Here is a 72,089-nt window from a genome sequence, read left to right on the forward strand (position 1 = left end):
AAATCGTAATTCGTGTAAAACACCTGAAAAGCTTAGTCTTAGAAGTGACAAATGCGTTAAATCCACGTGTCATACGTTAATATGTGGAAGTTTTAATAATTACGGTATGTTTCAGAAACGGCCTGCCGGACTTACGCAAAACACAGACAACCCGATGGGCAGACATCAACGGTGAATCCTGTATACACTGTGGGTGTTTAGTAGGATATACTGGTTAGATTTGACTTTTCGAAAATATATTTTAATGACTAAAAAGTCAAATAGGATGAAATCGATAGGGTCAATCAGGGCCGGTAATAAAATAAACTGCAACAATTTTTCCAAAATATTGCTTTGGTATTAAACACATTTGCATTTCACAGAATAGTATTGTATTTTTTGCGCATGCGCGGATGTGATTTCTGGTAGATCCGGAGTCTCAAACTATCGGCAGCAGTATACGACGATAACGGGACTTAAAAAATATAAAGGTTAATACCGTCAATAGAAGCGTATATTTCTAAAATAAACATTAATATTGTAACAATGGATAGATTAAAGTGAAATACTGTTGCATTAAGTTGAGGGACGGCCAAATTATTATTGCTGCAGCATTTACGGGAAACTGTGGATGCACGTGTCGACTGTTGGAGCACGTGGCAATTTTAACAAACAGAACACTGCCTTTTTTAATTACAAATAGGACAGAATGTTTTTAAACAAATAGACATTTCAATAGCTCATGAAGAATGCATTTGCGTTAGGTGTCGTCTCATATTAGCCTGTGCGGTCCGCTGATATGATTTTTTGCTCAAATGTATTTTTCTGTAGCGAAAATCCAGTTGAGTAGAAATGTGGCGTCCCTTAAATCTGTGTTGACAGCACATGCTAATCCGAGGCGACACAAAAAGCATTTAACCCATTTTTTCGACAGCGAGGCGGGTAACTTTTTGTGATTTTTTATAAGGGAACTTCCCGAGCCTTGGTTGCTTCTATCCACGAACTCTACGTCGATATCACTAGACGCTTGTTCCGGTGAAATGTCGATCGCCCGAGACGCTTGGTCGTCATCTGGGTCAGACGACGGAGGCGCCGTCTAATGGCGAGCTTTTCTACGGAAGCCGGATCTACCGGTCGTGAGGTCTGAATAGTTTGGCAAATAATATGCACGGTTTTGTTTCCGGTAGTGGTAGAAACAATTAGATAAGAATTGGTTGTTTGCCTAATAAGACCTTTGTCATTTATTACTGTTATTTATGTTCGACATTTGTTTTTGGTTTTGTGTGTGTCACAAACAATAAATTGAGACATTTATATAAATAGGCGACTATTAAAAAGCACAAAATTGTGACAAATAAATATAGACCAACCGGCACTTAGGAAAACAGTTAATACACCGTGGGGTCATTTATCTTGTGGAAAGTTTACTGCCATACAACTATACCAGCACAAAAGACACAAAATCAAAAACAACAAATAATGGCATTTTTTAAGTTTTCAAAACTAGTTAACCCACTCACCGGCGTCATAGACATGGCGTCTGCCTTTCGATTGCATGTGCGGTCTCTTCTGACGGATAAATTTGAGTGTTTCGTCGTCCATCTTCGTCTGCCGTTGGGTTTCCGTCAACACACCCTGTATGTCCAAAATAGTATTTTCTTTAAAAAAGAATAACAAGTACTATTTTCTGTATCCTGTTCTGGATCATATCGGAGTTCTACTGAAATCAGATCACAGTTCTCAAGAACTGATCATATAGTTATTTTATTAACTGATCATGACATATTTTATATGAACTTCCGGGTATTACAAAATATAAATTAGGTATCAGATTTGGGCAGTTATACTCAAAGTTTGAAAGTGTTTTTATTTGTTCATTACATATTTAAGCATTAAATACCTACTTTTTAATTAAGTAATGTTTCGCACTTCATTTGTTAAATGATCTGCCAAAAATCTGCTATAGTCTGCTCAAAGTAAAAGGTGTTGGTTTTTGACTGATTTCTAGTTAACATAGAGATTATATAGTTTTTGGCACCAATGTTTTTCACTATTTAAGCCATAAGAAAACGGACACAGTATAAATTAGATGCAAGTGTGTAGCTTAATGTGTGCTTTGACTATGTAACAAGGCAACACCACACTCACCCGTTTCAGGTTGAATGTATCCTGTATCTTTCCCATAAATTCCTGTGCAAACTCCGGGCACGTATAAAGCGTCTCTTTCAGCACAGACAGCTCGATCTTGTTGATATCGCAGTAGGTCAGGGCGTGAACAAAGTACAGAGACTTCCCACTGTTGGTCAGGTCTTGAACGTTCTCACCGAAAAAGGCGTCCTTACCTAAAGTGAGAAATAATCACCATCATCATTATCATATCATCATCATCATCATCATCATCATCATCATCATCATCATCATCATCATCATCATCATCATCATCATCATCATCATCATCATCATCATCATCATCATCATCACCATCATCATCATCATCATCATCATCATCATCATCATCATCATCATCATCATCATCATGAGTGGGTAACACATTAAGTGAGTTTTCAATACATGTCCGGAAACAATTAGGAGGAGTAAACCAAAAGAGGAAATTTTAAAGCGTAAAAGGGGGTAACCGCTGCGGAGAGTTTGTAACCAATAGGGTATGTAACCGCAAACCCTTGGGAATGTAAAGTTGGCTAGATTCTTGGAATAAGAACGCCATGTATACCTGCCGAGACTCTCTGGAAGGCGGGGCAGTTGTTAAGCAGATTCCGATTGAGATGAAGGCAGATATCCACCTGCAGACACTCCGGAAAACTGTTTGAAACCTGTATGAACAGAACCATATGTTTGCCTGTTTGTTATTCGAAAATTAATATTCTATAAAAAAACATATGTTCAGAATGTTAACAAGCTTACTGTAAGTAAAGATACATTTTGCAATAAATTATAGACATAACGTTGCTTATCAACCAATTAAGATTTAAAGGGATCTTTTCACGCTTTGGTAAATTGACAAAATTGAAAAAAGTTGTTTCAGATTCGTAATTTTTCGTTTTAGTTATGATATTTGTGAGGAAACAGTAATACTGAACATTAACCATGCTCTAATATAGCCATTATATGCATCTTTTGACGATTTTAAAACCTAAAAATTATAAAGCGTTGCAACGCGAAACGATTGAATAATTTGGAGAGTTCTGTTTTTGTCGTTAAATTTTGTGAAACTACGAAGATTGCTTATATAAGGTATAAAATACATCAAGAATTTGGACTCGGCGGAATAGCTCAGTAGGCTAGAGCGTTTTTACTTCAGGACTCTGGCAGGACTCCAGAGGTCACTGGTTCGAAATCTGCTCCGGGCAATGTTCTTTTCCTTTTTTAATTTTTTTCTTGATTTTTTACTTGAGCTTTTACGATCCAATGTTTACATTTATCAATATAAAGTATTTAATGAATAAGTTAAAAAATGCCAAAATCTGTGAAAAGGCCCCTTTAAGTAAATAGGATTTAACAATCTGCAAGTGCAATTTTAAAATTCTCATTTATTTTCCTGATCCTCAAAACTATTTAACAATTTTAGAGATAAATGCGCCGAAAAGGACCACTAAGAACTAAAGAATACATATGAGGCAAATTTAGAGGAGTTAATACCACGTCCGGCTATAAGGGTTGGACATCCTATATGAGGACATTTAAAGGAACATCACCGCTTACTCGAAGTTTTAAATTATCATTATGGGGTGGGCGGTTTTAAAATTCGCACGTTAAGACATCTTTTTCGGAGTGGGCGGAGGTGAATTGTAAATACTCCGCCCTCTAATCCCCACACAACTAAACGACCTCTCTGCACTTATAAATCATTTCTTTTTAAAAATAGTAAGCTCGCCATACTGTGTTCATGTCGATTTCATTGGTATACGCCGACGTATGCTTAAAGCTCTCTTGTAGACGCGAAGCGAGGTTTTTGGGCAGATGGTGAAAGTTGATAAACTCTTTGATGCTCTTGGTTTTATCATGGTATTCGTCCGATCCCAGATACACTCTCATCATAATCGAGCTACCGTTGCCAAAGATAGCGGCGCTTAGAAGAGCTGTTATGAGAGGCGAAAATAGTGTTTATAAAAAATATCGTTTCCAAATATAGTATTTCAAAGATTTTTTTTTTGAAAATAGTGTTCCGAGAAATAGTGTTTCTAAGGAGCTAAGCCACTTAATATTTTTGCAGGTTCTGATTCAGATAGGCATCGTATTGGGCAAAATATAAAAATAAGATTAACACGTGCCTAACAAAAGAACTTTTATTTTTTTTAATCATAATACATTACAAAAAGCACTAAAACTGAAAATGATGTAGTCATTAAGTAAATTTGGCCGCTTCGGAACGCACGCTTAAAGTTTTTGCATTCTGTTGATTTTGAACAAATGGTAAAATTGAAGACAATTATGACACAATATGTGTATAATTTATGACTTGTTAATTACACAATACTATTGTTGATTGCAATATGTGATTCAACGAGTTTGTTTCTATACATATCCGGTTTGAATGAAATGTTTCTTTACATATCCGGTTTGAATGAAAGCAACATGCAAAGATGACGTCACATTAGTTAATGTTATGTTCTACTGTATATCATATAATAATAACATGATCTCTTAATGTATGAACCATTCTGTGACGAAATAGGATATTTTTCTCAGATGAAATATATAATGCGAATAAAATAGCTCTACATTAAAAATGAGGTAGGCTCTGCGAAAACGGGGTTTAGTGAATTCGCACTTTCCTACTTATCTGGGTGTTCGCTAAAAAGAGACTTCCTTTAAAAGGAAAAATACCAAGAAAGCGTCAAAAGTTGTTTCCCAGATCAGCGTGTGCAGTCCGATTGCATTAAGCTCCATATTCCCAGAACAAGGCTGAAAGGTAAATATGAATCAAATAGAATCTTACACCCATGCAACATAGCAAAAATGGAGAATATTTTCTCGGCGTTGGTGTTTGGGGAGACGCTTTTCTAGCCAACCTGCTTCAAACCGCAAATGTGAGAGCGACCGAAACATGTTCACGGACAATTACATGTACTTAATGAGAGCAACCGCAAATGTTTACAACTTTCCCAAAGAAAGAAATAAAAACGACCACCAATGTTCAAAAGGATATGTTAAAACTGGGCATAATGCATGTGCGTAAAGTGTCGTCCCAGATTAGCCTGTGCAGTCCGCACAGACTAATCAGGGACGACACTTTCCGCTTTAATGGCATTTTTTGTTTAAAGGAAGTCTCTTTTGACCGAAAATCTAGTTTAAGCGGAAAGTGTCGTCCCTGATTAGCCTGTGCGGACTGCACAGGTTAATCTGGGACGACACTTTACGCACATGCATTATGCCAAGTTTTTACAAAAAAGACACATTTGATCCACGCTCTGAGCAAACGGTTTTAAATGCATGTGCTTAACGTAACGTCCCAGATAAGCCTGTGAAGTCCGCACAGGTTGATAGGAGATGTGCTTAACGTACCGTCCCAAATAAGCCTGTGAAGTCCGCACAGGCTGATAGGAGATGTGCTTAACGTACCGTCCCAGATAAGCCTGTGAAGTCCGCACAGGTTGATAGGAGATGTGCTTAACGTACCGTCCCAGATAAGCCTGTGAAGTCCGCACAGGCTGATAGGAGATGTGCTTAACGTAACGTCCCAGATAAGCCTGTGAAGTCCGCACAGGCTGATAGGAGATGTGCTTAACGTACCGTCCCAGATAAGCCTGTGAAGTCCGCACAGGCTGATAGGAGACAACTAGTTCCACTGTAATTGCATTTCTCGTTTAAAGAAATTCTCTTGTGAGCGGAAATCCAGTTTAGGCGGAAAGTTTTGTCCTGTAAACGAAACATGTTATAAAAGCGGAAAGTGTCGTTCCTGATTAGCCTGTGCGGTCTGCACGGGCTGATCTGTGACGACACTTTAAGCACTTTCATTAAACTCCCTTTCCACAGATCACGGTCCATATATATTATAACGCAAAGTTTAATTCAATTTAATATCCCTCGACATCTATTGATTTCACTCATACTATAAGATTCCTTAATCGGGTTCTTTAAGCATTACGTATCGCGTCAATAATTATCTAAACGCCAGAATCGATTTATCTAGAAAATCATGGGAAAAGGCGAGTTAATGAATTAATATTCACGTTTGCCCCTTTGATTAATGTGCTCACTGACAAAATCGAGCGCAGAAAATAAATACACAGTCAATATCTGTTTGTTAAATACTAATGTTGGCACCATACTGCCTCCTACCAAGAATATTAAAGGTTGTAATTACATATCGGTTAATGAATGATCCTCGTTCTGGGAAAACCAGGCTTAATGCGTGGGCGTATAGTGTCGTTCCAGATTAGCCTGTGCAGTCCGCAGTAGAGCCAGTGAAGCCGGAACTTTCCGCCTAGACTGCTTTTAGATAATAAGAGACTTCCTCTAAACGAAACATTCTATTAAATAAGAAATCTAGGACGATATTTCACGCAATTGCATTAAAGGTAACCTTCAGGGACAATATCAAGTTGCTTTGAACAAGATTGCATCATAGTATAGTTGCATGTAACCAATTAAAATACGGAAAAATCCGACGTTTTACTTGTTTTACGAATTACTTTTTTTCTTCAAACATTAGGATGAGCGACAATTTATCTATTTCCATTTAATTTATGTGAAGCATATTCTGATTATGGTATGGTAGTATATAACAGTTAAGGCTAGATTGCACTTTACCGGTACGCAGTTGTTTACCATTATCGACAAAGCGAGAGTTTGGGGGCGGTAGCCCCCGACACTACTGTTAGGAAATATATAGGATAAAAAGGATTATTAGCTGTTGCGTTTGGTGTTATGTGTTAGGTGTTGCGGGTAAGAATTAGGGTACGCTTTTCCGTTCTTTTATACGTACCGGTAAAGTGCAATTGCCCCAACAGTTAAAGTACATACAAAAAGTGTGGTAATTTTCGCAAAATAACGTAGCGTTTTAAGCATAACTACATTTTAATAAATCTCAATTGGCACAAGTGTCGTCATAAATTATAGCCACTCAGTTGTAACCACTTTGCTTTAAAATAATAAACCCAAATAACTTCGTTTTCTATTTGAATGACACAAGCCAGACGTTGACATATCCGGTTGAAACGCGCAAGAGAAAAATGCTGGAAGCAGACTCGTATTAATATTCCGCATAAATTGGATTTTCACTAGCAGGAGACTTACTTTAAATGCAAAATACTTTAAAGCGCAAAGTGTCGCCTCTGATAAGCCGTTTCGGATAACACAGGCTTTTCTGTGACGACACTTTACGCACATTCATTAAATTCCGTTTTCACTGAATGCGGCTCAATCATAACTTGTTTATTTTACAATACAAATATACACGCAAACGAAGTTATAGTTTAATTGTGTTAACTGTTTTATAATTAAAATTTGGCTTTTATAGCAATATTTTAATGTTTGCGAATATATTTGTTTTACTGATATAAAGTATATGGACTCTGTTCGCGAATTCATTATCCCATGTTGTCTAAAATATATACCCGGTAGTCAGACAAGTGCGATTGTAAGTTATATGCAAGGTTTGACATTTTCCGAAAATATACCAGCATGAAATGCATACTTTATGTATCAAGTTTGCAGTTCTGTTTATTATACAAGTACAATTGAGCCGCGATCTGAGAAAATGGGGCTTAATGCATGTGCGCAAAGTTTCGTCCCAGATTAGCCTGTTTAGTTCGTACAAGCAAACCAAGGATGCCACTTTACGCTTTTATGGAAACTTTAGTTGAAAGGAATCTCTTCTAAACGAAAATCCAGTATAGGAAGAAAGTGCGAACTGCACAGATTAAACTGCAACAAAACTTTAAGTCCATGCAGAAAGCCCCGTTTTTTCCAGAAAGAGGCTCAATTGCATCGTGATTGAATACAATCGCCGGACTTAAGTCTCTGCGAAAGAGCCTAACAAAAAAACGTCCCAAGGTTAAATTAGTGTATAACGGATATTATATATATATGTAAGCTGTCCAGTCGACCTGAAGACAGCGATTTAATTCTGAGAATTATTCGGTATTACGTACGGAACGAGTCTAGAATAATTGATGCAGCAAACAGCGAATTCCGTTGAGGGATTTTTACGTCGACACATGGGAGAATGACCGCCAGAGACATATTTTTCAATTGAATGAATATGGTTGGTTCGTGTTCAGTTGGTAAAATGTTTTGAGTTACACAGTACAACTTTTAGAAAATTGGCATGTAATATGTTTACAATAACTAAACATGTACTTAGAAAACTACATGTGTATACTGTTTTTAATAGTCATAACTTATTACAACAGCTAGTACAAAGATTACATAAAATATTTCTGTCCCGGCATTCTAATCCCAACCCAGTGTAAGTAAAAGATAATACGCTACCACTGAGATACGCTGGCTTTTATATTCATTACCGAATTATAAACCGTATTTTAGGACTACACGCATTCTTTAAATAATCGAGTAAAGCGTTACAAGCGATTTATTATTTTATTATTTTGCCGATTTCGAATCACGAGTATAATGAAACACTATATTAAACAGTTTTCTAAGACATCAGTATTCTTTCGCTTGTTTAAATATATTTGTATGTGTTCTTTTTTTAATCATGACAAAAAATTTTTCATTTTACAAAACCGTGAACAAGTGCCCTTATAGGGGCCGTCCAACAGATAAAGCGTCGTGCGACGCGAAACAATATTTGTGGAATCTACGAGGATTGCTTATGAAGCTACAAGATTCACCCGTTTTAAGCACGAGTATTAATGGTCGAGTGGTCTAGGCGGGAGTTTTTTTTACTCCAGGACTTCAGATGTCAGTGGTTCGACCCCTGTTGAGGATAACTTTTTTCCGTTTTTTAAATTGCATTTTTTTTACTGGATATTTTAAGTTCAAATGTTTAAATTTATCAATATAAAGCATTTAAAACATTTAATGACAAGATTCAATACATGCCAAATTCTGTTGGACGGCCCCTCTAAAATTAGATGTTAAAATATGTTTGAAAGCTTACAAACACACGACTAAAAGAAACATTTTTAAATATGTCTGATGAATAAAAAATAAGGTAAGTGATATTCTAGTTTACTGACCAATAACAACATGATTTTATTCTACATTTATATCGTACCATCAGGAACAATATTTGCCAATTCAACATTTACTTTCGATCGGGTGACAGTTTTTTACTCGTGGAAATTATTCTTTGTCTTTTTTTGTGGACACACATTGTTTCGTTTTCTCGAATAAATAAAAATTCGCTTCCGCTCACTTGACGGGAGCCCTTATTAACGTGACGGGAGCCCTAATTAACGTGACGGGAACCCTAATTAACGTGACGGGTGCCCTAATAAACGTGACGGGAGCCCTAATTAACGTGACGGGTTTCCAATTCGCTGCTTAGGCTGCAGCCATGAGTTTCCGGCAAGTACATCCACCACCAATTTAATTTCTGGAGAATCGATCTTAACTTTATCAAGACGATCGGGTTTGAATTTTGACAAAACAATGAAAGTTCTCAATCACGCTTTTCCGTAATAATTGTCAGAGATTTTTGACAGTTTCTGGTTGAAGCAAAGTCGATGATAATGTGAAAGAGGGCACATTGACACATGTCATCATGAACCACTTATTATGGTGTTGCTATCAGTTTCCATGGAAACCTTTGTCAACCTCTGTCCTGGGTGTTTCAGATTCGCAAAGTTTTGTTTTAGTTATGATACTTGTAAGGAAACAGTAATACTGAACATTTACCATGCTCTAAAATAGCTATTATATGCTTCTTTTGAATATTTAAAGCGCCGAAAATTATAAAGCGTTGCAATGCGAAACGAATTTATAATTTGGAGAGTTCTGTTGTTGCCGTTATATTTTGGGAAACTTTAAGGATTGCTTATATAAAGCATAAAATACATCTGATGGTATATACGGAAGGATGGCCGAATGGTCTAAGTCACAGACTTTTTACTACAGGAGTCCAGGGGTCAGTGGTTCGAGCCCTGCTAACGGTTACCTTTTTTAAATTTTATTATTGATTTTTTTTACTGGAGCATTTATATCAAATGTTTACTTTTATCAATATAAAGCATTTAATGACAAACTTCGTACCATGCCAAAATCTGTGAAAAGGCCAATGTTTCAGAGATTACATAAACTCGTTTGAAAAGAGCATCAGTTTTAATCCAAGGGGACACTATTTATTTCGTAAGAAATGCATTTTATTATGGCAATGCTCGAAAGCGCGAAGTAGTTGTTGGTGTGGGTGTTCGTTGTGGTGGGGAGGGGCGGGGTGCGGTCGTGGTGGTTTTTGCTATGGTGGTAAAATTGATGCTGGAGGTGGTTTGAATAAGAACAGGGGGGTGATGGTTGTGCTGGTGGTTGGGAGGGTGGTGGTAGTGATAGTGATAATGGTGGAGGTGGTTTTTGGCGATAGCGGTGGACGTTGTTGTAGTTGCTGTTGAGATGCTGTGGTGGTTGTGGGAGTGTGGAAGTTGTTGTGGTGATATCAGAAGCGGGGGAGGTAATTGAGTTTGTGGCGGTTCTAGCTTTGGGCGGGTAGGGGTGGGGTAGGTGATGGTTGTTGTGGTTATAGTGGTGATGCTATAGTTGTGGTGGTGGTGAAGTTGCGGTGTGTTGGTGGTGTGGTTGAGTCGGTGGACGTGATGGGGCTAGTTGTGGTGGCAACTGGTGTTGGAGTCGTAGTTAGCGGCTGTTTTAGTGATGGTGGTTGTCATGGTTGAGTCAATGCCCCAAGAATGCGTTCAGATCACGGTGTTAAAAGGGCTTAAGACGAGTTGGGGTCGAGTTTTCAGTGTGTGTTATTGATGTTTTATCTGGTTGTGTAATTTTTTTTTTCAAAACATTTTGTAAAAAAAATAACATTTAACAATTTATATAATCTAAAGAAGTTACAACGATGTTTTGCATAGATTGGCCTCTGTCAGGTTTTTCGTGATTAATTTATGTTTGTAAAAAGCGAACATTTGATGTAAGAGAGGCTATCGTTGTGCGCTTACGAAGTCATTAATGCGAAGTGCTTTCCCATGTTATCATGTATAAGTTTGAAATCTGCATAATTGCGCGCAACACAGGAAAACGAGACATTTGTGTACAAGCATGCACTATATATTAATATGTTTTGTAAATTATGTTTGTGATCAATTATATTACGCTTAAATAGAAAAATGTTCGCAAAATTGAATGTTTGTGTCGGAACCTCATAACCCAATTCCCGCAGACAATGGCGGACAAGCGTTGAGCGTCGAGTAAAAAAAACAGTAAAACAAACATATACAATCACGCACAGAAAAAAAGAAAGTTTACTTCTGGTACGGCATGCTCATTCAAACCACCGACCATCACCCAGACATAAAGACCCAGTGATAGTTTTATACGTCTCCTATCTTTTGTCAAAACAAAAAGACGAACTTTGATTTCACAAAAATTATAACAAATATAAGAGATAATACGTTTGCACTGAACATGGACTAACAAATGCAAACAAATTAATACAACGTGAATTAATTTATACAATTCGTATCGGAAACTACATTCACCAATGTTGGACCGATTTGACTTGGACCGATTTGACCGGATGTACGCCGGGAGAAACGGTCCAAATTTGGAACATTAAGTGCTTGTCTAATGACACTCTGGGAAAACGGCGTTTAATGCATGTGCGTAAATTGACGTCCATGATAAGTCTGTGCAGTCTGCACAATTGAACCACAGACGGCCTTTCTGGATTTTCGTTTAGAAGATAGTTCCTTTAAAGGAAAAAATCCATAAAGGCGGATTTAACGGACATGCATTAAACCCAGAATCCATAAAGGCGGACTGAACGGACATGCATTAAACCCAGTTTTCACAGAGAGAGGCTCATCATGTAATTTTATTTGAATCCAGTCAATACTTTCTGAGATATGTGAATCCAGTCAATACGTTCTGAGTTATGTGAATCCACTCAATACTTTCTGAGTTATGTGAATCCAGTCAATGCTTTCTGAGTTATGTGAATCCAGTCAATACTTTCTGAGTTATGTGAATCCTGTCAATACTTTCTGAGTTATGTGAATCCACTCAATACTTTCTGAGTTATGTGAATCCAGTCAATACGTTCTGAGTTATGTGAATCCAGTCAAAACTTTCTGAGTTATTTGAATCCAGTTCATGCTTTTGATTTATGTGAATCCAGTCAATACTGTCTGAGTTATGTGAATCCACTCAATACTTTCTGAGTTATGTGAATCCACTCAATACTTTCTGAGTTATGTGAATCCACTCAATACTTTCTGAGTTATGTGAATCCAGTCAATGCTTTCTGAGTTATGTGAATCCTGTCAATACTTTCTGAGTTATGTGAATCCAGTCAATACTGTCTGAGTTATGTGAATCCACTCAATACTTTCTGAGTTATGTGAATCCACTCAATATTTTCTGAGTTATGTGAATCCAGTCAATATGTTCTGAGTTATGTGAATCCACTCAATACTTTCTGAGTGATGTGAATCCACTCAATACTTTCTGAGTTATGTGAATCCACTCAATACTTTCTGAGTTATGTGAATCCAGTCAATACGTTCTGAGTTATGTGAATCCAGTCAAAACTTTCTGAGTTATTTGAATCCAGTTCATGCTTTTGATTTATGTGAATCCAGTCAATACTTTCTGAGTAATGTGAATCTAGTCAATACTTTCTGAGTTATGTGAATCCAGTCAATACTTTCTTAGTTATGTGAATTCAGTCAATACTTTCTGAGTTATGTGAATCCAGTCAATACTTTTTGAGTTATGTGAATCCACTCAATACTTTCTGAGTTATGTGAATCCACTCAATACTTTCTGAGATATGTGAATCCAGTCAGTACTTTCTGAGTTATGTGAATCCAGTCAATATTTTCTGAGTTATGTGAATCCAGTCAATACTTTCTGAGTTATGTGAATCCAGTCAATATTTTCTCTGTTATGTGAATCCAGTCAATACTTTCTGAGTTATGTGAATCCAGTTATTACTTTCTGAGTTATTTGAATCCAGTCAATACTTTCTGAGTTATGTGAATCCAGTCAATACTTTCTGAGTTATGTGAATCCAGTCAATATTTTCTCTGTTATGTGAATCCACTCAATACTTTCTGAGTTATTTGAATCCAGTCAATACTTTCTAAGTTATGTGAATCCAGTCAATACGTTTTGAGGAATGTTCCGCACAAGAAGCGGGAAACTCTCTAACGGGCTAATCTGGGACGTTAAATTGCTTAGACCACTCGGCCATCCGTGCTGATACAATAAGTGATTTATTTTATGCTTTATATAAGCAATCCTCGTAGTGTCCCTAAACTAACGACAACAGATCTCTCCAAATCATTTAATCGTTTCGCAATGCAACGCTTTATAATTTTGCAGATTTTTAAATCGTCAAAAGATGCATGTAACGGATATTTTAGAGCATGGTAAATGTTCAGTATTACTGTTCCCTCACAATATGGTAACTACAATGAAAATTTGTGAATCTGAATATTTTGTTTTAATTTTGTTAATTTTCCGACACGTGAACAGGTCCCTTTAAGCCCTGTTTACCCGGAGCGAGACTCATATATTAACCCATTTATGCCTGGCTTCTAGAAAAAAGGCTAGACAAACAGCGTAGACCCAGATGAAACGCCGCCTCATCACGGTCTGCGCTGTTTGCTTAAAGGAATTTATGTAAGCAAATATGGAAATAAATATACTAGACATCCCTAATTTTGGAAATAAATTGATCCAATTTAGAAGGATGGAATAGTCCATAAATAGGTTAAAGTCCCTGCCCATTCAGACTTCAAACAAACTTTACAGAAATCGCTTCTAATGACATGATACCGTTTTCAAAACATTAAAACACGTGCTGATTAAATAACAAGATGGCGTGAAAGGCACAAATTGGCTCACCTCACAAAGACATAAAGGAACTGACCTGTTCTTTGCAGCCCAAGATAGCATTAGAACAAGTGTTGTGACCAAGTATCATGAAAAGTGAACTATAAATGTAATTTTTAGAGTGCTAACAAGTTTTTACCATATAAGGAAAAAGCGCCGGACCCTTGCGGTCATGTTTTTTACCCAAACGGAACCATTTAGAGTGTTAACAAGGCAAATGTTGACGCTGCACAACGCACGCCGGACTAAAGACGATCGCAAAAGCTCATCATAAGCACATTGTGCTCAGGTGAGCTAAAAAAGGCTAGACAATTACCAATTGCAAAGTTTCGAGTAAAGATCTCTCGATAAGCATTTTTCTGATGTTTATTGATATTTCTTGTTTCTATTCATGCGACAGTTGATGACCCTTCTGGAGTAGATCGAGTAAGTACACGGAGTTCGTACCCTGCGTATAAATGGATATATATTCGTTTCGCACCAAGCGCTTATAAACACGAACATAACTAAATGTACTACTTAAAAATGAAAGAATTTTCAGTGACTAAGTGTCATATCCATCAATCGGAAATTATGTTGTTTTCGCATGGAGTTTTTGATCGGTGTACATGTGTTTTAAAATACTGTTGATATGATACTGACACATCAGTACATAAGAACAGAAGTAACTATGCGTATGTCTAAATTTATATGTATCTAGCCGGTCTGTCTTAAATGTCTGTATCTTTGTTCGTCCGTCTGCTTGTTGTACTGTCCGACTGTCCGTAAACATGATCTTATATTTCGCAGTGACTCAGTGGGAATGGTGTCGGCCTAGCGTTCGTCATATCTCTCTCAAGGACACAATAAATAAACTAAAAACAGCGGAGTGCTATTGGTCTTTGCGTTGATAATTGAAAAAGGAGATTTGGACCACGTAAATACAACTCAGAAAAAAAGGGTTCCGGTTTTATTTATCTCCTTAACATAATTTGGTTCCACATACAATCTCTAATGAGGATATATCTTAGGGAACTGTCGTCATTCTGATTTTTATCAACTTTTAAATGAGCCGCGCTGTCGCAAAAAGGACGTAATGCATGTGCGTAAAGTGTCGTCCCAGATAAGCCCGTGCAATCATATCATTCTACCGGTAATCACCGACGACACTTTCCAAAACTTGATTTCGCTAAAAAGATACTTCTTGGAAATGAAAAATACATTAAAGCAATAACTGTCGTCCTAAATTAGCATGTGCGGACTGCCAAACTGGGACGACACTTAACCAACATGTATTAAGTCACATTTTCCCAGAATGCGGCTCAATGGGCTGAATGACCGACATAAAAGGACACGTATTAAGTGTTAAAACATGGTACTTTGAATGACCGACATAAAAGGACACGTATTAAGTGTTAAAACATGGTACTTTGAATGTTATACAAAATATAAAGTATTATACATAAATGTGTATGTACATTGAATAAAATGTATAGAAAATCCACAAAAAATAATTCGACTGCACACTGTATTTCTTTCAAAAAGAATAGGCATTTCGTCAACATGAAGTGAGTATATACAAATCTTATGATATGGGTTTCGTTAAAAATTACTATGCTTTTATTGTACTATATATGTATCACGACGTTAATTCTATTTCCAGTATTTCAAATTAAGTATATACTTCATCGCGAGAAGACCTTACCTATTTAAAATACCTTTCTAGATTAGAATAACATATTATTTTCTAAATCTAAATGTGTTAATTTTCATTTCAAGAAAAAGGATGTTAAGATTTTATTTTTCTGTGTTGGTACTCCTGACATAAATATCATGCAGTATTTTTCCGACGAAACAATTGATAGCATTTTAGTTAACAATGTGTCGTTTATTTTTTATTTAAAACCTAAGCTGAAGTACTTTAGTTGTTGACATTTACAAAACAGATTTATATGCGGAATATTACGCTAGTCAATCGATTGACTTGTGTCATGACATATCACATGAGATGCGAGCCTCGAGTGTGATGCGAAAAAGCACAAGCCACGAGACTGATACAGTCTTACTTGAGCCACCAGTGTAGTAACATCATTAAATAGTATAGCGCACATAAGTATGTGTTATTACTATGATTATTCAAATGAGTGAAATAATACATTGAACACAAGTTTAATATCAACTACACATAACATCAACACATAAAACAATTACTATGCATGAAATGAGTACACTTTCTTATGACTGTATCCTATATTCCAAACGTAACAGAATATTCCTCTGACATGTCAGACATCTGGGGAACAAATTAACGGCCTATAATCACTATTTAATATTGTTTTTTAAATGTCCATGTATGTGTATTCCATACCGAAATAAAACAATCAAAGTTACATTTAAAGTCTGCAATTTGAGGCATCTCAACACTGACTTTCTGCCAACTTTACTGTAAACATTGCATTGCACATTAGCAAGTATATTTATAAACAACGCTGAACATAACAAATGGATATTTTGGCACAGTGGTATACTAAATAAACATGCCATTATCCTGAAAAAAGTAAACAAACTTCAAACAAAATGTTCATGAACATGAACTTTTTTCATCATCTAAGAATTTAACAATAGGTTACTCTTTAAAATACTCTACATCTACAATTATTGATATAGATCCGAAACTACGTAATCTAGCAACAAATGTATACATGAGACGGAAAGGATTTGCAAACTTTGCATGATCGCGTAAAAGGCAAGTTGCAGTTGCTGAAAAAATACATTAATTTGATACATTAATTTCAAACGTCACGGGAACTCTTATTTCCGTATTCAAGCCCACCCCCCCCCCCCCCCCACACACACACACAAATTACTGTTATATGGCCCGTGAAAAGCAATTAATTTGTAAAAAAATTCTCGTACAACTTAATGATGTTTAACACTTGATCTGAATAATGCATGTTTGCAACATAATCTGACTTATCTTATTTGCATCGTGGCCATTTTAATATTAGAACATTTTATATTACATAAAAAATACTTTGATGAGTGTAGAACAATGTCTGCACCATTTATTTAAAAGTGGATACTAAGTCAGGTGTCACCTAAAAACTTAACAACATGTTACTGTAGTACAAACCAAATGCCATGAACCAGTTAATTTCTATTCAATCCATCTTTGTACTGGCAGGCAGTAAAAATGTCTTGGCCTCAATGAATAATATTAAGATTTTGTGCTAGCTTGATGAAGCGGCTACTTTGCATGAATGAATCAAATGTCAATGTTATCTGTTCAATATAGGACGAGCCTGTTTCTGGGAAAACCGTGCTTAATTCATGTGAGTAAAGTAAAGTGCCACGTAGCCAATGCGGTCTTATTTAGTGACAACACTCTCTGCGTTTAAGATAATGTTGTTTAAATGTAGTATTTTCTAAACGAGAAACAAGTCTGGGCAAATAATATCGTCCCTCATCAGTCTTTGCGGACTGCCGCTTAACACACATGCGTTTAGCCACGCTTTCCCTCAGACAAGCTCTTGGCATTATATAAATAGAGGTTTGGCTTAACCCCAAACCCTTCATTGAAATACAAAAAGCACCATCCTGCGTTTCTTCTGTACCCTCCCTAGGAGCAACAACATCCACAATAAATGGCTTCAACTCTAGCTGATACAGGATGACATGATTTCTTTCACCGTGTTTTCCTAACTTGTCTTATAGCTAAATTCTATCCGCTTTCCTCACTGTCCATCCTCAACAAACTTCTAGTCAGCATTTCTTCTCTTCTGCTACACTAGCTTAAGGTTGCGGCGTTGAACACTGTTGATGTACCTGAGGTTGTTTATTTTTTCTGGGTAGGTTTGATATCCACCATAATCGTTCCTTGCTAAGACTTCCTGCTCCAAAAGGTGGGTTCAAGGTTTGTTCTTGAACGATCCAAATATTTTACGTAACCTCGTGATGTTGCTGGGATGCAAGACATTTTGGGCTCCGGACGGCCCCGGATAAGAGTTTATACTGCTACCATTTGGCTGAGGCATGAATTGGCCTTTTGCACAAGTATTTTATTTCCCTGCTGTGTTAAATGTTTAGGGTTTACTAGCAAGTTTGGCTGCGGGTAGTTGCTTTCTTGGTTTCTTTGAAATCGATGTATCACGTTGACGTTCTAGATTAAGCATCCACTGCTTTTGATTTCAACAATAAAAATAATAAAACATGTCACTTTTCATTGAAATGTTGGCAATGAAATTACCTTGATTACTTACAAGTTTTAAAAACTATTTATTGCCATGATTCGCTTGTTCAGAAAATACAAGCGTAACTTCGCCTTGATGATCTTTGATGCATGCGACAGTTTAATATGTTTCACTATTTACTTGACAATAAGAACTTATGTAATTGCACGCTTAAAAAGTGGGAAAGATTTACTGTCTGTTATAATGATGTATTTACTAGTTTCGAAAGAGTTGATGACGATCTAATCATAGTTTACGTATCGAGAGACGTGTTCGGCTGTAGATCATTGAAGCTTTACATGTGGTTATTGACCTATTACTGAATTCCGCAATTATAAAAACGCAAAAATTCTAAGACACACAACATGTTTCTTTAAAACAACCGATTTCCATCTATTTTGCATAATACTTGATAACAGACTAAGTGTCGAAGTCTTAGTTTTAATTGTCAACATTAACCAAGAGATGTCGCATAGGTTTCACATTATAGGAATGACGAGCAAGCGTGTGCACACGACAACGAAAACAAACCAACTTTTATTTCTACGACAAATCAGACGAATATCATATGCATTTACATGTCATTGATACTTTAGCTATCCGTTTCCGACAGACTAAAGTACATACGTTAATGCGATGAAGAGAGGACGAGCGGAGTAAACGGGTTTGATAATGATAACTCTTAATTTATCAATTGCGTGGTATTTACTAAAGTAGATTAAAGCATCTGTCTGATATAATTTCCCGCCATAAACATATTTTGACCTTGGCATTTAAGCGTGATGTTGTTTACTCACTACTTGACTTCCCGTGTTTAAATTGCGAGCGTGACGATTGATTGTATCGCTTCCGAATTGTTGCATTAACATTCCATTTGCAGATATTACAAGCTGCATTCATAAATACAATTGAGCCGCGGTCAGAGAAAACGAGGCTCAATAAGTGTGCGTTAAGTGTCGTTCCCGTTTAGCCATGCAGTCCGCACAGACGTATCAGATACGACACTTACCACGTAAACCCGTCTAGCCATTTTCGCTACTAAGAGACTTCATTTAAACTAAAAAATAACATCAGAGCGGAAAGTGTCGTCCCTGATTAGCCTGCGCGGACTGCACTGGTTAATCTGTGACGGCACTTTACGCACATGCATTAAAGCCCGTTTTATCAGAGACAGGCTTAATTGAACTAATGGCATAGTAAACATGACCAGTGGGTGAACTGTTTTTTTTTGGTATTCCCGGACATTCGGCACCCCGCAAATGGGTCGGACAGGACATTGGCACCCGATTATATTGCACATGTGTATGGTCGGCAAATTTATGAGGTGCCGATCGTTGGGTAATGCAAAAAAAAACGCATTGAGCCAATTGTCCGGCTGCCGTTGTTCCGGATACCTTTATAGGCTTTATACTTAAGTGTTCTGTGTGTCACACATTTCCACTTTAAATTATGTAAACACGATTAGTGACACATTTGCTTTTAAGCTAAATATGTTCACTTCTGTAACAAGTTTTGAACTTTAGAATCACATTTGCAACTTTTAATAAACTACCTATGCGCGTGAAAACTGAATCTTAACTCGAGCGCTTGTAATCACGCATATCTATCATTCACGAAAGGTCGCTGGATTGATGTCCAATAGCTTTTTGATTCACATTTTATTTTAATAACAGGCAAGTTTAATTTTTCAGCGTTTTTTTCAGTGTAATTTGACTTGTTTTCATAAAAAGTTAATGCTTATGTCAAAGATCAGAAAATGTTCGCTCAGTTCCTGCCATGACAAGTTCGAATTGCCAAAATGCTATAGAAGGAAAACAGTAGAATAAAAGAGACATAGGGTATGGTTAATAATTTGCAAATACGATCGCATCAGTCGAGCGATCGCGTAGCCGAAGCCAGAGGCGTTGTGTTGCTGACTTCCTCTTGAGTTCTGATGCATTCAAGTGGCCGCAAGAATTATGATAATTATTTTCCTAATGAGACCCTCGCTTCTTTCATGATTTTGGTTTATGTATATGACACCTAAATGCTTATTAGATACACAAGATTCGACGCTTGATATGTATGACACGTCGCTATCCCTTTTTTAGCTATGAAAATGCCTAAATTCAGATGTTTAAAAAGATATTACGATGTTATTTGATGCGTTAGTATGATATGGGTGCTCAATAGTGAATACTAAGATAAAGTTTGTATAAAGACACCTCCTGCATCGCAGTAGATTTAGTTTCACTAAAAAAAAAGTGCACGAAAAAACAGTGATGCTACCTGGTTGCAAACGATAGCATCGTAGAAAACTTCGAAATCCGACAATGAAGTTATACAATTTGTGTTTTGCTTGCAATAACGTACTAAATGGCCAAATTATGTGCATCATTCACGATTGGAGCCGAGTCATGCGAAACTGTGCATTGTGTGATATGCGCCAAGCGTAGCCCAAGACAAGCCTGAGCATTCGCGCCGTGTAATCAAGTGCCTTAAAGGGATATGTTCACATATGTTGGCGTGTATTGAAGTCTGTCATTATATGCTTTATATTGATAAATGTAAAAATTGGATCTAAAAAAGCTCTTGTAAAAAAAACACACAAGAATATAATTACAGAAAGAAAAACGAGTAACCCATAACTGGGCTCGAACCACTGATCCCTGGAGTAAAAGTCTAACGCTTAGACCATTCGGCCATCCGTGCTCATACCATGAGTGCTGATTTAATACTTTATATAAACAATCCTCGTAGTGTCACAAAATATAACGACAACAACATGAACTTTTCAAATTATTCAATCGTTTCGCGGTGCAGCGCTTTATAATTTTCAGGTTTTAAAATTATCAAAGAATGCATATAATGGATAATTTAGAGCATGTTAAATGTTCAGAATTACTGTTTCCTTACAAATAGCATCACTACAACACAAACTTTCGAATCTCAAACAATTTTTTCATTTTTTTTCAATTAACCAAAACGTGAAAAGGTCCCTTTAAATCCACGAGAGGTTTCGTGGCCTAGTAAGCGGATAAGGTAGCTCCTTACCAGACTGCTCGGATGCGCAGGCTGGTCTTGAGCTAAACTGGCCGCATACGGTTAAGACCCATTTTCGCATGTCGCTCCTCATATTAACTATGCCGAAGCAAAAGCCCCGATGTTTATTTCAGACAAAGTTTGTAATTTTAATAGTTAAAAACTGTTACGACTACATTGTATCTTCTTTGAAAGCGTTCTATATAATTGTATAGTTAACGGTTAAATTCAAACTCATACAGAACAAATAATTAAGTCATAAAACGCTACAATATAACTGCAATTTGAAATAAAGACTGCAATGAACTAGTTAAAACCACATACTCCTGAACTCAATATTCCAGTCCGCAATAGTATGTATGTGAACAAGAGACAAACACATATCGTTTACATTTTTTACCAGCATGCGGTCGTTTATTGTTAATTGTGAGATTTTGTTAAATATAACATTGCATATTTTTATTGCAAAAGTAACTTATCTAAAGACGAAGTAATTTATGCGATATGCGGTTTTGTTAAGGTCACCATTGCCGCAGAATTTATCTAACTTGTCATGTTAATGTAGGTTTACATAAACGGCGGGTTTTATCAACAAAATATCGACGTATGTACGTCTATAGATGTTTATCACAGCGGTACTAAATATTGACATGGCGTCGAGGTCATATCTAATCGCGGTGACGGGCCCATGGGATTTTCACACATATTTGATACGTGTATATTTTATCTGCGGGTCCAATGCCCTCTGGCGGCTTGGCGTACTCTCTGGTCAGTCTGTTGCGCGAATTTACTTAATAAACGGCGACAGTCCTCCGTGGGGGATATGTTCAACCCCTCATCATATGGTGTCACGGAGTGTATATTGACAGGAGATGAATCGAGTATTTGACCCTTACTGTAGTAAATTCAATCTTATGCAAAAACTATTCATCCGATTTTATTGGTTTATACGTTATCTTGTTGCTTATTAATTCCTCTTTCAAAAAAATATAACTTTTAGTATATTCCCGTTGTTATTAATGGATTTATAGCGAGTTAAACACAAGAAATACACATTTTATGTTTTACCACCGCGCGTTTTAACGTGTTGTGGCTATCGATCTTTTACGATTAGCGTACAGCGTCAGCGAAGTGCCAAGGTTATACATATTGATGTACCCACTCACGTCTTTTGTTAAATTATAGTTTCATTTCTCGGCCGATTTTGACAAATTATATATCATTACAAAGCTTACGTTACGTAGTAAACAGATATATCAATATATATTAAGTTTTTCTTCTGATTTCGACAGCCCGGCGAGTTATAACTTACTTTTGCAAATATCATACCGTTTTGGAGTTTTAGAATCTAGATTTACGGTTGACATGTTCGTACTTAATACCAATTTGTAGCGTTTATATTTGGAGTTCAGTTTTAAAAATTACATCTTGCTTAGGAGAATAGAATTCTGTATACGATAGAAAAAAAAATTGTTTAAAAACGAAAGTAATTAAGGAATGAAGGCGGGAAAATGTAGCGCGCGTTCCTAACGCACTGAACTGATGCTACGGTCTTGGCGATTATGCTTTTGTTTAGAAACCGGCCATTTAATTTCTTTTGCCATCTTATTATATTTTTTAGGGAATATATTGTTGTATTTTGTTCACGAAACATATCAATAAAGCTTATTATAAATGAATCTTAATAAATTAACGATTTCAGCTCTTGTTTATAACACAGAAAGGGTGTAAAATTTATGATGAAACAGCGTATATAGCGGACCCTCTCGATATTATTCGGCTTTGCATGCATACTTATATATACACATGGGTGTCAAAAACATTCATCGTTTGCTGTTTATTATCAACAAGGTAATTATGTATAATTATTTGAAATGTTATTTACCTTAAATTATCAATTTATTAAAGATTCTTGAAAATCACGGTCCGTGTTACGCGGGTCATTTCGTATTTTGACATCAGGGCATCATGTCCAACTATTGAAAATCAGATTTTTTTCACCGGGACGATGACGGCTTGGATTTAGACAGGCAGACAGATAGTTTATTCAGACTTAAACAACAGTACATCGTCTTCAACTCAAATATATAAATTATTTTAAGTCGAATTGTTAGGTGATTACACATATAGCAGTGATGATTCTGAGAATGTTGCCATGTTTTTTATCCGTGTAATCTAGAGTCCATGGTTTGAGCATTTTTATCGCGGTGTTCAATAAAAGATATCTCAATAATCTTGTTTATTGATAGATCTGTGGTTTTATTGCCCCTGTGTTCAGCACAAGCCAATTATCTCGTTATGATCAGATACTGTGCCGACCAATACTAAATAACACTATGGTGTCATACGCCACAGCAGGGACCTATACTTGTATATTGGTCCCTAACCACAGGTGGCAATGTCTGGTCAGTTTACACTTTTTATGATACCTCCATGTCTTCTCGTGGTATTAGTGGTCATTTCTTGGAGTAATGTAACGCCAAATACTCAATTTTGCGTTTATAAGATATGTAGCGTATTGAAAACATTTATAGTCATCTGCCCATACAGATTGCCATAAACTAAATACTGTATAGATGTCAGCCAGCTAAATCACAATAATTATAAGTGCTTAATACCTATACATGTTCATTTTAAACATTTAAAAAATCTAATACTTAACATTTAACGTATTTAGCGGGTACCGGTAAAAAAAACTCCGTCATTTCGTAGTCCTATAAAGAGTGTATGGTAGTGTACGGAACAACATAATTAAAAACAGCATTATCATTTGACCACAACGGGGTTAAATAATCTTTCCGAAAAATACAAATAATACAGAGTTTTAATTTAGAATTCTATATATTTATAACTCTGTTAACTTATAAAGATATTTCAATATACATGCATAGACAGTTGACCGTGATTTTCAAGAATCTTTAAATAATTTTAATTAATTGATAATTTATGGTTAATAACCTTTCATATAATTTTACATAATTACCTTTTTGATAATAAACAACAAACGATGAATGTTTTGACACCCATTATATTTGAAGTATGCAAAGCCGAAACATATCAAGAGGGTCCGCTATACATTTGTATACGCTGTTTCATCATAAAATTAACACCCTTTCTGTGTTATAATCAAGAGATGAAATCGTAAATTTATTAAGCTTCATTAATACTTAGCTTTATGGATATGTCTCTAGAACAAAATATTTCAATATATTTCATAAAAAATATAATAATCATGGCAAAGGAAATTCAATGGCCGGTATCTAAACAAAAGCATAATCGCAAAGACCGTAGCATCAGTTCAGTGCGTTAGGAACGCGCGCTACATTTTCCCGCCTTCATTCCTTAATTACTTTCGTTTTTAAACAATTTTTTTTTTCTATCGTATACAGAATTCTATTCTCCTAAGCAAGATGTAATTTTTAAAACTGAACTCCAAATATAAACGCTACAAATCGGTATAAAGTACGAACATGTCAACCGTAAATCTAGATTCTAAAACTCCAAAACGGTATGTTATTTGCAAAAGTTAAAGTTATAACTCGCCGGGCTGCCGAAATCAGAAGAAAAACTTAATATATATTTATATATCTGAAAACTACGTTACGTAAGCTTTGTAATGATATATAATTTGTCAAAATCGGCCTAGAAATGAAACTATAATTTAACAAAATACGTGAGTGGGTACATCAAATTTATAACCTCGGCGCTTCGATAGAAGATCGATAGTTACGACACGGTCACGTGACTTAGACACAACAAGATATTTGGCGTAACGGTCCCGTTTCATATCCGTGTAATCTAGAGTCCGTGATCGTGTGAAATATTTGTATTCACTTAAGTAACATTGGCGTCATGAAAATATATGAACATGATAATATTGTATACCACGAAAAACGTTTCTAACTTTAATGGACGTATTTAAACATACAACGAAAATTGCCAGTTTTCAACAATTTTGTGTTTTACACTTAAACAATACCAACGACAAGATAGGGACATCAAACAAAGTTAATATAAAATGTTTGAAAATGCTATCGAGGTATAAAACAGTTGCAGAAAACGAAATTTATCAAACTTATTAAGTTCCCTATTATGAATGGATACACGTTCAGCCTCGTTCAGGAATTCTGCGGGTAACGTTACTTCGCGCCCTAATCAGTTTTTGCTTATTGTGTAAAAAGGTCTATAGCTGTAAGGTTATATAATGTTCACAATGATATATCTTTATACCTCTAGACTTTATAATGATAACACCTTGATTTGGTACTTCTCATGATCATGGCAAAGCGAATACCGAATTCTCACTACAGCAGTAGAATTTAAGATTACCAGTGCACTTTTCGTTTCTCTGATGCCTTGAAGGTGAGTTTGTTTGCTGTAAAAGACAACAACAACGTTAACACACGTTTGTGCACTCAAAGAGTGTTGCAAACAATTAAGCAAAGCAACATATTTCCATCTAAACCCTTAAATTCCAATAGGAATTGAGGCTTGAAGAAAGCAGATACACAGAAAGATAGTTTATTCAGATTTATACAATTTTACATTGTCTTCATGCTTAAATACACATACTATTCTCTGTCTCGAAACAAGGCATAACAAGATAACATTCAAGAATAAAATACCAATAAAAACAATCGATGGTAAGAACACCTAGGTTCTATCAACGCGGTACTGAAGTTTAATGAACAGAATTATTAAGTATTGTATTTCTTTTAACAAAAGCTTATTTAATAAATGTACAAACATTATAAATTATTGATTTGTCACATGAAACTAGTAAGTTGTGGAAATTTATATACAGATGGGTTTTTACAAAATGGCTTATATAAGTTTTTCATATCTCAGAGGCATACACATATTAAAATGGTGTTCATCTTCTAAATCAAAGTCATTCCAACACAGAAATAACTTGTATACTTTAAAGCATACGTCAGGAATAACCGCTGCGAAATTTGACGTCGGCAAGAGGTACAAAACACTTGAGCCGCGCACTTGGAAAACGAGGCCTAATGCATGTGTGTAAAGTGTCGTCCCGATTAGCCTATAGGTCCGTTAAGTTATTACCTTACGCCACTTTTAGCCAGAACTGGATTTTCGCTGAAAAAATTACTTCCTGTTAACGAAATCTTTCGTTAATGAGGAGTGTCGTTGCATGTGCTGACTGCACAGGCTTATCAGGGACGACACTTTACGTCCTTGATTAGATTTCGTGAAGTAGTCTTCCTTGAAATGTAAAATGCAATAAATGCAGAAAGTATCGTCCTTGTTATCCTGGTTGGACTGCACAGGCTTATCTAGGACGACACTTTACACACATGCATAAAGACCCGTTTTCAAAGATCGCTGCTGAATTATTTTCATATTTAAATTCCTCCATTTGAAAGCCATATTTACGAGGCACGCGTAAACAGAATATCAATGGCGTTCGATGTTTTGTCTGTCCGCGTGTTTGTTTATTTTGGAATCGATTAAGCCTTGCAAATCTGGATTTCAAATTAAGCGCGTCGCTCTGGTCACTGCATTAGAGGCGCTTGATTCACGCCAATTAAGCGCCTGTTTGAAAACACACAAACCACGCGTCCCTCTAGATGTTTAACGCGGACCGGAAGTATGTGAAGTAAAAAAAGTGAGTGAGACTAATTGTCGTCCATTTTCTGCACGTGCGCACCGGAGAGAATGTTAGCAGCCGACAGTTCGGGATCGAATGCGCATTGTGTTTTGATTTATTATTGAGCAGAACAATCGCGTACTTTGTAAAGTTTATACAATAAGAGGACAATGGTATGACATAAAAAATATCTCTTTAATCAATGAACAACATAACGTCAACGGTGTTCGTTTTCCTGTTACAGTCGAAGAAGTACTTGTTTGTTTGTTACCCATATCATAAATATATATCGGCCTTGCTCTATGAAAAGGGGTTTAATGCATGTCAATAAAATGTCGTTCCAGATAGCCTGTGTAGTCCGCACAGGCTAATCATGGATGCCACTTTCCGCTTCTATGATTTTTTTCTTTAAAATAAAGTATCTTCTTAGCAAAAATCATGTTTAGGCGGAAAGTGTCGTCCCTGATTAGCCTACTGCGGACTTCACTGGCTAATCTTGGACGACGATTTGCGCACGTGCATAAACCACTTTTCCCTAGAGCGCGGCTTTATTTATATATATATAAAGACCTACTCAAATACAAAAGCAAAACGCCAAACACTCGTATACCGGTTGAGGTCACTTACCATCCAGGGCTACCTTAAATAAAAGACATCATTGACCGCCACTAGACCACAATCGAAAAATCAAGCAAGCTTAAACGTATAATTCCTGAAAAGCCCATTTTGGCATATAGAAGACCCATACTGTTACGTGCCAAAAGTACACCAACTTCCGAAGAAGCTGTTCTAGGAGAATCAAAACCATGCGTTGCCAAATATGCAACATGATGTGCCCATCAAATACATTCAAAGCCACATCTGGTGCCATTTCGTCCATTAAAGGTAACCACAACTGTAAAACTGCAAATGCCCCATACCTGATGACGTGCAGTATATGTAAGAAACAATATGTTGCGAAACAAAACTGGCATTGAACAAGCACACTTCAGCGAATCTGGCCACTCGTTTGACAATATCATTTTGTTTTGTATAGAAGCAAAAACACAATGGTCCGACGACCATTATATTATATTAAATATTTATATATATGTTTGTGTATGTGTATATATATATAAAAACGACATATAAAAAATAAAACAACTTCACGCTAAATTATAACTACCATTTTAATCATTTAAATGTTAAATCGATATAATAAACATTGTAAGCGCCATTTTATAACACACAATTTTAATAAGTGTATGTACATAATCATAAAACGAAGAATAAATATGACACAATACTGAATGCAAAACGTTCACTGCAAATTATAATATTTTTCATTATAACATCGATATAATTTATATTACGGGCGTCAGTCTATAACACAATTTTAATATGCATAAATATATAAATAAACAAGGGCTGTTTGTAAAACATGCATGCCCCCCATACGGGCTCTCAGTTGTAGTATCAGCCATTGTGTGAATATGTTTTTTGTCACAGTGACCTTGACCTTTGACCTAGTGACCTGAAAATCAATAGGGGTCATCTTTGAGTCATGATCAATGTACCTATGAAGTTTCATGATCCTAGCCATAAGCGTTCTTGAGTTATCATCGGGAAACCATTTTACTATTTCGGGTCACCGTGACCTTGACCTTTGACCTAGTGACCTCAAAATTAATAGGGGTTATCTGCCAGTCATGATTAATGTACCTATGAAGTTTCATGATCCTAGCCATAAGCGTTCTTGAGTTATCATCCTGAAACCATTTTACTATTTCGGGTCACCGTGACCTTGACCTTTGACCTAGTGACCTGAAAATCAATAGGGATCATCTGCGAGTCATGATCAATGTACCTATGAAGTTTCATGATCCTAGGCCTAAGCATTCTTGAGTTATCATCCGGAAACCATTTTACTATTTCGGGTCACCGTGACCTTGACCTTTGACCTAGTGACCTGAAAATCAATAGGGGTCATCTGCAAGTCATGATCAATCTACCTATCAAGTTTCATGATCCTACGCCTAAGCGTTCTTGAGTTGTCATCCAGAAACCATTTTTTCTATTTCGGGTCACCGTGACCTTGACCTTGTGACCTGAAAATCAATAGGGATCATCTGCGAGTCATGATCAATCTACCTATCAAGTTTCATGATCCTAGGCATAAGCGTTCTTGAGTTATCATCTGGAAACCATTTTACTATTTCGGGTCACCTTGACCTTGACCTTTGACCTAGTGACCTCATAATCAATAGGGGTCATCTGCGAGTCATCGGTCCATACAATAACCGAAAAGCACCGAAAAGCACCGAAAAGCACCGAAAAGCACTCAATTTCTCTCTATATATATGCAATATATCGTTTTTAGTGTATGTTAACGAGTTTAATTAGTAAGAAATGGTTATATGATTGTATGTTTATACTACATTGTGCCCAAAATGGTAAATATCGGCAATTACCGACCGAAAAGCACTTCATGTGGAAACCGAAAAGCACTCAATTTCTCGCTATATATATGAATATTTGCGTTTCTATTGTGTGTAAGCGGATTAAATTAGTTATAAATGGTTATATTTCATGCATATTTATACTACCTTGGGTTTATTATGAGGTATTAAGCCCCAAAATTGGACAAATATCGGCAATATACCGACCGAAAAGCACTTCATGTGAAGACCGAAAAGCACTCAATTTCTCGCTATATATATGAATATTTGCGTTTCTATTGTGTGTAAACGGATTGAATTAGTTATAAATGGTTATATTTCATGCACTTTTATACTACCTTGGGTTTATAACGAGGTATTAATGCCCGAAATTGGATAAATATCGGCAATATACCGACCGAAAAGCACTTCATGTGAAGACCGAAAAGCACTCAATTTCTCGCTATATATATATATAATATTTGCGTTCCTATTATGTGTAAACGGTTTAAATTAGTTATAAATGGTATATTGCATGCATATTTATACTACATTGTGTTTATAACGAGGTATTAATGCCCGAAATTGGATAAATATCGGCAATATACCGACCGAAAAGCACTTCATGTGAAGACCGAAAAGCACTCAATTTCTCGCTATATATGTGAATATTTGCGTTTCTATTGGGTGTAAACGGATTGAATTAGTTATAAATGGTTATATTTCATGCATATTTATACTACCTTGTGTTTATAACGAGGTATTAATGCCCGAAATTGGATAAATATCGGCAATATACCGACCGAAAAGCACTTCATGTGAAGACCGAAAAGCACTCAATTTCTCGCTATATATATAATATTTGCGTTCCTAGTATGTGTAAGCGGTTTAAATTAGTTATAAATGGTATATTGCATGCATATTTATACTACATTGTGTTTATTATGAGGTATTAATGCCCAAAATTGGTTAAATATCGGCAATATACCGACCGAAAAGCACTCCCGCGACAGCAGAGAATCACCGAAAAGCACTTAAGTTCTCTATATATACATGCAAGTTAACTATAAGGGCCGATTTTAATGGATTGAAAAGATGTACATATTTATTTAGTCAAAGTCTGTTCATATTGAAACTTAATTTTAATGTCTGAAGTCATCATTAACAACTTGTGAACGAACGGCCGGTACGCTTCTTTAATCAGCACAAAGCAGTTTGGAAATAGATTTTCGCACCTTCAATTAATTATATTCCAGATAATGATGAGAAGTTGTGTTATGATCGGCGCCTTTCATTCATGTCCGAACAGTGCGGCTCGTGTGAATTAATGTACAGTTTTGTTGATTTACATGTGCTCAATTATTTATTCGATGTACGATGTGAATCTAATCTTAGTTTTAGTGCAGATTCGTTCATACGACACTAAGACACTATTTTATGTTACGGATCTTTTCGGTTTAGAGGACTGAGACATTCATGTTAAAAATCGAATATAATATATATTTTTTATAAAAAACAGGTAGCAAGTTATAAATACATCGGCAATATACCAACCGAAAAGCATTTCATGGTGTTCATGATCTTATACGTATATTGATGTATATGTTTTAAGTGTTTCTAATTGACGTGAAACTCTTGAATAGAAATTGCAGCATGACTTTTAGTTAATGTGCTTTGTATTAATATTAAGGAAATTTTAGTAAATTGTTCTTAAATGTTTTGGCTAAGCACTTGTTTATTTTGATTCTCTGTCTGTCGAAGACTATTTTCTGCAAGCCCGGACATTTTGAGAAATTTCCACGTGTCAGTATTTCTGTGATGTACACGTGCTCACATCCATTTCGTGATATGTCATTCACAATTTCGGTGATTCTTCTCACTATCTCTTTCGGTTGTGATGTAGGGGTAATGTCATTACCGCCGACAGCTACGATGACGATGTCCCCTTTTTCCTTTAAAGGTGCCTTTTCACAGATTTTGGCATTTTTTAACTTATTCATTAAATGCTTTATATCGATAAATGTAAACATTGGATCGAAAAAGCTCCAGTAAAAAATCAAGAATAAAATTAAAAAAAGGAAAAGAACATTGCCCGGACCAGGTTTCGAACCAGTGACCCCTGGAGTCCTGCCAGAGTCCTGAAGTAAAAACGCTTTAGCCTACTGAGCTATTCCGCCGAGTACACTTAGTTGATGTATTTTATACCTTATATAAGCAATCTTCGTAGTTTCACAAAATTTAACGACAAAAACAGAACTCTCCAAATTATTCAATCGTTTCGCGTTGCAACGCTTTATAATTTTTAGGTTTTAAAATCGTCAAAAGATGCATATAATGGCTATATTAGACCATGGTAAATGTTCAGTATTACTGTTTCCTCACAAATATCAGAACTAAAACGAAAATTTACGAATCTGAATCAACTTTTTTCAATTTTGTCAATTTACCAAAGCGTGAAAAGATCCCTTTAACATCTTGCCGTACAGATCTGTGTTCATTCTGTCTGTTCTCAAACCGCCTTGGCCGTACCATTTTACATTATAAGGCACGTGTAGCCCTTTTCTCTCGTCGCAAAAGCAACATAGACGTTTGATGTAACTATCGCCGAACAATACTACTTTAGCCATTGTAGAAAAATATTCTGCCAGTTAGATTGTGTTGTTCTTATTCATATTAGTTGATACTGTTGAGTTAAAGATGTCAGCACAATTCAAGCTGACATAATAATATCAGTTTGTAAGATTTAATTCACACCTCTCGCTTATAAAGTATTCACTCAACGTGCTAGCACAATAGTATCTGTGTTTAATTATGTGTAATTGCATTCGCACCTCTCGCTTAACTCAACGTTCAAAGGCACGGGCACAATCACACTTTATTAGCGCCGTCTTTAAACCCTTTTAATCTCTAAAGAACAGATTAATTTGAACTTAATTAACAAATTTATTGTAACTAATGCAAGCTAGAATTAATATGTGACTACTTGCTATACAATCAGTATCATTCGAAAATGGATCGTATTTAATTGTGGTTCCTTCACATGTTGTTTTATGGTATTTAATCTATCTTATATAAATGTGACTACGTGCTAATTTTTGGAGAAATGAAAGATTCAAATGTGTCTTATATATATTTTATCCATGTATCATGTGTATTCAGTTTTCATGCGAAAATATATCTTATTTCTTAATTTCCACCATCACACTTTATTAGCGCAGCGCCGACTCATTAAATTAATTAATGTATTAAAAAAAAGTGCAACGGTGAGGTGGATCAATTGTTAGTGCACACCACTTCAGCAATAAATGAAAGTTATTTTGGCTGTAAATCCGATATTTCCAATACAGTAGCCATGTTCCTGTGTATTGAGATGATAAGATCACCACAGCAGGTTGCTAATACACAGTGTAGACTGAAATGAAAACAGTTATTTTGGCTGTAAATCCAATTCCAGTACAGTAGCCATGTTCCTGTGTATTGAACTGATAAGATCACCACAGCAGGTTGCTAATACACCGTGTAGACTTCCACTGTTTTATTATAGTAATTGTTATTTACCTGCTTGGGATAAATGGTGTATTCATTCGGGTCTGATGGTGTATTGTAATATATATAATTCTGATAAGAAACAGTAGCACACAACAGGAATTTGGTTGATAAAAATAACTGATGTATTTATTGAAAGTGAAATTTGCCCAGAATAGTTGTATAAAATTTTTCGTCTAGCGGCCAAGTGCATTAATCCCGATCCCTGTTGGGTATTTTACTGTTTAGTAACACCTTAATACCATCATTTTTAAACTGATAACGGAAATAAAGAAATATCTTTTTTTGTTAAGTATACGTGCTTGAATTAATGTTACATCTTTCATTGGAGATACATTGCGGCAGAGTTCTAGTTTGCAGCGTAATCAAGCTCCGTGTAATCGGTATCCTACAATAAATAAGTTTTTAATTATGTGTAATTTAATTCGCAACATTGCTTATCTCAACGTTCAATGGCCCGCGCACGTCACAAAATTTTAAAACATCATTATTGTTAAGTGTACATGCTTGATATATTCATAAAATAGCAGTTTTTTTAAAAACAATCGGACTTTAACCTTTAATTTGATGCAAATGAACAGAAGAACTGATGTATTTATTTAACGTGAATAACATTTTAAACTAAAAATGTTTTGAATTAATGTTAATGCAAAAATAAATCTATAACATTATACCGCTGTTGGGTATTTTACTGTTAGTAACGCTCGATTGGTCATTGTCGGCTCGGGTAAAACTTACATGTACCCCGGGTACTCTTAAGTAACTCATACTCATGTTGATGCAGTTTTTCTTAACAGAAGTTTGTTTAAGATAATCGTTAGCGCGTTTTACGACATCGGATTTTGGGCGGGAAATACAACTGGGGTACAGTCTAATATCGACCGGGTACATGTAGGTAGTACCCGAGCCGACAGTGACCAATCGAGCGTTAGTAAGCCATTAATACATACATTTTTAAAATGTGAACGGAAATAGGGAAATATCGTTTTTTGAGAAGTTTACGCGCTTGATTAAACGTTAGCTGTAGAAATTTAGTCAACTCTTCGGGACACCCTCTTTTTACAGACTTCGGGCCGCATAAACAGTCAAAAAAGAAAAATGCATTGATAAATGCTGCTAAGTCCGAAAGGAAACTATTAGATGCATATAATGTGGGATTACAGCAGACTGATGTTACGTTCCCGTCTTCAGACGCGGACAAGATGGCGATCAATATTCTGCACAAATTTCATCCTGCAATGATAGGGCATTACACACCTATAAAAACAATCGGTGACGGCAACTGTCTGTTTAGATCTATTTCAAAATGTTTGAATGGTAGTGAAGAGCAACATATTTTGTTGAGATTGTTATCTGCTCTTGAACTTATTGAAAACGAAAGTTACTACAAATCTGATCAGTTCCTCGCCGATGACAGAATACTTAAGGCGGAATATTCAAATTTGTTGCATGATGTTATAGGTCTATACACTTGGTCAGTCGTCATTAATACCTCATAATAAACACAAGGTAGTATAAATATGCATGCAATATAACCATTTATAACTAATTTAAACCGTTTACACACAATAGGAACGCAAATATTATATATATAAAGCGAGAAATTGAGTGCTTTTCGGTCTTCACATGAAGTGCTTTTCGGTCGGTATATTGCCGATATTTATAAAATTTCGGGCATTTATACCTCGTTATAAACACAAGGTAGTATAAATATGCATGAAATATAACCAGTTATAACTAATTTAATCCGTTTACACACAATAGAAACGCAAATATTCATATATATAGCGAGAAATTGAGTGCTTTTCGGTCTTGACATGAAGTGCTTTTCGGTCGGTATATTGCCGATATTTATCCAATTTTGGGGCTTAATACCTCATAATAAACACAAGGTAGTATAAATATGCATGAAATATAACCATTTATAACTAATTTAAACCGTTTACACACAATAGAAACGCAAATATTCATATATATAGCGAGAAATTGAGTGCTTTTCGGTCTTCACTTGAAGTGCTTTTCGGTCGGTATATTGCCGATATTTATCCAATTTTTGGGCTTAATACCTCATAATAAACCCAAGGTAGTATAAATATGCATGAAATACATGTATAACCATTTATAACTAATTTAATCCGTTTACACACAATAGAAACGCAAATATTCATATATATAGCGAGAAATTGAGTGCTTTTCGGTTTCCACATGAAGTGCTTTTCGGTCGGTAATTGCCGATATTTACCATTTTGGGCACAATGTAGTATAAACATACAATCATATAACCATTTCTTACTAATTAAACTCGTTAACATACACTAAAAACGATATATTGCATATATATATAGAGAAATTGAGTGCTTTTCGGTGCTTTTCGGTTATTGTATGGACCCGCGAGTCATGATCAATGTACCTATGAAGTTTCATGATCCTAGGCCCAAGCGTTCTTGAGTTATCATCTGACAACCACCTGGTGGACGGACCGACAGACCGACCGACCGACATGAGCAAAGCAATATACCCCCTCTTCTTCGAAGGGGGGCATAAAAAATAAAACGACACATAACTAAAAAAAACAAGACTGAAAGCCAATAAGTTAACCTCTATTGTGCATTCGCACTGGGGAATCGTTAACTCATATCTGTATACACCCCTGAAGAAGAGTGTAGTCGAAAGCGCTAGGGTATAAGATACACATTTTTTACACTGTTTGAACAATTTCTTTCTATATATATATATATATATTGGCAGTTAACATTAAACAAAATGAGCTCACGGTCACGTTTTTACACCAGTTCAATAGGGGAAAGCTATAAAATTGATACGACAATCCTTGCGGTTTTTATTTGTAAAGACAACAAATTGTCACTTAGCAATACTATTCCACGTGTATAACAATGTACTTTATTGAGAATGCAACATTACACTTAGATTGGGAAATACATATCACCAAAATAAACATGTTTAATTATTTACATATATCATAAAACAAAAACAACAGCATTAGTGATATGCGCTTTGTCTTAACAAAACAACCACAATAAAATTACGCACGAATATATAGACAATATTAAACTCGGTAAGCCAAACAATATAAACACGTTAAAATAAATGCAAAAGATGCCCGGTTATAGTTAAGATGCTAGTTTATCTTTTAATATTAAAATCCTCTTAACAAGTATCTTTGAAGATATTTACACAATCAGACATAGGCATTAACAATCATGCAATAATTTAGAAAGACCCTGATCCATATGAGGTACACAAGCAATTAAAACATGCCTACGGATACTTTCCATAGACATGATTACCCTATATTTACTTATTTAAAATGATTATTTGGAGTATACGAACATATAAACACATTATAATTAAAATTGCATTTCATCCGATATGACAAATATAGCACAATTATATTTATACCAAATACTTAAATTTGTATTTGGAAACGTGTTGTTTAGCTACCAATACAAGTTAATGCAAAATGTGTTTTTTTCTATATATCAATTTGATCTAACATGTCTCACAATTTACAAACATCAAGCTATTTTCAGCTTTTCAAAAACAGAACAAACATGTTTCATGCATTCAATAAAAGTTAAATATAAACATTCACAAATATGAGGAAATCTGGTCATAAAACATTTGCTGAACTTGTAGTGGAAGATGTACAGAAACTGGCCCCACTGAAAGCGAATAAGGGATTGTGGGAGGGTCAATTTGAAAGGTCAAACACGCTGTTACAAAACTAATAAAATGTCAAACTTTATCATAAGCAATATGTCAATACTGTTCACGTTTAATATAAGCACATTCATAAGTGTTAAAAAAATTTGCAAAACAGACATCTTTGTTTTTATTTTTAGCTGGATATTTTCGGAGAAAACCCGAGGTAATGTCATAGCCAGTTCGTTGTGTCGTCCGCCGTCCGTGTCGTGCTTAAACCTTAACATTGGCTCTAAAATCAAAGTGCTTCCAACTACAACTTTCAAACTTCATATGTAGATGCACATTGATGAGTTCTACACACCACACCCATTTTGGGGTCACTAGGTCAATGGTCAAGTCACTGTGACCTCTCAAATAAATTATGTCAAGCTTTCATTTATTCAAAACTGCACCCGTAGCCGAGCATGGCACCCTTTATGTGGTGCTCTAGTTTAAGCAAATTGTATTGCTCTGTTGTATTAACCATAAAGGCATTTGCACTTCTTGACTATTGTTAGCATATGGCAACACTCCCTTTTTTTTCATTGACTGATTTCAAATTACAAGGTACTATTTTTTCTTCAGATAATGTTAAACAAAATTAAACAAATTTTAAGTAGGTGTTCTTAATAAAAAGCATTTCATATAACAATGTGTTTCTATTACCTTAAGTATATTTTTCTCTTCAGAAGTTGTTACTGTGCATTATTTTAACAGTTTAATACATATTTTAGCATTGAAACAAGAAATGTTTTTTATAACAATAGTTTGTACAAATTAATGTTAACAGTGAGTTTATCTAATAAAAATGGCAACAATACATGGATACATTACATTTAAAATACAATTGTTTTACAGTTGCTCTATGTATAAATGGCAAAATATACACTTGATACAGTGATCAAGATATCTTGATTAAGTTGCTCACTGATTAAAGAGGATACAATCTTGTCGTCGTTATGTACATATACAAATATAAAGCATAATAAACTATTATGTCCGAAAACAAATTTTAACACTTATGACCATGTTAGTATATGATAAAACAACACAACTTAACAATATTTTGCCATTTTTCATAAAACTGTAAAACAAATTTAATATTTATTTTTTAATTCACAGTTTCATTTAAAGCTTTTCAACAAGAGTCATACTCTACTCATTTAACAAACACTATCCATTGAAATCAACAAAGTACTAGTAGTAAATACAGAATCGATTATTTCAGGTAGATTAAATAATTTTGCCCAGAATTTATTTATATTCCCATGAAATACATAGTATGCTACTAAAAAAGATTCATGATAGAATACCGACCCGAATGAGCCAATTGACTAGTATTGTTTTCATAAGGTTGATTGACAAAAATCTGAAGCGTAAACATTTTACACCTTTCTGAACAAATACTTTTCATTAGCTAATCTATATTAACGGGTTAAAAACAGACAACTGAAACATGTCTTATAACATGAAAACACTCCAATGTTTTTTTCAATCTTGTTCAAGTTACCAGCATCATTTAAACAGCTTTGGCAATCTTAACAAATCTTTGATAACATTGTATTTCCCATTTATTTACCATCATGAGGATCAACATCTGTAGTGAAAGTTTCATAATACAGGCAAAGACATTGAATTGACATGCAATATGTGTGCTTTTAAAAATACTTTAAATGCTTTGCTAAACCAGGGACCTATACAAACAACTTGGTAGGTCACATAAAAAATAAAACGTAAACTATTGTTTTTCGTTGAATACAACTTGGCTGGTCACATACACAATAGAGAATAAACTATTGTTTGTCTTTGAATACAACTTGGCTGGTGACATACAAAATGTGGCTGTTGACATGACTTTCTGGCTTTCCACTTGAATTGTTGTGATGTGTCATTCTGCCATTTCAATCTGAACAAGGTCATTCATTTCCATCCGTCATAATATTCAAAGAGTCAGAGTAAGTGCTGACCAAACCAGGCGGTATGCAGAGACTAGCAGAACTAAATCAGTATTTATCTCTGAGCTTCTTAGGTTTGACTGCGGTCAATATGGTAACAACTGCTGCAACAGTCTGTGTTTCTGATCGGATGGTTTGATTTCGTCAAAAGGCATCTGAAAAAAATACTTGTTACTGTAAATGTCAGTTTTTCATTTTATCTTTGATACCAATGGAAAAAAAGAACACGCGGAGCACTTGGTATTTCAGAATGATACAACTAATCTGATTTGAATCCATCGAGAAAATAATTGTCCTGAGACTACTTATAAAATAATAATTAATAATAAGTGATTAAATTAAAGTGTATTCTTTTTATTACCAAACCATTTGGATTGTGATTTGATGAATATACATTTTGCCGTCGGAATCAAACTTTTTGTTTTGAAGTAGTGAAAGGGTTTGCCACCATTCACCTACATTTTGCTTTTGTCTCAAAATTCCACATATGTCAAAGAAAACGAAATCAAAATACACAAGTAGGCAAGTTCACAGTATGGTTTGGAAAATATGTTAAGTTTAATCACACTAGAAACAATACTTTTCGAGTTAAGACTATGCATAAAAATCCAACAGCAGGATGCACGTATGGAGGGACAAAGGTAAATCTACATTCACCCACACATCTATGAACTTGGGGGCGTAAAAAAAACATGCACATGACTTGAACACTCACCTGAGGTTAGCTCTGCATTTTGTTCACAGACTGAGGTCGTCCTTCACCATGGAGATTCCAGAATATCAAGATGATGACTGCTTCTGGTGCAAATGCTTCAAGAACAAACTCAACGCCTTGCTATCCGGGTTTCTGCAATTAAGTATGTCATGTATAAATTAAGACAACATTTTTTAAGACTTTATAAGCATTTCATTACCCTGGCAACACACTTGATACTCTCTCAAAAAGCCATTCATTAACTTAATAACAAACAAACTAGAGCTTTGTCACAGACATGAAGAGGGGATGAAAGGTACTTGAAATGGGAAAACCTTGCTAAATGTGTAAAACGCACCCGTGACCCCTTGACCTAGTTTATGGCCCGGAATGGCCCATGTTCGAACATGGCCTAAAGGTCATCTAGATTAAGTTTTCGACCAAGTTTGTTGAGAAGGGGATGATAAGTACTTGAAAAAGAGAGCGGACACCATACTGAATGTGTAAAACGCATTAAGTGACCCCTTGACCTAGTTTGTTTTCCCCAGAATGGCCAGTGTTCAATCATGGCCTAGATATCATCTATATTAAACTTCTGACCAAGTTTGATGAAGATCGGAAGTAAACTTCGTCAATAAGAGACAGAGAGCAGACACCATGCTCAATGCATTAAATGCACTAAGTGACCCCGTGACCTAGGTTTTGGCCCAGCATGGCCCATGTTCAAACTAGGTCTAGAGATCATCTAGATAAAACGTCAACCTAAGTTTGGTGAAGATTGGATGAAAATTACTTGAATTAAAGAGCTGACAACATGCTGAATGTTTAAAACGCACTAAGTGGCACCGCGACCTATGTTTTGACCCAGCATGACCCATATTTAAACACTTAATACGGACCGACCGAAAGACAGACAGACAGACCGACAGACAAGTTCACTCCTATATACCGCCCCCCTAAACTAAAAGCTACGAACATCACTGATCCCTCTTCGTAATTCAATGTTAGTTTAAAAACCATACATACAGTTAATATGGAACCTGATTTTGTCAAGATTTAAAGAGTCAAATATGTTGGTACCTGCTCATAAATTGTTTCATTTTATTGTTGTTGTGGTTTTGAGTTTTAATGTAACTAAAGATGTTAAATTTAAAATGCAAATTTGAGGGTTTAGCTTGCAAGTTTTGCATTTTCTTCACATTTCTATATTAGATACAGTTGTTTGTGGCTGAACCCTTAAACTTAGATTAGATAAAGTGGTCAATTTATTGAAGAGCAGAAACCCAGTTTGTATTGGGTTTTACCTATTGGGTATTTGTGAAAGCTTTATTGCATCAAACGGTTTAGGCTATTACGACTGGGTCTCCTGAATGCTTTGTCACAGTGAACACGTTTGCAACGGCAAGGTGACTTACCTATTGAGATGCAGAGTTTGATAATGTGAACATCGCTCACTGGGCTTGAACTTATGAGTATAAGACCTCTGTGAACAGATAGAAAGACCTTAGGGCATCCCAGGAATGTGTCCCTGTAAACAAAATTATTTAATGCATTCTGAAATGGCATCAGTTATATAAGAAGTCAATCAATGTTGTTTGAGTAAACAAATATTTAAGAAATAAATTATGTTTGAAGGATCTTGATACAAATGGGATATACATTAAACACTTGATACAAACATAGCCTTCTATATATTGTACACTTGATATAAACATTTTGTGTCCCTCAGGAACCAATATTTATTAAATTACATGCAACACTAAAAGGTGGGTCGGACATTAGGATGAAAGTAAGGACGGGGAGAATTACAAACAAGGACACATGTGTACGCCCCCCCAACTGAGCCCTTTCAAGGCAATACAAATGGCGGCTATTATAAATATTTAACACTTAAATAAATGATTTGTTTAAGTTAGCAGCCAGGATAGAGTTTTATCAATATTTAACACAAACTGTTTAAATTAAAATTTGGAGTTAATCACTGCACATTATAAATGGTTAATTACATGTACATTACCAACCTACCTCATTGACAAGGTAATCTTGGCCGCTGGCCAAGAAAGTATGGAGCCCCAGGTTCAGAGTGGCTCCACCCTGCAGGTAGGACTAGTTGAGCATTTGCCCCAAGGTCCTGGGCCAGGAAGTGTCACTGGGCGTCTGGGCCCAGCTGACCAGACAGCCTGTTGTTCAGCTAGGTACCGATCTATGATTGCATGGGTTCCTGTAGGAACAGGCTATTAAAACAAAATCCAAGAATTTAAATAAATATTGAAAATACATGAAGAAAATAATTTTAAAATGAGCTGAAGGCTTTTACGTAATTATTTTACTAAAATTAAATATAATTTAAAAATTATATTAAAGCAGATTTGTATGCAAGGATTAACTTTTGGTTCAGGGGCTGAATGTCGGTCGAAAATATACAAAACTTAATGCCCTGACCTTCTATGATTAAAATTGATATCAGATCAAGTGCTATTTGCATTGTATTTACTAAGTGTGATCAGTGTAAAAGCACATTATTCCCATTTGATGCTAGGAACTTTTCAGGCACATAAAATACTGATGTTAAGTGTAGTATATAAGCCTCATTCTGGGAAAATAGGGCTAAATGAATGTGCAGTCTGCACAGGCTAATCTGGGATGACACTTTAATAGGACTTAATGTATGTGCAGTCTGCACAGGATAATCTTAGATGACACTTTAATAGGTTTTTATGTATGTGCAGTCTGCACAGGCTAATCTGGGATGACACTTTAATAGGGCTTAATGTATGTACAGTCTGCACAGGCTAATCTGGGATGACACTTTAATAGGGCTAAATGTATGTGCAGTCTGCACAGGCTAATCTGGGATGACACTTTAATAGGGCTTAATGTATGTGCAGTCTGCATAGGCTAATCTGGGATGACACTTTAATAGGACTTTATGTATGTACAGTCTGCACAGGCTAATCTGGGATGACCCTTTAATAGGACTTAATGTATGTGCAGTCTGCACAGGCTAATCTGGGATGACACTTTAATAGGACTCAATGTAGGTGCAGTCTGCATAGGCTAATCTGGGATGACACTTTAATAGGGCTTAATGTATGTGCAGTCTGCACAGGCTAATCTGGGATGACACTTTAATAGGGCTTAATGTATGTGCAGTCTGCATAGGCTAATCTGGGATGACAATTTAAGCACATACATGAAGCCCCATATCCCAGAACACCGCTAAGATACTACTTATTGTTCTTGTTGTTGCTGCTGCTGCCACTGGGCCATAGACAGAGATGGTGTGAGTCCCGACGCCGAAGTCGCCACCCCAAACCCAAGAATTGCCGACAACAACTGTTGTTGAATGGCGTCAATCGCATACTGCTCTCCAGGCCTAAGGTTCACATTTTTCGAGAACAACATATCGTGGTCAGTCACATTAACGGACGTGTCAGGCAACGCCTGCTCTACCTGTTGAATCAGATCGTTTCAGTTCGAGCAACTTGTCCGGCCTAATTTGTCGACGCAATCATCCAATTGTTGCTAAGCGACATCGATGCCGAGACGGAAGTCGAACTCACCAAGGCTCTGCTGTTGGAAGTGTTGATGTAGCCAACATGGGAGAAGATATTGATAGGAGGCTTGGTAGTCTGACGCAAGACGTCTTCGTGCTGAATTTCTTAAGCAATTGTAGTATTTGTGCAAGAAGGGGGTTGTCATCGACTTTCACTTCAATGACGTTAGTCATGTTTGCTAGTAAAGTTCACTGAAAAGGAAATGGAAAGTAAACTAAAACCGGATTGTTTAGTGACACATGAATAAGCCTTGCAACACCTTACTTTACAGACCTGTTTTTTAAATGCCAAACATCGTGCCTTTAATTGATATTTAGAATATTGCAATTAATTTTTCACCAATTAGAACTCAGAATAACGTAGTATCAATGTTTTACATGCACCAACTTGATATTGGAATTTTTGGGTTTGTAGCAAGGTGTTATATTTATTTTTTGTAAATCAAAAACAGGCATTACTTGAGCAATTAAGAATGTGAGACTGCACACCTTTAATTGTGTGACTATAGAACTTTAAATGTGAGGCTACATAATTTTAAATGTGATACTCAGCAGCTTAAAATGTGAGACAACACAACTATAAATGTTACAGTCTACATATTTAAGTGTGAGTCTGCACACCTTTAAATGTGAAAGTTTATGACTTATACCTGAGACATAACAACTTTAAATGTGAGACAATACAACTGCATGGCATTTAATAAGAAACAATAGATGTGAGTTCAAAATAGTAATGAAACTTAGTTAAATAAGCAAACTGGAGCTGTGTCACAGACGTGACAAATACCCCCACATAACGCATTGAAACATAATATTTTGCATGTCGTCTTCACAAAAAACAGCGGACACCATGCTCAATTTTTAAAACGCACTAAGTGACCTCTTGACCTAGTTTTTGACCCAGAAAAGCCCATGTTCTAACTTGGCCTTAAGATCATCTCCATAAAACTTCTGACCAAGTTTGGTGAAGATCGGATGTAAACTAATTGAATTAGAGAGCGGACACCATGCTGAATGTTAAAAAATGCACAGAGTGACCTGGTGACCTAGTTTTAGGCCCGGAATGGCCCATGTTCCAACTTGTCCAAGAGATCATTTAGATAAATATTGTGACCAAGTTTGGTGAGGATTGGATGAAAACTACTTCAATTAGAGAGCGGACAACATGGTGAGGTTTAAAACGCACTATGATACCCCATGACCTAGTTTTTGACCCAGCATGACCCATATTCCAACTTGACCTAAACATCATCTAGATACAACTTCTGACCAATTTTGGTGAAGATGTGATGAAAACTACTTGAATTAGAGAGCAGACAACATTGTGATCTTTAAAACGCACTAAGTGACCCCATGACCTTGTTTTTGACCCGGCATGACCCATATTCAACCTTGACCTAGACATTATCAAGATACAACTTCTGACAAATTTTGGTAAAGATTGGATAAAAACTACTTGAATTAGACAGCCGATAACATGGTGAGGTTTAAAACACACTAAGTGACCCCGTGACCTAGTTTTTGATCCAGCATAGCCCATTTTTGAACTTGACCTACACATCATCTAGTTACAACTTCTGACCAAGTGTGGTGAAGATCGGATTTAAACTATTTGAAATAGAGAGCCGACACCATGCTCAATGTGTAAAACTTACGAAGTGACCCTGTGACCTATTGGTTGATCTGGCATGGCCCATGTTCGAACTTGGCATTCAGATCATCTATATAAAACTTCTGACCAAGTTTGGTGAAGACCGGATGAAAACTACTTGAATAAGAAAGAGTACACCATGCTGAATGTTAAAAAACGCACTAAGTGACCCGGTGATCTAGTTTTTGACCCAGCAAGGCCCATGTTCGAACCTGGCCTTAAGATTATCTAGATACATCTTCTGACCAAGTTTGGTGAAGATCGGATGAAAACTATTTGAAATAGAGAGCGGACAACATGCTGAATGTTTAAAACGCACTAAGTGACCCCGTGACCTAGTTTTTGACCCGGCAAGGCCCATGTTCAAACTTGGCCTAGACATCATGTACATACAACTTCTAACCAAGTTTGGTGAAGATTGGATGAAAACTACTTGAATTAGAGAGCGGACACTTAATACGGACCGACAGACAGACCGACAGACCGCCTGACCGACAGACCGCCTGACCGACAAGTTCACTCCTATATACCCCCCTAAACTACGTTTGTGGGGGTATATTTAAGCCAGTTATTTTGGTTAAAAAACTTTAAAATGTGCTATAACTAGGGGCTAGCTCTGTGCAGAGTTTATTTTAACCATTTTTGGATTGGGACACTTCGTAAAAAATCATAGTGTTTTGAATTTAATTGGGAGAATGGTTGTAGTTATTGCTAAACATAATTTAAAAATTGAGAATAAGTTCTATCAAGATAAATTGCACTAAGGTTCAACTTATAGAGCTGCATAAGGAAACAAACTCAATTTGTAACCTATTAAAACATTGTTTGGGGTCAAATCTTGAATTGAGAACTTTAGTCAGTGATTATGGAAAAAATAAACTGTTTAAGATTAGGAATGGGACTCAATTTTGGCCCCAATTTCGACAAATGAATAACACTGTATGATCTCACCTGAATCTCAAGAAGCTGAGCTGATATGCTGGCCTCGCTGATATTGCCAAAGGCTGAATTTGAGTTCTGATTAACTCAATGTTGCAACCTATCAAAACATTCTTTTTCTTCCGGGAAACCATGAATTGAGAACTTTAGCCAGCAATCATGGATATAGACTTTATGAGATAAGAATGGGGCTGAATTTCGGCCCCAAAATTTCAACAAAATAATTAACACTGTAAGGTCTCACCTGAAGTCCAAGAAGCTGAGATGACATGCTAGCCTTGCTGATATTGCTAAGAGACGAGTTTGAGTTCTGCTTTCTTCAGGTTGCGAGTCGAAGGGCGTACTGGACCACACAACAAAACTGCTGTTATTTTCCAAAGCCTTCTCTTGCATCAATTTAATGCGAGGCCTTTTGGGCTTGGAGTGCTATGTGCTCATAACAAAACCAGACGTGTTCACTTTAAGAACCTTGTTCACAATAGTGGGCGTAATTTGCGGCTGTGGCACACCCCATGGATGTATGGATCTCTTAGTGTTTACAACAAAGTCTTTACTGCCTGTCTGTGTCAGCATGGATGTATTGTGCTCTGGGTGTTTACAACCAAGTCTTTACTGCCTTTCTGTGTCAGCATGGATGTATCGTGCTCTGAGTTCACAGCAAAGTCACTACTGCCTTTCTGTGTCAACAAGGATGTATTGTGCTCTGTGTTCACAACCAAGTCATAACTGCCTTTCTGTGTCAGCATGGATGTATTGTGCTCTGTGTTTACAGCCAAGTCATTATTGCCTTTCTGTGTCAGCATGAATGTATTGTGCTCTGTGTTTACAGCCAAGTCATAACTACCTTTCTGTGTCAGCATGGATGTATTGTGCTCTGTGTTTACAGCCAAGTCATTACTGCCTTTCTGTGTCAGCATGGATGTATTAAGCTCTGTGTTCACAGCCAAGTCATTACTGCCTTTCTGTGTCAGCATGGGTGTAATGTGTTCTGTGTTCACAGCCAAGTCATTACTGCCTTTCTGTGTCAGCATGGGTGTATTGTGTTCTGTGTTTACAGCCAAGTCATTACTGCCTTTCTGTGTCAGCATGGATATATCTTGCTCCTGGTGTTCACAACCAAGTCATTACTGCCTTTCTGTGTCAGCATGGATGTATTGTGTTTTGGGTGTTCACAGCATAGTCATTACTGCCTTTCTGTGTCAGCATGGATATATCTTGCTCTGGGTGTTCACTGCATAGTCATTACTGCCTTTCTGTGTCAGCATGGATATATCTTGCTCTGGGTGTTCACAGCATAGTCATTACTGCCTTTTTGTGTCAGCATGGATATATCGTGCTCTGGGTGTTCACAGCATAGTCATGACTGCCTTTCTGTTTCAGCATGGATGTATTGTGCTCTGTGTTCACAGCCAAGTCATTACTGCCTTTCTGTGTCAGCATGGGTGTATCGTGTTCTGTGTTCACAGCCAAGTCATTACTGCCTTTCTGTGTCAGCATGGATGTATTGTGCTCTGGGTGTTCCCAACCAAGTCATTACTGCCTTTCTGTGTCAGCATGGATGTATTGTGCTCTGGGTGTTCACAGCATAGTCATTACTGCCTTTCTGTAACAGCATGGATATATCTTGCTCTGGGTGTTCACAACCAAGTCATTACTTATTTTCTGTGTCAGCATGGATGTATCGTGCTCTGGGTGTTCACAATCACGTCATTACTTCCTTTCTGTGTCAGCATGGATGTATTGTGCTCTGGGTTTTCAAAACCAAGTTATTACTGCCTTTCTGTGTCAGCATAGATGTATCGCGCTCTTGGTGTTCACAACCAAGTCATTTTTGCCTTTTTTTGTCAGTAACATTGCCAAAAGTCTGTTCTATTATGATATTTTGGCCGCTGAGAGGACAATCTGGGGCAGTCCGTAACCCTACTGTTGTCCAAACTATCAACAGCAGACGTATGCCACTAGGAAAGCTCACCCTTTTATTGTTCCTTGATTCTCTCCTGTTCAATTTCTGTTTGTCCCATACAGATTGGAACAAGTGATTGAACTTTTTATTCTTCATGATATTTGTTGTGATATCCAACAGCAACAACTGACTGTTAGCGTTACCATAACTACTGCTATAACTTTTCGTGTCTGTAACACTCGTCCCTTTCAGGCCCACGCGGAACTCTAGCTTAACAAAACTACCCAGGCTTATGTTTGGAAAACGTGACGTGGGCATTGCGTTTGTCAGAACAGAATCACCCTAAGAATCTCCTGCAGAACAGAGTTGTTCAACGATGCTGACTTTTTGAGGCAGGAGGTCAAGGGGGAGGAGTTAGAAGTCAATGGAGGGGGAGGGTCAATCTGGACTGGGGCTTCTGCAGGCAGGACTGGTGTGGTTGCTGGGCCAACTCGATATCAATGCTGGTGCTCTGCTGAAAACAACAACAACACAGTGGGTGATAGGAACTTGTAACAAAGTATATTACAATCTATAACAAACTATGCCTCTTGACTGGCTGTGAAGGTTTTCGAAAACATGAATTTCTAATCTGGCATTTTATTGGTTCCTTGTCCTTAATAGCATAAACATAAATACAATTAAGTCATTTTGTATTAAAACAAGCAAAGTGTTGGCTAATGCTATACTTATCTGTAAATTTATATCTATAATCTTTACTCCATTTTCAGAGATGTATTTTCATAAGCCAATATGCGGATCACTAATGTTAGAAAGTGTCCTCCCAGATTAGCATGTGAAATTCACATAAGCTAAGGGAGTGTACTTTCTGACTAGACTGGATTTTCATAAAGAGGATAATTTGTTCAATGAAAAATACCTTTAAGAGGAAAGTGTTGTCCGTGAATAGCCTGTGCGAACTGCACAGGCTAATCTGTGACAACAATTTAAGCACATGCATTAGGCCCCATTTTTCCACATCACAGCTTATTTATCTATTAGCCAATTTTTTGCTGCATAACACAAAGAAGGAAAACCATCTGGTTAAAAATTTAATATTTTTTTATTGTACTTATTCTATGAATCACATTACTTTTAAAATGCCATTAGATATGTTTTATTGTTATTATATGTTTCAATAAATGGGAGGCAACAATATTAATATTTAATAATAATATTAATGTCTCACCAACGTTGCAAAAAAACACACACACATATTATTTTACCTTGCCTTTACTGATCTTTGATGGTTAAAATCTGTTTAAATTTACACTAGAAAACAGTTTTAAAGTCAATTTACATGTAAGTTTTAAGACATTATAAAAATAAATAAAACATTAAACAACTTAAGGGCAACAACTCACTGCTGGTGCAGATCTACAGTTCTCTCCCTAGTTAGTTTCAGCTAAAATGTCCTTCATGTTGCAATACGACGACTTGAAAGGCTGTGTCACCCTCACATCGCTGGACTTTGATTTGGCTGAGCCTTTCACTACTCCTTTGTCTTCTGTGCTTAGCAGTTGCTGTAACATTGAGAAAACCAATATGAAGTCTTTTGAACTAGTAAATTAGTAATACACCAGCAATTTTTTTGCCAAATTGGAAAAAGTATTTGTACCACACCAATGAGGAAAATTGGCGTAATAATATCAAACATCGGGAAAATTCTATCTTTTAATTTGGGAATTATAGGTCTTTTTAATTGCATGGAACTTAATTGCACAAATCCAATCAAAATATATTTGTTGACATGCGTTTTTGTTGAAATATTCAGTTTCAGTGCTCATTTTATTAGTCCACTTGCATATACCGGTAAGGAAGTGCCTATTATGTATACTTTATTAAGATGGAAAGAAAAGGCTTTTTTTTTCCACATACCCCTTGGAGTAAAAATTACTGTGAAACCATTATTATTCGTCAGATATTAATTTTTGTCTTTTTCGTCCTTTGACTGATGGACGAATTCAAGATCCTAACGAACAATCATTTTCCATATTTGAAACAAATAAGACTGAATTACCGTAGGCATGAGGCATTTAAATCCAGCGTTATCCACGCATATACACAGGGCTCGAAATTAACACTCGCACACTCGCAAAATGCGAGAAAAAAAGATTGCAAGGTAAGTTATAAGCCACTAGTATTTTTTGCAAGTAAAGAAATAGTGAAAAAACGAGTTATATTGCTAAATGCGTTCGACGGTGTGAACGCTACACTGTACGTCAATTTTTTGAACGTCCGAATACCCATATGCGGAAGCGCGCACCTTGTTTGTAGACTGGTATACTTATAGTACAGATACCCGGATGGTATTGATAAAAAGAACATGAAACAGTCGACCATTCACACTAAATTTAAATCCAGTTTTGACACAAAGGGGTGTACATCACCCAGTGTACTGACAACTGACATTTCCTGTAAGACGCGAATGCAAAAAGGCTGTATCGAATGCGTCGACTTCGTTTAGGTATAATAGTGTTCATTAGCGCTTATTGTTAACAACTATATTACCAATTGTGTGTATTGTGTTTTTCAGGGGTGTTGCAGATTATACCAACAACAAGCGGTGAATCCGGATTAAAGACAATACTATTAAATGCAATTAAAATATGACTATGTGTGATCAACACCAGACTGAAATATATTCTGCGCTTTTATTACAAATTAATAAAGAACATATTGATTTGTGTTTGGTTGTTTGGTTTTAACTGGATCTACTATTTTTGTACATTTACATAAAAACCCGTACCTTCGTTGTTTAAAACACTCGTTAACGGTTATTCAGTCCCACTTATCCGCTAATCATAACAAAGACCGTGTCAATGACATAAAATAATAAGGGACAGTTACTATCACCTGAAATAACAGACTTGTTAATTGGCATATGTCAAACAAGGCCCACCTCCTGCAAGTGACTTCCAAGTGTCACCCCTCTTTCCCCAGCACAAATTTTTTGAAACCGCGTATTACATTTATTACAAACATTACAAACAAATCGGACGCTTTTTTTTCAAAACCAGAAATGGACGAATTTAAGTGCTGACGAAATAGTCATTTTTTTAAAAAGGACGAAATTTCGTGCTGACGAAAATAAATGGTTTCACAGTAAGCAAATCAGGGAGGACACTTTGGATTATTATAAAGAAGATACTTCTTTCCAGCAAAACCACATTAAAGAGCAAATTGATGTCCCTCATTAGCCTGTACTGACTGCACAGGCTAATATGTGACAACAAGTTAAGCACATGCATTAAGCCCCATTTCCCCACAGCACAGTTTATTTATCTTTATAGCATGATTTTTTCTAATTGTACTCATTATATTAATCTCTTTACTTTTATAATGCCTTTACAGATGTTTTACTGTTAATATATTTTTCAATAAACGGGAGGAAATAATCAAATATTAATGTCTTTGCAAAGTTGCAAAAAACACACACACAATATTTTACCATGCCTTTACAGATATTTGATTGTTAAAATCTGTTAAAATTCACACTAGAAAACAGTTCCAAAGTAAATCAACATGTAATAAAGTTGTTAGACATATTTAAACAAACAACTTAAAGAGCTACAACTCACTGCTGATACAGATCTTCAATTCTCTCCCTTGTTAGTGTCATTGATTAAACAGCAACCTAAAGGCAAACCCCACTGCTGGTGCAGATTTTTAATTATCTTCCTTGTTAGTGTCGGCTAAAATAATTAAAAAGCAACTTAAGAGGAAGAACTCACTGCTGGTGCAGATCTACAGTTATCTCCCATGTTAGTGACAGCTAAAATGATGTAATATACGGATATGGATAGGCCGTGTCCCCGCACATTGCTGGACTTTGATACCGCTGAGCCTTTCATTAAACAGTCTTCAGCTGTGCTCAGCAATTGCTGTAACATTAAGGGGACCAATATGAAATATTTTGGCCCAGTCAGTATTTTGAACTTGTACATGTAAGTTAGTAATACACCAGCTTTTTTTGTAAAAAAAGCATCTGTACCACACAAATAAGGAAAATTTGCATCATAATAAATACTATTGGGAAAATTCCTAGCATAAAATCTTCAAATGAGAATGATGGGTCTTTTTAATTGCACGGAACTTAATTGTTAAAAGCCATCAAAATATTATTTTACATGCGTTTTTGTGGCAATGTTAAGTGTCAGTGCTCATTTTATTATTCTACTTGCAAATACAGAAGTGTCTATTATGAGTGCTTTTAAAAAAATAGGGAAATACATGGCTGTTCATATACACCTGGGAGTAAAATTATGTAACAGACTACTTGCCCTTAATGACTACCTGCTGACAAAACTAGTTCGTTCGTACTTTGATGACGCCCAAACATAGAAAATTTCACATTTACCAATACCAAGACACGATCTTTTTTTGAAAGTAAATTGCAACATTAACTTTGTTTGATATGTTTAGGGAAAAATTAAAGTTTCAGAACAAATATACCCAAAAGTCCACAAACACAAATCAAATCACAGGACTTGTTTTGAGTCATTTTTGTGTTATCCTTCGGTCTTGAATTTTTCAAAATTGCGAAAAAGAGTACATTGTGAAAATTTCAGTTGCAAACTTCTTTAATTGTGAAAATTTGAGTCACAAAATTCTGAAATTCGTGAAAAAATGCCATTCCCTAAGATGGAAAAAATAACCCTGAGTCATGGCTCCTTTCTGACAGACTATTATTTCAAAAAAGGCCCTGACAGATAAAACAAAGCAAAATATTAGTCACCAATTCAAGCTGGAGACTGGAATGTTACCCCCCTGACACTGGATAATGATTTATATTTGTTGGCACCTCCAGATTATAAAAAAATACTTGTCCATGGACACGTAAATTTGTGGATTCCTGATTTTGTAATAACAGGAATTAGCCCCGGGTCATTTTGTTATGTGTTTGAGTTTATTTCGTGGATTAGTAAACCCACCAAATGAACATTAATTAATTTCCAACAAATAATAATGAATTTAGATTTTTTTTCAACATTTTTTTTGTAAAGTGTTTTAAAAGCTTTATTGTATTTATTTTTTAATTTTGATACACAATTGTTCAGAACAATAATTTTAAATCTTTTTTAGAGAGGTGTATTCCTTAGTTTAATTACAATAAAAACATAAATTGCTCAATACAGGCGAAAACCAATAACTAAACCTCGCCGGGACCAACGACAAAAGTTCGACCCATCTGGAATTCGATCGAACTGATTTCAAATAGATGTACGTTTACTAACATTTCTTTGCAATAATTTGTTGAATTAGTAAGAACAGAAAATATATACGTCATATTTTTAAGTCATCAATATTTTAAAATAGTTAAATATACAATCAAAAAATTATCATATGTAAGGAATAACGCTAAGAATCAAAGCAATCATAAGCATTTTATACACATCACCGAAAAATTAAACAGCATGATATGTATTAATTCATTTGTTTGTTTTTTTAAGAATGACATGATGTAAAGATACAAAATACCGGTAATTCATTACTTCAAGATGACATAGAACATGCAGCCGTTCCAGACATTATATTACAGCATCAAAGAAAAACGCCAGATTGTATACAAAATGTCATATTTTACTCGAATCAATTAAACATTGATTGGATGACATGTTTGAAATTATAACATGCTTATAATCAAGTAACAGCTTTGTGCGACCCTTGCCGCTTTAAAGCAAAACGAACAAAAGAACGTGTGAAAATTGTGACCGGGACTGCAGAAACAGCTTGAGCCATCCGATAATTGGACCCCTGCAAATTTGAGTCATCAGGCAGAAATGTATATGAATATATAGCAATACAAACGTGCTTTGATGCAAAGCGACTTTGAGCCATCGGGTTTCGATTGTATATTACAATTTTAAGAAAATTGCCATTCTGCTAATCTGTGAACAAGTCCAAATACACCAATAGGTACTATTAATACATTTGTTATTGTATTTTTGAATTGTTTTCATTCTTTCTTTATTTAAATTAATTAAGCTTCTAAAATTTAATTAAAATAAGTTTTTTACTTTGAATACCCATTTAGAGTAATTTATAAATATATTGAGATTTCAAATCTTTGAGAAAAGGAATATCACGAAAACAATTAAATTTTAGCACTGTAATTTCCATCATCCATTGCTTACATAACTATCGCTTAACAATTATTGTGAATTTGCATGTATATGTACGTCATTGTCTCATTAACCAAATTTTAATCATATTACAGGGTTCGACATTAACCTTTTTTACAGCAAGACCGTCGGACCAGCTCCTCTTAAAATGTACTAGCCCGAACCTGATGTCTACTAGACCATAAATGACATACATGTAGCAAATGAACACAATTGTGTCATGTAACTGTTTAATCAGGATTTATCAGTAAATAATCAGTGAAGACCAGATTTTTTTATGCATTATATAGAGTAAAACAATAAAATAACCCCTTTTTTTGCTTTTCTTCGTCAAATTCAAGCCATGGGAACTGACTAGATTTTCCATCTTGGATAAAATTGACGTTTTCGTGTTTCTTCATATTTACGTTTCGTGTCAGTTAAGCGTCGGATTCTTTTTTATTAACTGATTTGTCGAACAAAAATCCGAACTTTAACAAAGCCATTCTTTAAATTACATTATCTTGTCTGCTACGCAAAAATGTTTTCATTGACGACACCGATTTTCGATAGAAGTCGTAAAATCATGCTCTACAGTTTTACGACACTGCAGAAAATCATTAATATTCATAACAACTTGACCAATTGAAACAAGCAATTTCTGCAGGAAACTCTCCTTTGCGTCTAAAAATAGCGATGAATCGTGTGAATGCTCCGCGTTTATTTAAATATACTAGTTTTGTTTTAATGGTAATAACGGATACAAGAGTAATTTTACACATTTAAAGTAAAGGTTTTCACAGCAGTTATTTATAGTTATTTGAATCAGTATAGATTTTTGTTTAATTTATGTACGATCAGTCGGACAAGCTAGCCCGCAGTTTTTCTAGCCCGACCACCGATCTTACTAGACAATGTCTGTCGGACGTGCCTTAGTGTCGAACCCTGAATATTGTTTGTATACCATATTTCTTCTCATCAGAATGTATAAATACCACCCTTAAACAGACTGAAAACCCAGGCTTAATGAATGTGTATAGTGGTGTCCCACAGTAGCCTGTGCAGTCCTCACAGGCTAACATAAGACAACACTTTCCATCAATACTTGATTTTTGTTTTGAAGAAAGTCCCTTTCAAAAAAAAAATCATCCCAATTAGAAAGTATCCTCTATGATTAGTCTGTGTGTGCAATACACAGACTAATGTGTGGATGACACTTTGAATGCATTAAGCACTCGTTTCCCAGAACGAGGCTCATCTTGTTAAACTCTGTGACAGACTGTAGGTGGAATTGCTTTGAGCCTCCTTTTGAGAAAACAGTAATTTATTATGAATATTGCGTAAAGTGTCTTCCCAGATGAGCCCATACAGCCACACAGGCTACTCCGCTAGACGGAATTTCGTTTAGAAGAGACTTCCTATATTAAAAAAATTCCCTAAATGCATGGATGACAATTAATGAAACTACATACTGTTCTTTTCCACCTCATCTTTTTTGCATTCTAAATAAACAGGAAATACACATGCATACATTTCCCTTGCCAAGTTATGGGTCTGTTCAAGGGACCCACACCCAAAGCGTTTATTTAAAAAAAAAAATATCCTCAGGATAATTATATCTCTATTATATTTCGATAAGATCTAAACAAGAGATGTGTTTGTTAGAAACAGAATGCCCACTATTGCGCCGCTTTAAAATTAAAATGCTAAAATGCAATCCCCAGCCATGGAAAGGCCGACGCGCGTCCCCCGACATCACTGGACTGTAATACGGCCAGCCTTTCATCAGACAGTTGTCTTCTTTGCTGAGCAGTAGCTGTAACGTTGAGCCAACCAATATGGAATATGCAAACTGCACAGGCTAATCTGGGACAACACTTTACACACATGCATTAAGTCCTGTTTTCCCATGCAACCTTACATTGTTGCCATTCCATGCATGAAAAAAACTAACTCTAAAGCTTTTATTACACTGTTCTGGGAATGAGGCCGGGGTCCTTCTTATTGAGAACAAATGCATTCCATGGAATCATATTTATAAGCTTTCTTAAATATCTCACAACTTTATAAAAACTCAAGGCCTTATGAGGATGACAGAAATTCTCAGGGTGTTGTGTAACTGAGGTTCCTGTATGATAAGTTGGAAAGCATTGAGCTGAAGAAGAGTTTGAGTTATTGATCCTCAAGTAAAACAAGTCTTGCTGTAAACATGATATACACAATAAAAGACGCCATTTTATGTTTTGTTAAATCATATCATTCTTGTCAATTTTATTTTTAACATTCTTAATACACAGGTTACACTGTAAACCATTATTATTTGAAGGACATTATTTTGGTTGATTTTAAGGGTTCACTGATCCACAAAGTTATCACACACAGAAAAATAACTGACACAAATTCATCATTTATTTTTCTGAACTGAAAAATCCACAAAATAAACTAATGTGTCGGTAAGTCTTTTTGACCACGAAATTTCGGATGAATATATATATGAGTTTACACTATACAAACAAGTAAAGAGGATATTTTATCTTAAGTAAATTCATACTTTTCTTTTCCACCTCATCTTTTTTGCATTCTTAATACATTAAGCAGTCTTTTCCTGGCGTATTTATGGGTATGTGAAACTGACCCATACGCAAAGCGTTTTTCTTTCTTTAAAAAGGGCTGTTTGTAAAACATGCATGCCCCAAATATGGGCTGTCAGTTGTAGTGGCAGCCATGGTGTTAATACGTTTTTTGTCACTGTGACCTTGACCTTTGACCGAGTGACCTGAAAATCAATAGGGATCATCTGCCAGTCATGATCAAGGTATCTATGAAGTTTGATGATCCTAGGCCTAGGAGTATTCTTGAGACATCATTCCAAAACAATTTTACTGTGTCGAGTCACCGTGACCTTTGACCTTGTGACCTGAAAATCAGTAGGGGTCATCTGCGAGTCATGATCAATGTACCTATGAAGTTTCATGATCCTAGGAGTAAGCAGTCTTGAGTTATCATCCCTAAACCATTTTTTCTGTGTCCGAGTCACCGTGACCTTGACCTTTAACCTAGTGACCTGAAAGTCAATAGGGGTCATCTGTGAGTCATGATCAATGTACCTATGAAGTTTCATGATCCTAGGCATAAGCATTATTGAGTTATCATCCGGAAACCATTTTACTGTTTCGGGTCACCGTGACCTTGACCTTTGACCTAGTGACCTAAAAATAAATAGGGGTCATCTGCCAGACATGATCAATATACCTATGAAGTTTCATGATCCTAGGCCTAATTATTCTTGAGTTAACATCAGGAAACCATTTTACTGTTTCGAGTCACTGTGACCTTGACCTTTCACCTAGTGACCTGAAAATTTAAAGGAGTCATCTGCCAGTCATGATCAATGTACCTATGAAGTTTCATAATCTTAGGCGTAAGCATGCTTGAGTGATCATCTGAAAACCATTATATTATTTCGAGTCACTGTGACCTTGACCTTTGACCTGAAAATCAATAGGGGTCATCTGCCAGTCATGATAATTGTTCCTATGAAGTTTCATGATCTTAGGCGTAAGCATTCTTGAGTTATCATCCGGAAATCATTTTAATATTTCGAGTCACTGTGGCCTTGACCTTTGACCTAGTGATCTGAAAATCAATAGGGGTCATCTGCCAGTCGTGATCAATGTACCTATGAAGTTTCATGATCCTAGGCCTTAGCGTTCTTTAGTTATCATCAGGACACTATCTGGTGGACGGACATAAGGACCGACAGGCCGACATGTGCAAAACAATATACCCCCTCTTCTTCAAAAGGGGGGCACAATAAGTGCCTTATGATTAATATGTCTCAATTATATTTCAATAAGATCTAAAAACAAGAGTTCCGCGGTCGGAGATGACCGCATTGAAGCCGGATTTTTTATTTAAATGACAGGAAAGTACCTTTCGTGTTTTTGTCAATGCAATACTTAAATTACTGAAATATTGTTCAAAGGTCAAAATGAAATGTAAGTACTTTTCAAGGCATGAGCAAACCTTGTGTTATGTTTTGAATGCATGCATATACATGAACAACAATAACATTTAAGGTCACAAATATGAACTTGAATTGACAATTAGGAAAGTTTGATCTCAATTTTTTTATTAGCAAATTAGTAACATATTGTTTGAAGTTTCCATCAATTTCATTATCAAATGTAAGAAAATAAACTTAGATGAAATAATACTATTTATTGTTTTGCTTTCACATACCTACACAGAAATCAAGACAGCCTTATGATCACTCCAAAAGGTTTCTATCACACCAGTTCTAGCAGATAGATTGGACACAATTTGAGATTCTAGGTCCAAGCATACCAAAGTTATAACAATTTTAACATTTTAACATTGAAGGTCACAGTGACCTTGACCTTCAAATGAATGACATTGAAATGAGCAGTGGTGATCTTCTAGTACTGGCCAACCTTTATGTCAAGTTTGAAGACTCTAGGTACAAGCATACCAAAGTTATAACATGGAATAAGAACTTTAACATTTTTACCTACCAAAGTTATAAGAACTTTAACATTTTTACATTCAAGGTCACAGTGACCTTGACCTTAGAATGAATGACCTTGAAATGACCAGTGGTCATCTAAGTGTGCTTGCAAACCTTCATGTCAAGTTTGAAGACTCTATGTCCAAGCATACCAAAGTTATAACAATTTTAACATTTTAACATTTAAGGTCACAGTGACCTTGACCTTCAAATGAATGACATTGAAATGACCAGTGGTCATCTTCTAGTACTGGCCAATCTTTATTTCAAGTTTGAAGACTCTAGGTACAAGCATACCAAAGTTATAACATGAAATAAGAACTTTAACATTTTTACATTCAAGGTCACAGTGACCTTGACCTTCAAATGAATGACCTTGAAATGTCCAGTGGTTACTTACTAGTTCTGGCCAACCTTCATGTCAAGTTTCAAGACTCTAGGTCCAAGCATACCAAAGTTATAACAACTTTAACATTTTTACATTCAAGGTCACAGTGACCTTGACCTTCAAATGAATGACCTTGAAATGTCCAGTGGTTACTTACTAGTTCTGGCCAACCTTCATGTCAAGTTTCAAGACTCTAGGTCCAAGCATACCAAAGTTATAACAACTTTAACATTTTTATATTGAAGGTCACAGTGACCTTGACCTTCAAATGAATGACCTTGAAATGACCAGTGGTCATCTGTTAATCCTGGCCAATCTTCATGTCAAGTTTGAAGACTCTAGGTCCAAGCATACCAAAGTTATACCATGAAATAAGAACTTTAACATTTTTACATTCAAGGTCACAGTGACCTTGACCTTCAAATGAATGACCTTGAAATGACCAGTGGTTACTAACTAGTTATGGCCAACCTTCATGTCAAGTTTCAAGACTCTAGGTCCAAGCATACCAAAGTTATAACAACTTTAACATTTTTTATATTGAAGGTCACAGTGACCTTGACCTTCAAATGAATGACCTTGAAATGACCAGTGGTCATCTGTTAATCCTGGCCAACCTTCATGTCAAGTTTGAATACTCTAGGTCCAAGCATACCAAAGTTATACCATGAAATAAGAACTTTAACATTTTCGAGCACGCCGCCACCCCGCCCGCCCGCCCGCCCCGCCCGACAACATCAATCTATAAGCCGAGATTTTTTCGAAAAAAATCCGGCTAAAAAGTATATTACTAGCATAATATGATTTTATTCTTTTAATTATAAGTATTAGAAATAGTTATATTAAATTTGTTTTTCTGAAATCAATGTACTTTTCGCACGAAAAAAATAAAAATCCCAAAATTGCATTTTTTTCCCAAATTGGCCATGAAAAGGCCTGATAATTAAAACGTCTTTGTTACCTTCAGTGTATTCAGGTCATCCTTGTCCACCATATCCTCAGCATCCTTGTCCTGACTCAGCAGCGACTGGAGCAGCAAAATAGCTTGATGTTTTTCTTGTATGTATATTTAGGATTCACACAAATTTATATAAATGTAATGAAAATCAATAACAAATGCTCAACAGCATAAAATGTGGCAAATTAATAAATCTCACATCAAGTGTTACCTTTCTGTAAACATTGCGTAAAATTCCAATATATGCGCCTCCAAAGATTACTTAAACAATATTTTATATAAAAAATATTCATCCATATACATTTCTTACATGGCATGGTGTTTATAGAAATGAAAGTCTAAAAATAGCCTTAGTTGCTATGTACATGTGCATTTATGTACAAATATGAAATTTTCAGTTGAAATGCTTTGTTTTTTCATGCACAGTTTACAAGAACTAAATGTTAGGACCATAATGACACAAATGTTATGACAACATAACATAATATGCATTAGATCTAATGTTCTAACAAAAACCCTCACAATGTGTAATTAGATAACAATATGTGCACATAAATTATTTGTATCTTTAACTACACAAACAATGTTGTATTGTAACATCACACACTACTATGTTCGTATGCTAAACAACACATGGTCATTGAAATACTAATCACTAATTACAACAACTAATACATACATGTACACACTATTCCACTCTGAACACCAGGGTGTTGTCGTCCCTGTCCTGTCCCACAATGATGGATGATGTGGTGCTGCTGTAGCAGACTGACCATGGCCTCCTCACTCCATCCTCCTCAGTAGCCAGCGTAGCCAGCTTACTCTGCCCCTCCCAGCCCACCTGTAGTACAGTGTGGGGCCTGTATCCACAGACCAGCACCTGGCCTGCAGGGGTCACATGTAGACCCTCTAGTAGGCCAGGTAGTGCTGGGTCTGTGTATGTAGCCAGGAGTGTGCCATCCCTGGCCAGGGTGAGAAGCTTGTTGTCCCAGTTAGTGATGTACAGCCTGTCTCCTGTGGGACTCACAGCACACTTGTATACTGCCAAACAGAGTAACATCAAGATATTGAATTACTGTCAATGTTAAATAATCTTATTAAACATACTGCAGTGATATTGTATTACGCATATGTTGCTATAAAGAGGCCTTTACACATCTAAAATATATGCATACATTTCAATGATTCAATAGTTAAACGTGACAATAAACTTCAGTAGCAGAGCTATTGTGATAACCTTTGAAATGTTGAAATGCGACTAGTGAGTTAGATATGAATTGAAGCAAAACAAGTACACAGATGGAAACAATTACACAAACTGAAACAATTGCACAGTTCTATCAACAGGTAAACATATTGTACATGTACAATCATTTAACAACCACAAAATTAAGACAGGGTCAGAAAGTGTCTCTTTCCCAGGAACTCAGTTTCTATTTATAGACATGCCATGTAGTGACAGTCAAAATACTTCATTACTCATGTTTATAAATCAATATTTCTGAATCTTGTATTGGCTACTGGAGAAATCAAAGGGCACATATGAATTATAGAACAAATAGTTTATAATACATCAGTGGGTTTTCTGCTACAATGTATTACATCTGAATTTTATTTTATTATCATCTCACAAAGTATAGAACTATAATTTATATGATTTTTTTTTCAAAATAACAAGATAAAGGCCTAATGGGTCAACATTTGCTGATTAAAAAAATAAATACCAATTCGGTTAATTTAGTGGATAAAAATTCCCAAATTTGTCATTGTATGGATTTAAAATAACACAATTTGACTAGACTCCTTTGTCCACAATGGCTAGACAAATCCCTGTACATAATACACATGTTATCAGGATGGATTCACAATGATTCTTACCTGTCAAAGCAGCTGATCTATCTTGGTAGAGTCTGCAGATCAGTTTGCCATTCAGTGAGTATTTGTACAGTTCTTGACCAGAGGTGACAAAAAGGTTTCCTTGGTGATGGGTAATACATGTACATTTATGTTGAAACTGAAACTTCCTGCCAGAAACAAGCTTTCCCTGGTTGACAGTGATAAACTGGACCTCACGTATGTTACTAGTATTCACAGCCACTGCAACCTCACTGGGTGTGATCAAACAAATGTCCAATGGCTCAGCTTTCACATCCCAGTGACTCACCACCTGGTACTGCTGGTTCAGCAGCTTGACATTGTCATTTTTCCAGTCTACAACCAGTACCTGCCCATCGGGAAGAACACATATGCCTCTGATATCACATACAACTTTATCACTTGGTATTCTAACATTGTGCTCAGTAATACTCTGGACATTTAATGCCTTGCCTGACTTTCCTAGCAGAGTCAATGCCTGTTGTATTATATGCTTACATTTAATGTTGGCTATAAGGCAGAGCTCCTTATTATCTCCAATTTTCTGAACAATTTCATGGAATTGTGACAAGTCATTGTGAACACTGGTGCATTTATGAATAGAACTTGTAACTGACCCTTTAATGCTTATAACTTCATCTTTCATCTCGTTAAGTTCCTTCCCAGTAATATTATCGAATTCATTCAAGATAGAAACAACATTCCTACACATCTCTTCTTTTAAATATTGCTCATTTCCGCCTGATGTTCCCACAGAATTATTATCACATTCATCTATATAAGTATTTAAATTGCCACACATTTGCTTTATCATTACTTCCCTATGTTCATTGTATGTTCTCTGCAATGACTGAATGCTGGCCTCTTGACTGATCTGCAGGGTGTTAATTTCCCCCAGGACAGTTTCCAGCTCCACTGACAGCCCCTCTAGGCCTGAGGGCTGCGAGTTGGTCAGCTCCGAAATCTGGGTCACTTCTCTGCACTGGCTGAAATAAACAATTAATACATGTACATACCAAGGAATAGTCAGTGATATTATGTAATGCTTCAAACAAGTATAGTGTCAAATAAAAACATACATGGACAATAAATTAACACTTCTTGGGCTTAATATGGGGGTTAATAGATATGCACTCTTCCATCCATCTGCGTGACTTTTCTGTTGTATATAACTCAACATGTATTCCTGCAACTTAACAAGTACAGTAACCAGGCATGTGAGCTAATGCTCACCTCTATATTTTGTTTGTGTTGTTTTCATCATAATTGTAGTAGTGTCTCCTATTTAGACAAAAATGACATTTTAAAATATGCGAAGAGTGTAAAATAAACAAGGGCTGTTTGTGAAACATGCATATGGGCTGTCAGTTGTAGTGGCAGCCATTGAGTGAATACGTTTTCTGTCACTGTGACCTTGACCTTTGACCTAGTGACCTAAAAATCAATAGGGTCATCTGCGAGTCATGATCAATGTACCTATGAAGTTTCATGATCCTAGGCGTAAGCGTTCTTGAGTTAACATCCGGAAACCATTTTTCTAAGTTGAGTCACCGTGACCTTGACCTTTGACCTAGTGACCTGAAAATCAATAGGGGTCATCTGCAAGTCATGATCAATGTGCCTATGAAGTTTCATGATAATAGGCATAAGTGTTCTTGAGTTATCATCCAGAAACCATTTTACTATTTCGGGTCAACATGACCTTGACCTTTGACCTAGTGACCTGAAAATCAATAGGGGTCATCTGCCAGTCATGGCCAATGTACCTATGAAGTTTCATGATACTAGGCATAAGCGTTCTTGATTTATCATCTGGAAACCATTTTACTATTTTGGGTAACCGTGACCTCGACCTTTGACCTTGTGACCTCAAATCAAGTCATCTGCGAGTCAGGATCAATGTACCTATGAAGTTCCATGATCCTAGGCCTAAGCGATCTTGAGTTATCATCCGGAAACCATCTGGTGGACGGACAGACGGACATATGGACAGACCGACATGTGCAAAACAATATACTCCCTCTTCTTCGAAGGGGGGCATAATAGTATTGCTACTAGAGGACTAACACTTTACATAAATATTTATCATTGTGTAATTTAACCCACATGCATAGTTTGGTATGTCTTTTTTCAACATACCCAGAGTTATGGCCCCTGTTTAGCAAAGAAATCACATTTAAAATTGTGTTGTGAGTAACTCAAAGAAAACAGCTGAAAAAGGGATTAACTATTCTTAAAGTATTACCCACCATGTGAAATTATGCACCTTGATATTTTTTTTAAGTTTTTTTTTTACATAAGAAGAGTTATGTGACAATCCCTTTAACCAAATGATATTTTTTCAATTGTGAGAATCGTTACTCAAATAGAGGGATACTTTTACAGTAACATATTAATCATCAGGTTAACTTGTGCAACTCCATATATTTGTTCATAATTTTAAGACATTTGTGCAGTTGTGGGACAAATTGGATTGTAGAGGTCTCCATGTACTCAAAACAATGTTCTAGTTGTTTATACTGTTTTCAATTTTAATATTGTAAACCTTGACCACACTATCAATAATAACAAATGCAAGAAAAGAGGCATGACTTTTAGTTTATGTATATTCCCACACATTTTTAAATAAGCCATCGATGAAAGTCAATATATTGTTCACAACCACCTGTCTTAAGTGGATTAAAAGTCAATGAATGAAAGCATTTAATAAGGGCAGTACTGTAATATATATGAAGAATGTCCAATTGTCCTACATGTACAATGTTTTATGATAATGAAAATCTGTTTAAAATATTGTTATGATTGGTATAACAGGTACGTAAACTGACTGCGACACCTTTATACATGTAATTTCATGTTATAAGCTTCTGTGACTTTTGACCTATTGACCGAAACATGGATTTACCTCTTAATCTTCCTCCATGTAAACATAAAATATGTTGCATGGCTGTAAGTCAAAGTATTCCCTAGATATCATGTGGAAACAATTTGTCTACAGACCAACCAACAAACGGACACAAAGGACAGATGCAAAACAAAATAACCCTGCTTCTTAACCCTTTCCCACTCAAAGCAAAGTGAAAATGGCTATGTGCAAACAGCATAAACCAGAACAGCGTGAGAGTAACAATCAGTACCCAAGGGTTGGAATTGAAGCGTTTAAGACTTGAATGTAGTAAGATAAGTCTGTATTTAAATTTAACTTTCTAAGAGACTGCAGATGCGTCAAAATATGTATCTAAGTGGTAAAGGTTAAAAGAGGGTTCTCTATTTCTAAATCAAAGTCTCAGCATGAACAATCTAGCCTGTGATGAGTGGCTTATGACATGCAACCTCATGGTCTACTATATCCCAATATGTTGTGTTGTTATTTTTAGCTATTGTCATTACTTTGCTTTTGTTGTTGTCACATGATCTATTTGTGGAAAAGAAAAGACGCCATAGTAAATTAAAGGAGGATCCGAGAGATTGGTCTATTGTTTATTTATATGTGATATTGAAATACCATACAGTAGCAAGCCTAGTGGCAATAATTTTTTTTAATTGGGATATGTGAATAATAATTTTGCAATTTTCTTTATATTACACAACATGACAAAAATTACAATTTTTTTAAAATTTGTGGAAAATATACTTTTATTGTATTCGCATTATTTGCAAAAAAAAAAGTTAAATGGCAGAAAAGCAAGAGCCAATCGCTGTTCATGAGCTATTTTCACATTAAAAATGTAAATTTCCTAATGTTAATGAAATCGAAGAAACATGTTTATGATTATATTACACACATTTTTTTACAGTATTAAAAGTGTACTGAATATTGAACACAGTGGACTGCACATTTTCAATAAATATACACACATTTACTTTTCTAAATTATTCAATAAAAACAAAGGTTTCAGTATTGTTGTGTTGTTTTTTTCCTTAAAGTCACATAATATCCACCGCATGAAATGTTTGTAAAAAGTTTATGTATTTTAAATCACATAATAGTGTTAGTAAATATAAAAAATAACCTGTTATTCTGTTTATCATACCTCAACGTCCCCGATTTTAAAGAAATAATGACAAAATCGCTCAAAAGCTGCAGTTTAAGCGGGAATGAAGATGACTTTTGTCATTTGACGTGTTAATAATGACGTCATGAGCACGGGCACACTTAATATTTGCAAAAAATGTGTTTTTTTTCTGTTTGTGTTGCACTTTATGTCTAAAATATATGACATCTTGGTGTCAAATTGTTTGTTTTGTTGAAACTGATCTATTTTACTAAAAATGATTACTTTATAGCTGATTCCGAGTAATATGACCATCCTCCACACATGACTGATATAAGAACTTCCTGTTGACCGTGATATAAATAGAGAATATATGACTGGTGACTTTTGATATCACATGATATCAAAAGTCACCAACCATATACTCTATTTATTATGCCACATTTAAGTAAATATGAAAATATTAACAAAACAAACAAAAACAAACAACTGCTTAATTTCATTGATGTACGGTAGTAAAATATGCAAATTAGTAGCAGCCTGATTCCATCCGCTAGTGTCTATGCATATTTACACATAAAAAATAGTTCGCAAGTGAGCAACAAACAATAAAATTTAAACACTCATAATTTAACTGAATGAAAAAATTGAAGCGAGAATTCGATACTTAAAATTACAATTTCTGCACTAAAAGCGCATTACCAATATTCTTTATAATAACACATTCGACATGTACATGTACTTCCAAGTACACACCAACCGCTATTTTCAAAGCGAATGTGTAGAGTGAAAATCTCAAACAATAAAGACAATAACTAAATGGAACGGGATTTTAACGTAGTGCGCTAATTGGAAGTGATAAGAGTGATTTATTTTTCAACTTGTCCATCTCCATAGTATACGTTTAGTAGTGAGATGTTAACGGTTTCGCTGCGAAGTCAAAGTGGGTGGGGAACGCGACTGCTTGTGCATTTTGAACTTTCTAAGGAAGCTGCTTTTGTGCATTATTCAGTGATTTTGCAAGCTGTGTGTTTGGAGTTGGAGATATATATTGCTGAGATTAATGATGTGTACCTTATTGTGACCAATGATATGCATGATATCAGTGGGAGAGCATCCTGAATCCCACATAGTCTGTGCAACCATATGTTTCCTGGTCGAGTGGTTGGTAAGTTTCATCGTTATACATACACATTACACATGTTTCATTATTTTTGCAATTTTTGACAGCCATTTTCATTCTGATTAACCAACGGTCAGTGCCAGTAGTCCTACTGTCATTGGTCTGTGTGCTTGTTGAAAATAGAATGGGTTGTTTAGCTCCGAAAAGCAATGGGGTTATTTTTGATAAAATTTCTGGCAGTGAGCTTTTCTCATCTTTGAGCAGCTACCTTTGCCCCCTCATTTTTTGAAAAAAATTGTCGCACACTGTTCATATTGTGAAAAAATGAGTCGTGCACTGTTCACAGTTGTGAAAAATGGGTGGCGACTATTCAATTAGGTGCTATAAACTGTAATAAATGTGAAAAAAATAGTCGCTTACTTATTAAATATTGAACATTTGCATTGCAAATTCATCAAATTTGTGCAAAAAATGCCATTTGCTAATGAAGAAAAAGCCCCTAGTCTATTGTGAAAACATGAGTCGCACATTGTTTAAAAGTCAGAAAATATCAGTCGCAAACTATTCAAAATTGTGAAAAAATGAGTCGTGCAATGTTGAGTATTGTGAAAAATGAGTCTCGCAATGTTGAAAATTGTGAAAAATTAGCCGCTCAATCTTAAAAGTTGTGGAAAAATAAGTTGCACACTGTTCAAAATTGTGAACAAATTAGTTGTTACTGTTTAAAATTGAGAAAAAATATGTGTCTTAAACTGTTCAAAATTGTTAAAAAAAAATTAGGTGCTATAAACTGTAATAAATGTGAAAAAAATAGTCGCTTACTTATTAAATATTGAACATTTGCATCGCAAATTCATCAAATTTGTGCAAAAAATGCCAATTGCCAATGAAGAAAAAGCCCCTAGTCTATTATAAAAAGGTTTTCAGTTTAAAGGATTTCTTATTTACTTTTTATCAGCCATTTCATATGCCTATATTATCATTTTTTTATAATGATATTGTGTGCCTGTCTAAATTGTAATTTGTTCAAGTTGTGCTATAAAAATGTTATTTTAATAATCTCTATTTTGACATTTTGTCTCATGTTGGGTTTGTTAGATTTTATTATACAATATAGTTTTTTTAAATTTTATTTGCAGAAAGTTGCAACCACACCTTTTGATGGGTCATGATCATTCTCCCAAGTTCTTGGCAAAACAGTTCAGCCTTATCAGTTTAACCGGTCTCAGTCTGTCTCTGCCTCTCAAAGAATTCAAGATAAACCCCCCCTCTGCATTCCGGCACAGCTTCAAATCAACCAGTGTAATTACTTTTTTGGAAAGGTGAAACTTTTTTCAACAAATTTATTATTGAGTAAAGTGTTTTTATGTTATTGTTTTATCTTTGAATGTTATAGATCTTAATTCAAATAAATAGTCTAATAATATTTTATAATTATACATATTACAACGGCGATGGAAAAGAGGACACGAATAATCGTTTAGAGAAAAATAGCTGTTTTTACTATGAATGGGAAGAGTGCACCCACTTTTATTATAAACGTCTTCAATTGGAGATCAGCAATGGACTGCAGCGACAACATTTAATGTTTGATTAAGACACATTTTCCTTTAACACATTCAAATAACACTATTACATTTCCGTCATGCAAAAATTGGTCTTATAGTATATTTGACCAGCGTAGCTCAAGATTTCGTGATATCTTCTGAGTATTCTCTACATAATGCATATCCTGAAAAGACTGCTGGACTGGAGCTACGCTGGCAGCATATTGCATAAGACCCATTTGTACATGACACTGTTATTTACAAATCTCTGCATCTTGTAAATGGAACATCAAACCACAATACTTTCTAATAGAAAAATTGAAGTCACACTGAGTTATTTATAGCCAAATGGCAAATGTCAGTTGCCTATTCTGGATTACAGGAAAGATTTTCAAACAGACTGAGTGCGTACATGTACGTCATGTATGTGTGGCTACACAATTCAATGATTTCAGATCTAGCATGCAAACTATATTGTTTTGGTAATTGAAAGACAAATGCAAGTCAAACAACATTTACCAATATATTTTAGGTTTTCAATAATTTATTTCCATGAAATTCATGGGATCGTTATTTGATATCTTAAACAGCAATATCATATTATCAACATGAGGTATTTATTAATAGTACAGTCCATCTTCCCCTGAAAATTTACTGACCAAGCATGGACCCTGAACGTATTGGAGACGAACTTTATCTGTAATACCTAACTGTAACTGGGCCAAAATGAATATGAAAAGAGAAGTCAGCATTTCCCTACTCTGATTAGTGTTTCATCCGATACTACAGACGTGGTTATGTTGCCAATGTTCTGGGGGATACTGTTCAAATCAGCCAAAGGAATGAATGGAGTGTATTCATTAGGGTATGTTGGCATTATGTAAAGGTCATTTAAGGTAAAAGCTGGGTTTTTAAAAGATGTTGAATGAATTTATGTTTTGATATTACCCACTACTGTTAAGGCTATAACATATATGCTCACTGGGTGTACAGTTAATCATATGCACTAATGACAAGGTCATGACCTTGACCTTTGACCTAGTGACCTGAAAATCAATAGGGGTCATCTGCGAGTCATGATCAATGTACCTATGAAGTTTCATGATCCTAGGCATAAGCGTTCCTGAGTTATCATCTGGAAACCATTTTACTATTTCGGGTCACCGTGACCTTGACATTTGATCTAGTGACCTGAAAATCAACAGGAGTCATCTGCGAGTCATGATCAATGTACCTATGAAGTTTCAAGATCCTAGGCATAAGCGTTCTTGAGTTATCATCCAGAAACCATTTTACTATTTCGGGTCATCGTGATCTTGACCTTTGACCTAGTGACCTCAAAATCAATAGGGGCATTGGCCAGTCATGATCAATGTACCTATGAAGTTTCATGATCCTAGGCATAAGGGTTCTTGAGTTATCATCCGGAAACCATTTTACTATTTTGAGTCACCGTGACCTTGACCTTTGACCTAGTGACCTCAAAATCAATAGGGGTCATCTGCGAGTCATGGTCAATGTACCTATGAAGTTTCATGATCCTAGGCCTAATTAAGCATTCTTGAGTTATCATCCGGAAACCATCTGGTGGACGGACATACGGACGGACATACGGACCGACATGTGCAAAACAATATACCCCCTCTTCTTCGAAGGGGGGCATAACAATATACAGGGCTCTTAAACCAGGCAATCACTTTTTCTAGGTAATCGAAGTAATCTAGGTAATCATAAGTAGTTTCTTGATAGCTTTAATTTCTTATTGCAGCTGGATAGAGATTTCTTCAATATTGGCAATAAAACACTAGACAAGAATTCTAGTACACGTAAAGGTAGTCTTGTCTATAGGGCTTGTGAGAATTGCTCATGCAGTGTGACTGGTCTGACAGTGATTATAGAGCTCATAATTTGTGTTGAATGCACTTTGTTTTACAAGTTAAAACAATACAATCATAAATCAAACATGAGATCTACTTTGGACAAAGAACCCAGTGTATAATGTAAAGATATTCTATAATAACTCCAAGCTAAAAGACCTCCCATACCTGAGCATTTAATATATACTAAAGTTTAGTTCTGTACTGTTTGAATTGAAACCCACCTTCCAACTTCTTGTTTTTCTGATGCATGGTTATTAAGGAAACAGGTTATAAATGCCATCACAGGAATTATTCAACTCCGATGAATAAGAAGTTCAGGAAATTTCTTAATTATACAGTATTTCTGTGAATACAAATTACAAGTCTAGAAAAGACACAATTTCAAATTAATTTCATAAGTCATTTCCAAAAATTTGAAAGAAAGTATTGTCGAAAAATTGAATTGTATTTGATACTTTTCACAAAAATTCAGCAAAAAAAAGTGTTTGTTAAAATACGATATATATAAAATTGACAACTTGACAAAACTTAATTCTCATTTAAATTGTGACATAGAATACTGATATTCAAACACGAATGTGCCAAAGTATTCCAGAAATACCTGTGATTATTGAAGGCACACTTTGTGCAGCACAGCTGACTGTGGTCATCACATAACATTTCAATTCTGTCGGCCCTGTGCACTTCACACTGAGTTTTCATGATGTTGTTTCATATTCAATGAACTTTAATATATTTACCAAAATGTAAACATACATTGCAGGTGTGTGCCAATATTTCTGTACCACAAGCTTGGCCAACTGTAAATTACATATAGTTTAAGATAAGTAAAACCTGCATAGGTGGCATGCACAATGCAGTTTCTTATTTAGCCTTTTCCTTGCACAAAATAGCGAATTTGTGTATGTTATTGTTTCGTATCCCGAATGCATGCACCTAATGTTCTTGCAGGTAGAAATTCTCGAAAAAAGGGGAAAAAAGAATGAGCCACCACCGCTATCCACAGGACCCTAAGCACTGCCATCCTCCCTACGCCACCAATTGCAGCGAAATTGTCAACTATTGAGAGTTTCTTATAAAAATACACGTACATTAAACATTAATTTAATAAATCAATTATGATACAAACTTACCTTTTATCATAAGTCCAGTTTACAAACATGTTATACTGGTGCATGTATTATTGGATCACTTGCACTAGGTTGTTGGCAAGTAGGAGAATGACGTCCACTGTCTTACTCTAATCGTATGTAACTTGATCAATGCCCCATATACAAGCATATTTTTGACAAATAGTTTTTCTCATTTTATCTAAGGAAGGTTCTTATTTTATTTACAACAACTGCTAACATACTTTAATATTAGTAGTTTGATTGTAGAACATAGCTTCTGTGATAGAAAAGTATAACAAGAGTAAAGCATAACGGGTGCCCCTTCGGCTGCAGGTGCAGTTTTGAATAAATGAAAGCTTGTCAGATTTTTTTTAGAGGTCGCAGTGACCTTGACCTTTAACCTAGTGACCCACACATGGATGTGGCATGTATAACTCATCAAGTTGCAGCTACATATAAAGTTTCAAAGTTGTAGGTTGACAATTGACACGACGAGCTGGCTATGACAATACCTTTGGATTTTCTCCGAAAACAGTCGAGCTTAAAATCGGCATATACTTCATTACAGAGAGTTCTAACGATTTGCGACCAATATGTGGCAGAGGTAAAGGAAAATGAGAGCCGCGCTCCGTCGCCTCAAAGACCAGATAAACATATTATATTAATTTCTTTGATTCATTTTTGTGTATATTGATTGTTCAACATGAGTCAATATTTGTCCTATGTATAAACTGTTATTATAAGTATGCTATTATGTTTTGTTTATTTATAATCTAATTATGTATTTTTTACCAACTTGTCATTATTGAAATTACAGCAAAAAAAACCACTTATACAAATACAACATATACAAAGCGCAGTTGTTACCCACATAAAAGCGTACATTATGGCATAGTCATAAGCATACTTTTTCTTATCTAGTTAAAAGCACACTTTAACAACACAAAGCTCAAATTTGACGCAGTTTCTTGTTGGTTTTGGTAAAAACTCACTTGGTAAGAAAAAGTGCACATGAAACGCAGTGCCAATACCGCCACGCTAAATTAACGCATAACGTACGTTAACCGCATGTTTTACATACTTTGTCGAAAAGGGATATATACATAGATATATATTAAATATTGGAAAAACTTAACTTCAGAGACATTATACGTCAAAGAATTCTGGTCAGGGGACAAAAATTCCACTCGTCCGCTCGTATTGACGAGTGAAATCTTGAAAGGACAAGTGAATTTCCCTAAAGCTCTCGTCCTACAGGACGAGTGAAAAAAAACTGATGTTAAAAGATGTATTTTCTGACCAGTAAGACTCTTTTTCATTAAATAAAATCATTTCTTAAAGCATATCTATTCCGAAAGTAGAACGCGAA

At 35.8% G+C, this 72,089-nt stretch overlaps 1 protein-coding gene and 3 long non-coding RNA genes across 7 annotated transcripts; all 4 read right to left on the reverse strand.

Annotated features, from left to right (window-relative positions):
• Window positions 1–960: 960 nt before the first annotated feature.
• LOC127867409 (potassium voltage-gated channel subfamily H member 6-like) lies at window positions 961–2,828 on the reverse strand. Its single transcript, XM_052408572.1, has 4 exons — window positions 2,711–2,828; window positions 2,128–2,321; window positions 1,500–1,614; window positions 961–1,122 (listed from the first exon to the last, which is right to left on the reverse strand). The coding sequence occupies exons 1-4, from the start codon at window positions 2,826–2,828 to the stop codon at window positions 1,076–1,078; spliced, it is 474 nt and encodes a 157-aa protein (XP_052264532.1). The 3' UTR covers window positions 961–1,075.
• Window positions 2,829–27,977: 25,149 nt separating this feature from the next.
• On the reverse strand, window positions 27,978–36,213 carry LOC127876846 (uncharacterized). Its single transcript, XR_008048104.1, has 3 exons — window positions 35,157–36,213; window positions 28,733–29,058; window positions 27,978–28,587 (listed from the first exon to the last, which is right to left on the reverse strand). It is a non-coding gene; the product is annotated as an uncharacterized LOC127876846 (long non-coding RNA).
• An 8-nt stretch (window positions 36,214–36,221) lies between these two features.
• LOC127876837 (uncharacterized) lies at window positions 36,222–46,983 on the reverse strand. Of its 3 annotated transcripts, XR_008048102.1 has the most exons (7): window positions 46,113–46,983; window positions 45,513–45,998; window positions 42,354–42,870; window positions 41,148–41,356; window positions 40,538–40,650; window positions 39,144–39,275; window positions 36,222–38,583 (listed from the first exon to the last, which is right to left on the reverse strand). It is a non-coding gene; the product is annotated as an uncharacterized LOC127876837 (long non-coding RNA). The 3 variants fall into 3 exon arrangements; XR_008048103.1 differs by having other exon boundaries at window positions 45,513–46,983; XR_008048101.1 differs by lacking the exons at window positions 42,354–42,870; window positions 45,513–45,998; window positions 46,113–46,983 and having other exon boundaries at window positions 41,148–42,110.
• Window positions 46,984–46,991: 8 nt separating this feature from the next.
• LOC127876866 (uncharacterized) lies at window positions 46,992–51,143 on the reverse strand. 2 transcript variants are annotated; one of them, XR_008048120.1, is made up of 3 exons: window positions 50,945–51,143; window positions 48,575–48,733; window positions 46,992–47,685 (listed from the first exon to the last, which is right to left on the reverse strand). It is a non-coding gene; the product is annotated as an uncharacterized LOC127876866 (long non-coding RNA). The 2 variants fall into 2 exon arrangements; XR_008048121.1 differs by lacking the exon at window positions 50,945–51,143 and adding an exon at window positions 50,792–50,896.
• Between the last annotated feature and the right edge of the window lie 20,946 nt (window positions 51,144–72,089).

This window comes from Dreissena polymorpha, chromosome 1 (assembly GCF_020536995.1).
Source record: "Dreissena polymorpha isolate Duluth1 chromosome 1, UMN_Dpol_1.0, whole genome shotgun sequence".
Lineage (NCBI taxonomy): Eukaryota > Metazoa > Mollusca > Bivalvia > Myida > Dreissenidae > Dreissena > Dreissena polymorpha.

Excerpts from the sequence above, each read along its gene's own strand:
- LOC127867409 (XM_052408572.1), bottom strand. The coding sequence starts at position 2,828 with ATGGTTCTGTTCATACAGGTTTCAAACAGTTTTCCGGAGTGTCTGCAG. Across the intron at positions 2,322-2,710 it reads CTTCCAGAGAGTCTCGGCAG|GTAAGGACGCCTTTTTCGGT; the intron begins GTATACATGGCG and ends TTCTCACTTTAG. Across the intron at positions 1,615-2,127 it reads ATACATTCAACCTGAAACGG|GGTGTGTTGACGGAAACCCA; the intron begins GTGAGTGTGGTG and ends TTGGACATACAG.